A 72,089-nucleotide genomic window follows, 5' to 3' on the forward strand; every position below is an offset into this window, starting at 1 on the left:
TTCAAGCAGAAAAATGTTGGAAGAAAAACCCTGGCTTAGTTTAGTTTCTGGATATAGAAATGTTCACAAATCCCCGAGCTATTCACTTCTGGAGAATATCACTCATATCAGATCTAGCTAGACTTCCCATTTATTTTTCAAAGGTATTTACCATATTTGGAAACCTGTAAAACAAGGTGTAGATGGAGGTTTCTTGCATGACTCAAATATAGAAGGGTAATTTAAACCACCTCCTTCAGGAAGAATCTCACCAAGAATCCTGGGTAGGTGAGACTCTTGAGTTTTAAAAATTTCAGGTTATCTCCACATCCCAGTTTGTAGCATTCCTTCAGCCTTAACTGTTGATTTATTAGAGATGATTCCTGGTTCCAGTTTGAGAAGCAGTGTAGCCTAGTGGAAAGAGCATGGGCCTGGTAAAAACCTTATAAAAACCATTGCCCCTTCCCTCCTTCCCTCCTTAACTTCTATTTTTAATCACTCACTCTCCAATGGCTTCTTCCCCTCTGCCTTCAAATATGCCCATGTCTCCCCCATCCTAAAAAAACCCTCTCTTGACTCCACTTCCCTTTCCAGTTATCGCCCTATCTCCCTACTACCCTTCCTTTCCAAGCTCCTAGAACGAGTCGTCTACACTCGCTGCCTAGAATTCCTTAACTCACATTCTCTCCTGGGACCCCCTCCAATCTGGCTTCCGTCCCCTCCACTCTACCGAGACTGCTCTAAGGTCACCTATGACCTCCTACTTGCCAAATCCAATGGCTCCTACTCTATCCTAATCCTCCTTGACCTCTCAGCTGCCTTTGACACTGCTGACCATCCCTTCTCCTCCACACCTTATCTCACCTTAGCTTCACAGACTCTGTCCTCTCCTGGTTCTCCTCTTATCTCTCTGACCATTCATTCTCGGTCTCCTTCGCAGGCTCCTCCTCCCCCTCCCATCCTCTAACTGTAGGGGTTCCTCAAGGGTCAGTTCTTGGTCCTCTTCTGTTCTCCATCTACACTCACTCCCTTGGTGAACTCATTCACTCTCACGGCTTCAACTATCATCTCTATGCAGATAACACACAAATCTACATCTCTGCCCCGTCCTTTCCCCCTCCCTTCAGGCTCATATCTCCTCCTGCCTCCAGGATGTCTCTACCTGGATGTCTGCCTGCCACCTAAAACTCAACATGTCCAAAACTGAGCTCCTCATCTTCCCTCCCAAGCCCTGTCCTCTTCCTGACTTCCCTATCACTGTGGATGGTACGACCATCCTTCCTGTCTCTCAAGCCTTCAACCTCGGTGTCATCTTTGACTCGGCTCTCTCATTCACCCCAAACATCCAATCCGTCACCAAGACCTGCCGGTCTCACCTTATAATATCGCCAAGATCTGCCCTTTCCTCTCCACCCAAATGACTATCTTACTGGTACAGGCTCCCATATCCCGGCTGGATTATTGTGTCAGCCTTCTCTCTGATCTCCATTTCTCCTGTCTCTCCCCGCTCCAGTCTATTCTTTGCTCCGCTGCCCGGCTCATCTTCCTGCAGAAACTCTCTGGGCATCTCACTCCCCTTCTTAAAAACCTCTAGTGGTTGCCTATCAACCTCCACACGAAACAAGAACTTCTCACTCTAGGCTACAAAGTCCCCATCACCTTGCCCCCTCCTACCTCTCCTCCCTTCTCTCTTTCTACTGCCCACACCGCACGCTCCGCTCCTCTGCTGCCCACCTCCTCCCTATCCCCCGTTCTTGCCTCTTCCGCCGTCCACCCCGGGCCACGTCATCCCGCTGTCCTGGAATGCCCTCCCTCCTCACCTCCGCCAAACTAATTCTCTTCCCCTCTTCAAAGCCCTTCTGACAGCTCACCTCCTCCAAGAGGCCTTCCCAGACTGAGCTTCCCCTTTTCCCTCTGCTCCCTCTGCTGCCTTTCTGCCACCCCCTTCACCTCCCCTCAGCTAAGGCCTCTTTTCCCCTCCTTTCCCTCTGCTCCTCCCCCCTCCTTTCCCCTCCCCTCAGCACTGTGCTCGTCCACTTATTTGTATATATTTTATTACCCTATTTATTTTGTTAATGAGATGTACATCACCTTGATTCTATTTATTGCTATTGTTTTAATGAGATGTTCATCCCCTTGATTCTATTTATTGCTATTGTTTTTGTCTGTCTGTCTCCCCCGATTAGACTGTAAGCCCGTCATTGGGCAGGGATTGTCCCTATCTGTTGCCGAATTGTACATTCCAAGCGCTTAGTACAGTGCTCTGCACATAGTAAGCGCTCAATAAATACTATTGAATGAATAGTATTTATTGAGCGCTTACTATGTGCAGAGCACTGTACTAAGCGCTTGGGATGAACAAGTCGGCAAAATGAATGAATGAATGGTAGTCAGTGGACCTGTGTTCTAATCCCAGCTCCACCACTTACTTGCTGTTTACCTTGAGCAAGTCACATAACTTCTGTGCCTCAGATACCTCATCTGCAGAATGGGTACTCAATTCCTATTCTTCTTCCTTCTTAGAGAGTGAATGCCATGTGGGATCTGATTGTCCTGTATTTAACCTAGTGCTTAGTACAGTTCTTGGCACATAGGAAGCACTTAAACATTAGGATGATGATGATGATGATGTAGGATTTAGAGACATAGTCAGTGATCCACTGGACTATCCATCTGGACTGTAGATGGGTCCAGATTAATTCTCCTGAGGACTTAAGAATGTTAGATTTTCATGGGGACCCCCATGTGAGAAAATGATGCTGTGATGTCTGGCTGCATCTGAAGCCACTGGATTGCACTGTGCCTCTCCCTCCTCCCTCTTCCTCTCTATGCTTTACCCTGCAGCACCTCACAGATCCCTCCCTGACACTTGGCAAGGGGACAGGTGCCAGCTAACATATCCCCTGCAAACTTCTGTGGGTGGCAAGGGACCGTATTCTGACCCTCACCATCTGGGCAACTTACAAGTGTGCCTTTTGTGCACCCTTTCCTCCCCCTGACTTTCCCATCACAGTAGACAGCACCACCATCCTTCCTGTCTCACAAGCCTGTAACCTTGGCATTATTCTTGATTCCTTTCTAACATTCAACTCAAATATTCAATCCACCATTGAATCCTGTTGGTTAACCTTCACAACATAACTAAAATCCACCCTTTCCTTACCATCCAAACTACCACATTAATCCCAACACTTATCCTATCTCGCCTTGATGACCGTATCAGCCTCCTTGCTGACCTCCCAGCCTCCTGTTTCTTTTCATTCCAGTCCATACTTCACAGTGCTGCCAGGATCATTTTTCCTACAAAAACATTCAGGCCACATTTCCCCACTCCTCAAGAACCTCCAGTGGTTGTCCAGCCACCTCCACATCAAACAGAAACTCTTAACTTTAAAGCACTCAATCACCTTGCTCCCTCCTACCTCACCTAGCTACTCTCCTTCTACAACTCAGCCTGGGCACTTTGCTCCTGTAAAGCTAATCTTGTCACTGTCCCTCTATCTCATCTATCTCACCACTGACCTCTTGCCCACATCCTACCTCTGGCCTGGAAGGTACTCTCTCCACATATTGACAGACAATTGCTCTCTTCCCCATCAAAGACTTATTGAAGGCACATCTCCAAGAGGCATTCCCTGACTACATCTCCTTTTCCTTTTCTTCAACTCCTTTCTCTGTTGCCCTGACTTGCTCCCTTTATTCATCCCTCCTCCCAGCCCCACAGCATTTACGTACATATCTGTAATTTATTTACTTATATTAATGTCTGTCTCCCTCTCTAGACTGCAAGCTTATGGACAAGGAATGTGTCTGTTATATTGTGCTCTCTCAAATGCTTAGTTCAGTGCTGTGCACAACAGTAAACACTAAATAAATTTGATTGACTGACTGACAAAGCATTGTATTAAGTATTATAGAGTTTGTAGACATGGTCCGTGCCCCAAATGAATTTAAAATAGTGGGGAAAACAGGCACTTAAAGAAACAACAGGTAGCATGGAGCCATGTAGTATAAAGAGATGTACATAACTGTTCTGGTTGGAAAGGGCAGAGAGGCAAGTAGGAAGTGACAGTAAGAGTGGTATTTGGTGGGGAGGTGAGAGATAAACTGAGGAAGAATGGTACATTTGCTAATCTGTATTTTCCTCATCAATTTGTCATCATAGAAGTCAAGGGCCTGATATTCCAAATGCTCCTTAAGTGACTCTCACTGGCTTTAATATGCCATAGAGGGTTAAACCAACACTGCTGATATTGACAGTCTATCCGTAGCCTATTGTGATAGTCCCATAGACTAAAAGCTCTTTGTGGGCAGGGATCATATCTACTAACTCTGTTGTACTGCACTCTCCCAAATGCTTAGTACAGTGCTCTGCACACAGTAAGCACTCAATACCATTGCCTGATTAGTTCATCTTTACTCTCGGGCAGTGCTCCCTTAGGCCTTACTCAAGTACCTTCTGCTGCAGGATAAGCCCAGTTCCTCTGGTCCTGTCCTGGGGTCCAGTGAAAATCAGCTGGTCACCCTGTTGAAAAACCTGGATTGGACTTGAAGACCAACATGGACTTGCCTTTTGTTCCTTTGCTCAGTGGTATCGGCTAGTGCTTGCTGTGGGTAGAGCGAGGAGCCTCTCAGTCCAGGCTGCCTCTTCTTCCCATCATGGATGATGTCTTAGACAACACTTTGTGACTCTCCATCCAAAGAGCTTCCTCTGTTTCTGTGTTCTCCCCTCCCCTCTGAGTAATAATGATGATAATAATAACAATGATAACAGTTATTTTGTGGTAATTCATTAAGTGCTTACTGTGTGCCAGACTCTATACTAAGCACACAAGCCCCTGTCCCACATGGGGCCCTCCGTCTAAGATGGAGAGAGAACAGAGAAGTTAAGTGGCTTACCCAGGTTCACAGAGCAGGCATGTGGAGGAGCAGGGATTAAACCCATATCTTCTGAATCCAACACCTGTGCTTTTTCCACTAAGCCACCCTGCTTTTCATGACACAGGATGGCTGTGAGTTCCAGCAGCTTGGCTTTGAGCCTGTGACTTCTGCCCCACCACACATCGCTCATGTCCCACACTTTCCTAGAGAGAGAGAGTGATGCAAGCCACGCCTCAGCCACCTTTGAAAGGTGAAGTTCCTGGTCGCGTCCCCTTCCCCCAGAATTACCACTATGGCCACAGTCACTGGGGCCCCCGGAGCAGGGCTTCCTGAGGCGGCTGCCTTGTTCACATGCCATCTAAGTCAGCCCTGCGCTCAACCTTCTCTTCTCCATTTTAAACAGCCCTAGTTCTTTAGCCTTTCTCCAAGGTCTCATTTCCTTCATCTCTGTCTTACTTTACCCCCATCACCTCTCCCACCACTTTGCCATTCCCCTGAAGATGGCTCTTTCAATTCTCCCCGCTTTGTTTCTCTCTTCAGCCAGCCCTAGACTGTGAGCTTCTTGTGGGCAAGAGAATGTGTCTATCAACTTCGTTGTACTCTCCCAAGCACTTAGTACAGTGCTCTCCACACAATAAACACTCAATTAATACAATTGAGTGGTTAATTGATTGCTTTCCTCCCCCATGTTTTCTGGCTTTCTCTTCTACTCCCCAACCCTCCGCAGACCGGAGGAGCTTCAGGCAGAAAGCTCAGTGCACTCTCTCAACGAGGTCCTTGCTCACTATAAATATTTGATTAGTTTTAAATGAATTGTCACAAAATGTTACAGTGAGAGTTACAAGAATCTCCATAAGTAGATTGTAACATGATCAGCACCAGAGCAGCACTGAAGCACTGTTACTCTGACAACAGCCGATCAGCAAGGGCTTTAATTATCCTTCCAAACTGACACTGGGGAATGCAAACTCCAGAGAAGACTGAGTAGCTGAAAAGATGTGCAAGGGGCCGTTTCCAGGGGCCTGTGAGATTCCTCCTAACTGTAGTATTTGTTAAGCACTCTCTGTGTGCCAAGGGAAACAGTGTGGCCTAACGGAAAGAGCAGAGGCCTAGGAGGCAGAGGACCTGGTTTCTGATCCCAGCTCTGCCACTTGTCTGCTGTGTGATCTTGGGCAAGTCACTTAACTTCTCTTGGCCTCATTTTTTCATCTGTCAAATGGGAATTAAATCCTACTCCCTCCTACTTAGGCCGTGAACCTCATGTGGGAATGGGACGGATTCGGACCTGATTATCTTGTAGCTCAGCACTCTCCTCTCAGGGTCGCACCTGGGGGGATTCCAGTACTCTACCAGTCTTGACTATGGGAGGGAGAGTCAAGCAGAGGCCTGTCTATTCCATTCCATTCCTAGCTTGGGCAGTGGCTAGGGAGTGGAAGACAATCTGCTACAAATCAAAACTCAACTGTGCTGGGCAGCAGCAACATGGGAGAGAGTTGAGGGTGGAGACTGAAGTTTACTGAGCAGAAGGAGGCAACGGTAAACCACTTCTGTATTTTTACCAAGAAAACTATGGATACACTAATAATAATTACAGTATTTGTTAAGCGCCTACTATGTGCCAAGCACTGCACTACCAGAGCGATTGCTGATGGAAGTGGGGTGCTCTGGGAGAGATGTGTCCATGGCGTCGCTATGGGTTGGAGATGTCTTGACGGCATAAGACAATAATAATAATAATAATAATGGTATTTGTTAAGCGCTTACTATGTGTCAAGCACTGTTCTAAGCGCTGGGGTAGATACAAGACCCCCAGCACTGAGTACAGAGCATGGCACTAAAGTAAACACATATCAAGCACCATACATTTAAACAAAAGCACAAGATAATCAGATCAGATATAGCTCTTGTCCCTTGTGGGGCTCACAGCCTAAAGGGGAGGCAGAACAGACATTTAGTCCCCATTTTCCAGATGAGGAAACGGAGGCCCAGAGAAGGTAAATGACTTGCCCAAGGCCTCATAGCTGGCAAGAGGAAGAGCCAGGATTAGAACCCAGGAGTTCTGACTCAAAGTCTTGTGCTCTTTCCACTAGGCCAAGCTGCCCCTTCTAGTCAAATTGTTCAAAATCTCACCATTTCCCCAATCGAAACCTCCTGGGAGGGAAACAGAATCTGTGTCATTAGCCAGACACCACTTGTGGCCCTGTTCCCCGCTTGAGAAAGTAGATCCCCAGTTGAGTTCTGACAGATCTCTGAGCCCAGTCGATCAAGCAATCAGTCAATGGCATTTTTTGAGTGCTTACCGTATGCAGAGAGCTCTGCAGTAAGTGCTGTACCATACTGGACGAGTACAAGGCAATAGAGCTGGTAGAAATGTTCTCTGTCCACAAGGAGCTTACAAGTAGGTGCAAGAAGAGTCTGAAGAAGACTTGTGTTTCTGGACCAAGCCACTATAATCCAGTAGGCCAAAGCAACCAGGCTCAAACTAAATCCACCTTCAAGTTTTTCTAGGCAGCTGGGCCCAGAGCCTCCCAGTAATTAGGCAGGCCTGAAAAGATGTCCTGCAGTAAGCCTCTGAAATTGACTGAACTCCACCTCTCCTTTCTATTTCCTTGCAGTGGACTTGCAGGGGAATCTACCACAAGGCGATGGTTGCCTGCACCTGGATCTGTTCACAGCCTCTTGGCTTACTGAGAAAGAGAGAGAGAAAAGGGGTCCATGTGACGGGGGTGAAGGGCCCTGTGTTGGCATGAATTGGTGGGAAAAGACTGCATTTAGACACTTGTGAAAGTTTCTTTGGGTTTGAATATTTGAATCCCCTGCTTAAAAGACTGCCTTTAAGCTAGAATTTAACTACATGAGCTCTTGATAGGCAGTGATCGTGGATTTGGTTTATCCCTTTCTGGTGTTCTGAATTACTAGCTTTGGCTCAGGGCTGCTCAGGGAAGGCACTGAAGCTGGTGCTGACCTGCTCTCATATAGACTGTGCACTGTGGTGAGTTATTCAGAAAGGTGAAGCAGTGTGGCCCTAGTGCAAAGTGCACAGGACTGAGAGTTAGAAGAGCTGGGTTCTAATCCTGACCACCAGTTGCCTGCTGTGTGACCTTGAGCACATCTATAAAATGAGGATTCAATCCAGGAGGAACAGTGGAACAGGGACGATATCTAATCTGATTGTATTGCATCAACTCTAGTGCTTGGCACATAGCAAACACTTTGTAAACATTATTATTATTATTACTAGTATTATAATGGTAGGCCCTCTCCTTGTCTTCAAGAAGCTTGCATTCTCACACCAAAATGGACATGTAAAAACAAAGAACAGGTTTTATTGTTGAACCAAGCCTTGTATGTCCCAGGTTTTGAACCAAAACCAAATGTTTTGCAAGTGAGGTCTTTGCTTTTAACTTAACATGACCCTCCAAGGGAAAATTTAACAAATAAAAGGCTCAGAAGGCACCTGGATTATCTCCTCCAACAGCACTTCAGATTCAGATTTGTGAATGAATTAGACAAAAGCCTGCATCGTGCTCCTCCAAACAAATGTTTGAAATGAACCAGAAAGCATATTTAAATCCCCAATATTTGGAGATGCTCACCAGTTCTCCCAAGACAGCTGCGTTTCTGTTACAAACACTTCTTCACATAGGGTGTGATAAGAATATGATATCTGTAATCACAGGATGGTATATGGTCAGAAAATATCAGGAGCTATAGGAGGAGTTTGGGATAGCTGATGCATGAATGGTCCATAATGAGTTACGGAGGAAAGTTGAAAATATAGAAGGGAAAGTTGGAGGTGTTGGATGGTTCATCTCCTAATCATGAGGATGGAGGTGCAGGATGGGACCCAGCATATAGTCCCTGCAAGCTTCCTCCTGCCACTGCTGGAATTCTGGATTGGGTGGACCACTGATGCCTGATCCAGGAATGTTGTTTCGTGGGGTCATATGGTGAGGCCTGAGAGAACAGAAACATCTGCAGATGGCTTTTAACAGTAACTGTGGTACTAATGAAGTGCTCTGAGGTGGCAAGTCTACAAATTCTTGCGGGAGGAAGACGGCTGTGTGTGGGGAATTATGAGAGGTGCTTGTTGAAGGAGGTGAAGGAGGAGCCTCTTCTTTTTTTTGCTGAAGCCGCTTGATTCCATGTGGGTATCAAAGTATACTCTGAGATGCTTCCAGTTAATTTCATCTCCAGTCTGCTTCATCTCCTTCGGCTGCCTAAAATAAGGAAGCAAATATTGTGATCTTCATTCATTTATTCATTCATTCATTCAATCGTATTTTTTGAGCACTTACAGTGTGCAGAGCACTGTACTAAGCACTTGGGACAGTACAATATAACAATAAACAGGCACATTCCCTGCCCTCAGTGAGCTTACAGTCTAGAGGGGAAGAGAGACATGAATATAAAAAAATAAATTACAGTTATCTCCACATATTCATTTTTCAGAATGGGAAATGGATTCACAGAGAGGGTATATTGATCCCCATATCGAGTCTGGAAGTAGAATTTAAACCTTCTGAGTTCTGTCCCCACTGAGTTCTGCTTCACGGTCTCTTAGAGGAAGAGCTGCAAAATCAAAAATCAAAAATCAAAACGACAGTTTGTGCACATTCAGTCTTCCAATGGCCTCTGGTACTGATGCAGGAAATATTTTTAAGTTCTAAATTGAAGTCTTCTACAAAGCAGGGGCTGGGTCTGTTTATTTCAATCAACTGTATTTACTGAGTGCTAACTGTGTGCAGAGCTCTGTACTAAGCTCTTGAGAGAATACAATATAAAAGAGTTGGTAGAACCTAAGACCATGACAGCAAGACTGAAATCATTTCTTTTTGAAGTGGTTAAAGCCCATGTCCTCACTATATCAAATCTGTGCAGGAAGCAGCTCCGCCCCATCTTTCCCAGCTGACTTCCCCATTCCTGTGGGTTTCTTGGCCCTTTTCTAACTCCCATGGTTTGGCCCACCACCCTATCTCCCTGGTTCCCAGTCAATCAGTTTTAAGTGCTTACTCTGTGTAAACCACTGTACTAAAGGTCTTGGGAGAGTACAATAGAATAAGTAGATACAATCTCTGCTCTGGAAGAGTTTATGGTTTAGAGGGGAGACAGACTTTAAAGTCAATCCGTTGCATGCACACACCAGGCTGAGCTCCAGAAATGTTTCCTGAATTAACCTCTCATCCACCCCCCACAATTTTCTCTCCCTACTGCCTCTCCCATGCACTTAGTCCCTAAACATTTAGGTACTCACCCCTATCCCCTGTCCTCTTCCTGACTTCCCTATCACTGTGGATGGTATGACCATCCTTCCCGTTTCTCAGGCCTGCAACCTCCGTGTCATCTTTGACTCGGCTCTCTCGTTCACTCCACACATCCAATCCGTCACCAAAACCTGCCGGTCTCACCTTTATAATATAGCCAAGATCCGCCCTTTCCTCTCCACCCAAACTGCTATCTTACTGTTACAGGTTCTCATAATATTCCGGCGGGATTATTGTATCAGCCTTCTCTCTGATCTCCCTTCCTCTTCTCTCTCCCCGATCCAGTCTATTCTTCACTCCGCGGTCCGGTTCATCTTCCTGCAGAAACCCTCTGGGCATATCACTCGCCTTCTTGAAATAATAATAATAATAATTTTGATATTTGTTAAGCGCTTACTATGTGCAGAGCACTGTTCTAAGCGCTGGGGTAGATATAGGGTAATCAGGCTGTCCCACATTAGGCTCACAGTTAATCCCCATTTGACAGATGAGGTAACTGAGAGAAGCAGCGTGGCACAGTGGAAAGAGCATGGGCTTTGGAGTCAGGGCTCATGAGTTCGAACCCCAGCTCTGCCACTTGTCAGCTGTGTGACTGTGGGCAAGTCACTTAACTTCTCTGTGCCTCAGTTCCCTCATCTGTAAAATGGGGATTAAGACTGTGAGCCCCACGTGGGACAACCTGATTCCCCTGTGTTTACCCCAGCGCTTAGAACAGTGTTCTGCACATAGTAAGCGCTTAACAAATACCAACATTATTATTATTAAGTGACTTGCCCACAGTCACACAGCTGACAAGTGGCAGTGCTGGGATTTGAACTCATGACCTCTGACTCCACAGCCCGTGCTCTTTCCACTGAGCCACGCTGCTTCTCTGCAGCATAGTAAGTGCTCAATAAATACTATTGAATGAATGAATGAATCCACACTCTCATAGTCCTTATGTCCATATCCTTAATCTCGTTTGGTTCCCCTACCTGTGATTTATTTTAGAATCAGTCTCCCTCACTAGATCATAAATTCCTTGGGGGTAGGGATCATGTCTACCAACTCTATTGTTCTGTAGTCTCCCAAATGCCTAGCACAGTGGTCTGCATGCAGCAGAGAAGCATGCACCTCCAGTGGCTGCCTATCTACCTCCGCACAAAACAAAAACTTCTCACTCTAGGCTTCAAGGCTCTCCATCACCTTGCCCCCTCCTACCTCTCCTTCCTTCTCTCTTTCTACTGCCCACCCCACACGCTCCGCTCCTCTGCCGCCCACCTCCTCACCGTCCCCCGTTCTTGCCTATCCTGCCATCGACCCCTGGGCCACGTCCTCCTACCGTCCTGGAATGCCCTCCCTCCTCACCTCCGCCAAACTAATTCTCTTCCCCTCTTCAAAACCCTACTTAAAGCTCACCTCCTCCAAGAGGCCTTCCCAGACTGAGCTCCACTTTTCCCTCTGCTCCCTATGCTCCCCCTCTACCCCCCCCTTCACCTCTCCTCAGCTAAACCCTCTCTTCCCCCCTTTCCCTCTGTTCCTCCCCCTCTCCCTTCCCCTCCTCTCAGCACTGTACTCGTCCGCTCAACTGTATATATTTTCATTACCCTATTTATTTTGCTAATGAGATGTACATCACCTTGATTCTATTTATTTGCTATTGTTTTAATGAGATGTTCATCCCCTTGATTCTTTTTATTGCTATTGTTTTTTGTCTGTCTGTCTCCCCCGATTAGACTGTAAGCCCGTCAAAGGGCAGGGACTGTCTCTATCTGTTACCGATTTGTACATTCCAAGCGCTTAGTACAGTGCTCTGCACATAGTAAGTGCTCAATAAATACTATTGAATGAATGAATGAATGAATCCACATTCTCATAGTCCTTATGTCCATATCCTTAACCTCGTTTGGTTCCCTTACCTGTGATTTATTTTAGAATCAGTTCCCCTCACTAGCTCATAAATTCCTTGGGGGTAGGGATCATGTCTACCAACTCTATTGTTCTGTAGTCTCCCAAACGCCTAGCACAGTGGTCTGCATGCAGCAACTGTTCAGTAAATACCATTGATTGATCGACTGATGGCTTAGTGGATAGAACCAGGGCCTGGGAGTCACAAGATCATGAGTTCTAACACCAGCTCCACCACTTATACTTTGTGTGGCCTGGGGCAAGTTGCTTAAATTCTCTGTGCCTCAGTTACCTCATCTGTACTCCTGTGTCCAACCTGATTTGCTTGTTCCCACCCCAGTGCTTAGTACAGTGCTCGGCAAATAGTAAATGCTTAACAAATACCACAATTATTAATTATTATTATTAATTGATCTCTGCGTAGATATTCCAGCCAACATCCCCTATCCCTCACATCATGTTTTCAACTATGGCTATTTTTTTCTGGAGGCTTGGGGGTGATAGTTGTGGGGTGGACTTTTCATTCAAGTTTTCAGAGAAAAACTCTCCATGCTCCAGCCCATCTGAGAGGGCAGATGGAATGTCAATCAATAAATCAGTGGTATTTATTGAGCATTTATCTGTGTAGACCATTGTACTAAGCATTTGGGAGAGTACAATAGAGTAAGTAGACAAGATCCCTGTTCTCAAGGAGATTATGTAGAGAGAGGCAATAGAGTTTAATATCTATCTTCCCAACTGGACTGTAAGCTCCTTGTGGGTTGGGATCATGCCTACCAACTTTTTTGTAATCTTCCAATCCCTTATACATAATAAGAGCTCAATAAATATTAATGATTGATATGCACTTTAGAGCTATGGAACAGGGTTCGAGTGAAGACAAGAGGGGAGTACCTATGTGATTATGGGGTGAGGACTCAAGTGCATAGGTGACAGTGAAGTATTGCAGTGGGAATTGGTAGGGAAAGAGGGTGGAGAGATGAGATTTTAGTCAAGGAAGAATCTAGGAGGAGATGTGATTCTAGACGGCCTTTGAAGATGGGAAGAATAGAGTTGTTTTTAGAACAGGAGGAAAGCCCAATATCATTGGGGCTGTTGCCCTCTGCCATGTGGAGTGTTGGTAACTTCCTCTCATTCCTCAAATCCACTGGCCTCCTGCTCCACCCCACCTGATCTACTCCCCAACCTGGATGCATGCTCCAAGTCATCATTTCTAGTCACTGTGCAATCTCTAACCTCTCCAGCTCTGAAATTCCACTTTCCAACCACAACTTTCTCACCCGCCTTCTCTCCTGCACACCCCACTCCCTGCAGAACTGCCCCGTTCAATCCAGATCTCAGATCTCCTGACCCATTCTAGACTGTAAGCTCTTTGTGGGCAGGAAACGAATCTACCAACTCTGTTATATTGTACTCTCCCAAGCTCTGCACATAGTAAGCATTCAATAAATGTGACTGATTGATTGATTGATTGAATACCAAGTCATTATGTCCCATTTGGACTCCATAACCAATCTACCTTCCTCATAATACACAAATCCACATTCTCAATTTCACGTTCTCCACGAAACTCAACATCCTCACTCCCCTATCCCTCTGTTGATCTTGTACCACCAAGTCACCAACCCTCCACCTTCAAACTGGCAAGTCAGCAATCTCCCCAAACTTAAAAGTACTACTAAAAATCACATCTTCTCCAAGAGGCCTTACTTTACTAAGCTGTCATTTTTCCTATTTGCTCTCCCTTCTTTCACCTATCCACTTGGATTTTTACTCTTTAAAAACTTAATAGTCATCCCCACAGCACTTACATAGATATCGTTATACTCTGCTGCTTCTCCTATGTTTATATTGCTATTGCCATTGTTCTTGTCTGTCCATCTCCCCCGATTAGACTGTAAGCCCGTCAAACGGCAGGGACTGTCTCTATCTGTTGCCACCTTGTTCATCCCAAGAGCTTAGTACAGTGCTCTGCACATAGTAAGTGCTCAATAAATACTATTGAATGAATATTCATTTATATTAATGTAGATGACCTTAGGCAGGTCAGTTCACTTCTCAGTGCCTTAACTTCCTCATCTGTAAAATGGGCCTCCATACCCGTTCTCTCTTCTACTTAGACTGTGAGTCCCCTATGGGTCAGGGTCCGTACCCAACCTGGTTGTCTTGTGTCTACCCCAGTGCTTAGCACTCAGTGAAAACCTAACAAATACTTCAATTATTATTGTGGTGACATGCCCCCTTGATTCTTCACCTATCCATTTTTCCTTATGTTTATTATTTACAGTTGCATCTAAATTTTTCTCCACTTTCCCACTAATTGTAAAGAATTTGTGCTTGTCTTTCTCCTGTAAACTTCTTGAGGGCAGAGGTTGTGTCTGTTACCTCCATTACAATGTCCCAAGAACTTAGTATTCATTTTAATGTCTCCTCCAATAAACTATAACCTCTTTCATGGTTGAGATCAACCAACTCTAGCATTTAGCACAGTGATCTGTATCCAGTGAGTGCTCAGTAAATGTCGTTGATTGTTCAAATGATTACTTCCCAATTCTTAATTACTGAACAGAGCTTAGTGATTGATGGGCCCAGGGAGGGTCCCTGTCTGCTAGCTTTTCTCTATTGCCTCCAGCTGACAGCACTTTGAGTTAAATGGTGCTGTGCTCCAGTGGTTGAGATGATGGACTGGGAGGTAGCGTGCCTGGAATGTGTTCCCAGCTCTGGCCTGGGTTCTGGGCAAACCCACATTGGGTACCTTAATCCCTCCCAGCCTCGGTCGCTGCTGATGAAACCAGTGAGATCTTGCCCACGACCATCTGCCCTGTTTGAGGTGGGTAGCTGACATGAAGTAGTCAGATCTTCTCCAAACACCAAGGTCCTTCTGTGTTGCAGATTCACAGCCCCAGAGCTCGACCATGATGGTGTGGTCATCTGAACAGAAACTCTGAGGCTGTACTCTCTGAGTCTAGAGACCAAGTCAAAGGGCCTTCCCTTCATCCTAAATCTCACCAACCTCTCAACCACTTTGACCTCAGGATCCTCTCTTCTCCTCTTCAAAATATTACCAGACCCCAGTTGTGCTGATGCAGTTCAAGCCTCCTACCTCTCGGACTGCTCCATTTCACTTTTGTTCCCTGGCTCTTCTTTTGCTTGTTCCCCAATTCTTCTGGTGGGTGTTCCTCAAGCCTCTGCTCCATGCTCCCATCTGTTCTCCCCATATGCTCACTCCCTTGGGGATTTCATCCTCTCACTTGGCTTTGGCTACTACTGCTAAGTGGATGACTACCAGATGCACCTCTGCAGCCCTGACCTCTCATCTAACCTGCAATCCTGGATCTTCTCTTGCCTCTGGGTTATCTCCACCTGGTTGTCCTGCCAGCATCTCAAACATCACATGTCTAAAACCAAACCATTCATCTTCCCCTCTTAACCCACCTATGTGGGTAGGGAATGTGTCTGTTTCTTGTTGTATTGTACTCTCCCCAGTGCTTGGTACAGTGCTCTGCACACAGTAAGCACTCAATAAATATGATTGATTGACCACCCCACCTTTCACATTTATGTGGATAATACCATACTCCTCCCTGTCACACTAGTCTGCAACGTAAGTATTTTTCAGGATTTCTCACTGCCTTCCAATTTCACCTTCTAGCCAATCTCTGCTAGTTTTATTATATATATCTCATATAATATGTATCAGATATTATACACATAATATCTTCGCATCAGTCCCTTCCTCTCCTCCCAAATGGATACCAGTCTGGGCAGAGCTCTAGTCAAAACATGGCTAACAACCTCCTTTCCTGTCTCCCTACTTCTAGTCTCTCCCCACTTCAAGTTACACTGCATGCTGCTGCCCAGATCATCTTCTTGAGACATTGCTTGATCCAAATTTCTCCACTCCTCAAAAACCTTCCACAGACTTCCTGTGTCCCTCCACATCAAACGAAACTCCTCATCAGCTTCAAAGCTCGGTGCCAATTTGCCCCCTTTGATATGCCATGTTCTCTTCACTGGTTTCTCCTAGACTGCTCTCTTCACTTTGCTCAGCTCACTTTCTAACAGGATCTTGCTCTTTGCTCTCCCACCTCCGTTCCCTCATCCTCAGTGCACCCTTCAGCCTGGAACTCTCTCCTGCTGGAAATCAAACAGACCCCAGTGCTCTCCACAGTCAATGCCTTTCTAAAATCCCACCTCCTTCCAAAAGCCTCCTTAAGTCAGGTCCCCGTGAAAAGCCACCATCAATGTCCAGTGCTGTGTCAGCATGAATATTAATAATGGTCATATTTGTTAAACACTGTATTAACTACTGGGGTTGGCAGAAGATAATCGGGTCATATAAGGTCCCTGATCGGGCTAACAGTCTAAGGAGGAGGCAGAATAGGTATTTGAATCCCCATTTTACAGATGAGGAAACTGAGGGCCAGAGTAGTTAAGTGACTTGCCCTGGATCACATAGGTAAGTGGCAGAGCCAGGATTAGAACTCAGGTCCTCTGACTCCCAGGCTGGTGCTCTTTCCATTAGGTCATGCTGCTTCCCTGGACCACTGAGTCATAGTATGAGAATACCAGAGGGATGAGGGAGTTGGTGTGTTTGCTGAAAAGTGAATCTCCTGCACTGTCTCTCCATCACCACTAAAGCTTGAAATTCACGGTGACCTGGTGCCATGAAACCAGCTCAGCCAGCTCATTCCAGAATCCTCAAGCTGGGAGGTCTCCTGGTCCATTCTCCAGCTTCCAGGCAGTTCCATGCCCAAATTCTCCCAGTAGATGATAGTCTATCAGGTTTTGAAAGACATCCAGAGAAAAGATTCTCTGATCTCTGTTGGACATGAATTTCTGCATCAATAGTCTGATGAGTCAGGGAAGCAGTGACTATGGAGACAGGGAGAGAAGGAGAAATTCCTTTGATCCAACAGCCTGAAGTCAGCCACTCTCCTTTGCTCCAGCTTTCAGTTTCTCTTCTGTAGCTAGGAAATCAGAAGCTCGCTGAGGCTGGTCATGGGACACGGAGAGTGCAGGCATACTGAGGTCAAGACTCTTGCCTGGTCTTACTGGTTGTGACTGTTTCCTCTTTGATCCCCTCCAGCGGAATTCACCAGAGGTTACTACAGTCACCCCAGGGCCCATGGGAACTGTGACCTCTCAACCACATGTGCCTCTGCACCCTGTTTCTGATCCCTCGGCACAGCTGAAGTACTGCCTGATCAGGATGCTTTGATTGGATTCTGGTGGGAGGCAGCAATTAGAAACACCAGGAGCCAAATTAAGGGTTTGAGCTCTTTGAGGGTCTTGAAAGAAGATCCACATACCTCCCCCTCCCCCTCAGTTTCAGAGAATCATTTGCAAATTACCATGTTTGGAACAGATTCTTTGGGCATATTGTGGGTTTGAGGCTCTCACTCAGAGAGAATGAAACAAAGCCGTGTGAATAGGTCACTAGCTAAGCTGTGTGACTAGGACACTGACTAAATTCTGTTAGAATTGACACCCTGTGGGGTGTGAAAACGTCTGGTGCTTCTAATTTCCTGTAAATTTCTGAGAGTCTCTCACTTAGAGGATTTCAGCAAAAATGATTCTCAAAAGAATAGAAAGTCACTAAACTAATCTCTCTTCAAGATATTCCCTAATTGGCTTTGAATTCTTCTTCTTCCTTCTCCTGTTCCCTCTCTTCTTTTTCTTTTTCTTCTTTTTCTTTCTTCTTCTGCTCCCCCTTCCCTTTCCCTCTCTTCTTTCTCATCTCTTCCTTTTCCTTCTCCTCCTCAATCAATCAATTGTATTTACTGATCACTTAGTGTGTGCAGAGGACTGTTCTACCCTCTTGGTAGACATAATTGGTAGATAGAGTCCCAGCCCACAAGGAGTTTATAGTCTAGAGGGTGGGACAGATATTAAAATAAATTATGGATATGTACATAAGTGCTGTGGGGCTGAGAATGGGTGAGTATCATTGCTCAAAGAATACAACTCCAAAGGCATAGGCAATGCAGAATGGGGAGGGAGTAGGGGGATTGAGGGTTTAGTCAGGGAAGGCTTCTTGGAGGTGATGTGATTTTAATAAGACATTGAAGTTGGGGAGAGTTGTGTTCTGTCATATATTAAGGGAGAGGAGAAGTCCAGGCCAGAGGAAGGATGTGGAGAAGGGGTTGGCAGCAAAGTAGATGAGATTGAGATAAGTGAGTTTTTCCTCTCTCTTCCTCCTACTTTTCCACCTCCTCTTTCTTCTTCTTTTCCTTCTTCTTTTATTCCTCTACCTCTTTGTCCTGGGAGCATGCAACCTCTTCCCGCACTTTACTCTGGATTCTTCTGTTTCTGACCCACTGCTCACATACTTCCCCCTGTCTGTAATTCAATCCTCCCTCAAATCTGCTAGATCATCACCTTTCCCATCTCCAAAGGACTCCTGAAAATCCATCTTCTTCAGGATATTTTTCCAAACTAAACCTATCACCTTAGATATGAGACTTCTGAAAGCGGCCAATTTTGTAAATCTGAAAATCGAAGCATAATCCCAGGGTTCTCATCCTGAGAGGAAGCTCAAAAAACTGGTCCCAGAAGACCACAAGGTGGAGAATAATTTCAGTCTCCAGCAGGTCTCAATCAATCAATCAATTGTATTTATTGAGTATTTTCTGGCTGCAGAACACTATACTAGGTGTTTGGGAGAGTACAATGCAATGGTAGATATGATCCCAGTCCTGTGGACTCACAGTCTTAATCCCCATTTTACAGACACAGAGAAGTTAAGTGACTTGCTCAAGGTCACACAGCAAACAAGTGGCCAAGCAGGATTAGAACCCGAATCCTTCTGAATCCCAGGCCCATGCTCTATCCACTAAACCTTTCTGGGAACATATCCAAATGTATGCAGAAGAAGGAAAGGAGATTAGGATGGAGAGGTGAGAAGTAAGTCACTGGAAGTTTCCTGGAGGAGCTGTCAGTTTAGGATGGCTTTGAAGATAGTGAGAGGAGAGAGTGGTGGTCTGTCAGATGTGAAGGGAGGAGTTGCAGGCAGGAGGGAGGATGCAAGCAAGGGGTCAGTGGTGAGATAGATGAGATTGAGGCACAGTGAGAAGATTGGCAACAGAGAAGTGAAGTATGTAGGCTGAGTTGTAGTGGGAGAGGAGTGGGGATAGGTAAGCAGGATGGCATAGTGGATACAGCACGGGCCTGGGAGTCAGAAGGTCATAAATTCTAATCCAAGCTCCGCCACTTGTCTACTGTGTGACCTTGGGTAAGTCACTTCCCTGTGTCCTCAGTTCCCTCATCTGCTAAATGGGGATTGAGATTGTGAGCCCCACATGGGGCAGAAAATGTGTCCAACCCAATTTGCTTGTATCCTCCCCATTGTTTAGTTCAGTGCTTGGCACACAGTAAGCACTTGAAAAAAAACAGTTATTATTATTAAGCAAGAGAGAGTTGATCAAGTGCCTTGACACTGACATCAGGGCTGCCAAGGAGGTAGGAGTGGCCCAACCTTATCTGATTTTCTTGGTTCAGCTGCTCCTCTGTCAAGAAAGTGATTCTGGACAGGGTAGGGAAGGCAGGATTCCTGGTGGTGGGTGCTCCTCACTTTTCCTTGGCATCTCTGCCCATTGGACTTGGCATCCCCTTACAGGCAAAGGGGTGCTAGTGTCTGGCAGGCTTTGCCCTTCAGATATGCCCAGTTGAGGCCAGAGAGGACAGTGAAATGGGAAGGTGTCAGATCTCCAATTCAGAACAGCATGGGAGCTAGTCCAGGAGCCTCACTGCCCAGTTAGAGGGAAGGCCTTTCCCTCCAGACTGGCCACAGCCAGAGCAGCTAACCCATGGCTGGTTACCCTCCCAGCCAATGTCTCTATTTTGCAGTCTTCAGAAAGGGAAGGAACAGAGTACGGAACAAGCTCTCTGACTGATGTCATCTGATGCTCCCTGGGGTGGGAGATTGGGTCCATCGGGCCAACTGACTCAAGGGGGCAGAGTCCCAGCCCTTAACTTTTTCACATGTGTCTCTGTGGTTCCAGCATTACTCAGATGGAACTGAAGTATGTTGACCCATCCCAAGAATACTTCTCTGGAAAGGAGAAAGATGTGGCATGGGGTCAGTTGGGTTTCAGAGGTTTAGATGGGGGTTTCCTCCTCTCTCGCCCCGCTCCGGTCTATTCTTCACTCCGCTGCCCGGCTCATCTTCCTGCAGAAACGATCTGGGCATGTCACTCCCCTTCTTAAACAACTCCAGTGGTTGCCTATCGACCTCCGCTCCAAACAAAAACTCCTCACTCTAGGCTTCAAGGCTCTCCATCACCTTGCCCCTTCCTACCTCTCCTCCCTTCTCTCTTTCTACCGCCCACCCCGCACGCTCCGCTCCTCTGCCGCCCACCTCCTCGCCGTCCCTCGGTCTCGCCTATCCTGCTGTCGACCCCTGGGTCACGTCCTCCCGCGGTCCTGGAACGCCCTCCCTCCTCACCTCCGCCAAACTGATTCTCTTTCCCTCTTCAAAACCTTACTTAAAAATCACCTCCTCCAAGAGGCCTTCCCAGACTGAGCTCCTCTTCCCCCTCTACTCCCTCTGCCATCCCCCCTTTACCTCTCCGCAGCTAAAGCCTCATTTTCCCCTTTTCCCTCTGCTCCTCCACCTCTCCCTTCCCATCCCCACAGCACTGTACCCGTCCGCTCAACTGTATATATTTTCGTTACCCTATTTATTTTGTTAATGAATTGTACATCGCCTTGATTCTATTTAGTTGCCATTGTTTTTACGAGATGTTCTTCCCCTTGACGCTGTTTAGTGCCATTGTTCTTGTCTGTCCGTCTCCCCCGATTAGACTGTAAGCCCGTCAAACGGCAGGGACTGTCTCTATCTGTTGCCGACTTGTTCATCCCAAGCGCTTAGTACAGTGCTCTGCACATAGTAAGCGCTCAATAAATACTATTGAATGAATGAATGGGAGGGAACCAGTAAAGTCTTAGAATCTTAGCGTTCCTTTTCAAGGAGCAGAAAAGGACCCTAGGGAGCCAACTGTTCCAGCCCCCTGCCTCCGGGCAGGTTATGCCTAAGCACTCAGGACCAACAGGGGTCAGTTCTATTTTTAAAGAACTCTAAGGTTGGCCAAATTAAAATCAGATTTCCTCTTGGGCTTTTCTGGCTCAAGTTTCCTTCAATTTCACCCCTTTCATCCCAGTAGAATTTAGGGTAAGTGAATACATTCTGCTTGACCAGGACTTCTCTAAAAGAAAGGTGGTGCTCTGTACAGCAAATTCTTCTCAAAACAAAGAAAAAGTCCTCAGTGGTTGTTCTGAGAATTCTGCATGGAAAAGAAGATCTCAGAGTAACCAACAGGGCAGAATCCAGGCAGAGATTGCCTCACCATCACCAGCACAGTCATCAGTATTGACAGGGCACTGACTGTGAGCAGAACATTGTGCTGGCAGAGTCTTGTGACAAACAAAAGCGAAAGATTAAGCTTTGCCCAATCTCTGAAGACTTCAGGACTGAGACCCTGCCCAGAGGAATCGATCCTAGGGCTAGTGGCCTGCTCGATCCCACTCACACACCCTCGGCCCTGCCAGCCTTAATCCTGCTGGGCCAGGGACCCAATAGTGAGAGAATGGGCACCTGAGGTTCAAAGGTTTACAGTGTATTAAGCAAACATACAGAGGAAGTGAAAACAGAGTGCCTGAACCTCAGGAAGCTTACCATCTAATGAGAAGACAAGTTGCTATAAATAGGTATCAGAGAGAGAAAACAGCATGGCCTAGTGGAAAGAGCTTGGGACTGGGAACCTGACAACCTGGGTTCTAATCCTGGATGCCAGTTACCTGCTGTATAATGTTGGGTAAGTCATTTAACTTCTCTGTGCCTCAGTTTCCTCAACTGTCAAATTGGGAATCATTACCCATTCTTCCTCCTACTTAGACTATGAGCTCCATATGGGACAGGGATGGTGTCCATTTGATTATCTTGTATCTACCCCAGTGCTTAGTCATGTGCTTGGCACATAGTAAGAGCATAATGAATACTCATTATTATTTAACTAATATATTGACATGGATCATTAAATCTACAGTCAATAAAAAAATAAGTGTGCTACCCTGGTGGATGGGACCACTTGCCTTGGCAGATGAAGAGTGGAGAAAACTGCTCTGATTTCTCAGGCATTTAAGCTGATTTGGGTTTCCCCATCTTAATTCAACATTTAATTGAACCCTTAGTTGGAAATTATTTAGCCTGGCAAGAAAGGCTTTTATAAAACAACTCTATTACACACCCTTCCATCCCAATATCACCTTCACTTGGGCTGACAAAAATAGAAGCTACTTTACCTTCCTAAATAATGCATCACCTTCTGAATTATGAGTAACTTCTGACCTCTAATAGCTCCTTCAAGTTAAACATTGGATGTAGCTGTGATTGGCTTAATGGGTCTGTCCTCTAGAAGAACCATGGCCTTTAGGGAGCAGGACCTTGGAGTCGATTAGGGTTCTGAACCAGGCTCTATGACTGATGTGCTATGTGACCTTGAAAGAGTAGCTTTCCCTCTCGGATCCCATCCCTCCCTTTGAGAAGAAGCTACTATTTATGGCAAGTTCCTGTTGTTTTGGAACATTTTAGCACTTAAGAAAGTTCACAGGTTGAAATTCTATGCAGAGATGTGATAATCTGACTTCTAAATATTGGTTCCTTTTTTAAAAAAATAGTATTTTTTAAGCACTTACTGTGTGCCAGGCTTTGTACTAAGCACAGGGGGAGATACAAGATTGTCAGGTTGTACACGGTCCCAGTCCCACAGTCTTATTCCCCATTTTCCAGATGAGGTAACTGAGGCACAAATAAGTAAAGTGACTTGCCCAAGGTCAAACAGCATTCATTCATTCATTCAATCATATTTATTGATTGATCAGCAGGCAAGTGATGGAGCAGGGTTTAGAACCTAGGTTCTTCTGACTACCAGTCCCATTCTCTATCTACTAGGCCATGCTGCTTCTCAATTTTGCCACTGCAAAAAGGAGTTAATTTTTCAGGTTTTGGAAAAACCTGCGTCTGATGGTGCCAAATTCCTGAGAAATAACAAATCATCCTCCAAGCACAGATTTCCAAGATTCATTAGGATTCCAACTCCATCACGATACTTTTCCTGGGAAAAAGACTTGAAGAATGTAGCTCTCCTTCTCCATCTGTTGAAGGCCACAGTCTATAAGGAAGCAGATCCTGAACACTAACGTGGGGCAGTCATGGACAAATGACCTCACATTAACCTCCCAATTTGCTGATGGTTTGATGTCCAGATCTTAGAGGGCCCCTATCCTTTGTTTTCAGGAACATAGGACCTGGCCCTTTAGCAGGTGGGGGTCGCTGACCACTCTGTGACCCTCTGGCCTGCAACTCTGATGAAAACAATCTGGCATTTACTGGACATTTCAGCTACTTTTCAGCTATTAGGGCTGAGAGCAGAACCATGTGCCTAATCTCAGATGATGAACTATACCGCAGTAAAAACTGACCTGGTGATCGTTCTCCAGGAATAGTTGGGGAAGTGCAGTAATAACTACAAAAATAGCAGATTGGCCTGGCTGATAACTTGCATTTATCTAGCTCGATTCTGCCCTCTCGTGGTTGACTTCTGCTGGAGGTGGTGGTCACGCAGGAAAGACTGGGCTGGAAATATTAAGTCTTGCCCACCATATGGGGATTGGGGAGGTGAATGTGATAATGGCCGAAAGAATTCTTGGAACTATCAAAAGAAAATGCTCCTCAGAGCCGAGGAAGTAGTCACCATGAATCCCACAGGCAGGACCGAGGCATTATGAAATCATCCTTGGTTTCTTGGTGATCCAGACGTCAGAGCAAGCAGAGCTGTATTCATTCATTCATTCATTCATTCATTCATTCATTCGTACTTATTGAGCGCTTACTATGTGCAGAGCACTGTACTAAGCGCTTGGAATGTACAATTCGGCAACAGATAGAGACAATCCCTGCCCAATGATGGGCTTACAGTCTAATCAGGGGAGACAGAAGGACAAAAACAAGACAACATAATCACCTCATTAACAAAATAAGTAGGGTAATAAAAATATATACAATGAGCACAGTGTTGAGGGGAGGAAGAGAGAGGGGCAGGAGCAGAGGGAAAGGGGCTGAGTGAGGGGAGGTGAAAGGGAGGAAAGGGGAGGGAGCAGAGGGCGGAGGGGGAGCAGAGAGGGAGCAGAAAGGGAGCAGAGGGAGAAGGGGAAGCTCAGTCTGGCAAGGCCTCTTGGAAGAGGTGAGCTCTCAGTAGCGCTTTGAAGAGGGGAAGAGAGTTAGTTTGGCAGAGGTGAGGAAGGAGGGCATTCCAGGACAGCGGTAGTACGTGGGCGAGAGGTCGACGGGCGGGATAGGCGTGAATGGGGGACAGTGAGGAGGTGAGCGGCAGAGGAGCGGAGCATGCCGAGTGGGCAGTAGAAAGAGAGAAGGGAGGTGAGGTAGGAGGGGGCAAGGTGATGGAAAGCCTTGAAGCCCAGAGTGAGGAGTTTTTGTTTTGTGCAGAGGTTGATAGGCAACCACTGGAGGTTTTTAAGGAGGGGAGTGAGGTGCCCAGAGCGTTTCTGCAAGAAGATGTTCCATGGGCAGCGGAATTAAGAATTGACTCGAGTGGGGAGAGACAGGAGGAAGGGAGATCAGAGAGAAGCTGACACAATAATCCAACCTGTAGGGACAGGATTGATAAGGTGCTGGCCAGACAGAGAAGAGAAAGCTAAGACTGGATCTCCATGCTGCGGGGGGCCGGCAGGAGGGCTGTTCAACCCTACCTACAAACCGCACAGTTTGTGCAGAAGTAACTCTGGGTTGGGCCTGGAAATGGAAGCAAACCCAGCCCCTATGTGTCTCCAGGCCACTGGGCATCAATGAGCTGGAGCTGTTCCTAGCCAGGCTTGTTGTGTTCTGGACTCCCTCTGACCTGCTCTTCCCAACATTCAGCAAGGCAGGAAGTTGAGCAGAGAGGGTTTTCTGCTCATGCTCTTGCCTTAAATTTTCTTTTATTTAGTGTTTTGGAGAAGCAGTGTTCTTGGTGGGCCTGCCCCATGCCTCTAATGGATGTGGGGGGAGTGGATTTTGGGGGATGGATGGATGGATGGCCTGATGGAGCCTGGAAGTGGCAAGTGGCAGCTGCTCCTAAGATGCTAAGAGGGCCCTCCCCCCATGCCCCCTTCCCTGCAAGAATCTGTGTAGGAGGAGATTCTGTCCTGGGCTGGCCTTGGGGAGTGTCCATTGAGGCTCAGATCATCTCAGATAGTCTGGAAGAGCCGGCTCTGGCTAGGGGTGGAGTCCACTGGAGAGCCCATCTTGTTCAAGGTGGTGGGATGGACTTTCTTAGGTTCCACACTACTGGCCTCCAGCCCCACCAGGCTGTATGAAAGGACAAGGCCCCAGGAGGGGGCATGGCTTCTGTTGATGGTTTCTGCTGGGTGTGGGAGGCTTTGTTGGCTGTGGAGTGGGTGGAGGAGGAGCTGGAGTGAGAGCTTTGGGACCCAGCCCAAAACAAGCCAGGCTTCCCACCAGACGGGCTCTGGGGGCCTCTGCGTCTTCCTGAACAGGAATCACAAGGGGTAAAAAATGAGGGAGGGCATGAATAACCTCAGTCAAACAATTCACAGCTCCAATCTACACCCTAAGTATTTCCATCAATCAATCAATAAATAAATAAATCAAAGGAAGTAGTGTAGTCTAGTGGATAAAGCATGGACCTGGGAGCCAAAGGACCATGAAGGCAGGAATGACTGTGGACTCTCTGTGTTTCAATTTCCCTCTCGGTATAGTGGGCACAAAACACTGTTGGCCTCCTCTACTGCACAGGGGATAAGGATGGCAAATTACTCCAGTGTTTCAGAAGACTTGATATAACTGATGGCAGCAACATCAGAGTCTGCTGCGCTTTTCCAGAATGGATATTTTGGCGGGGAGGGTTGAAGTAAGGGAGGAGCAGCGCAGGAGTCCCAGTGGCCAGGATGCTGCAGGATTATGCAGGAACTGAATGGACAGTGGCTTTGGGGTTTCCACCCTCTTTCTTAGAGGACAGTGCTAACCCTGGTATCATGAGGCATCCAGTCAGTGTGGTCTAGTGGAAAGGGCATGATCCTGGGAGTCAAGGGATCTGGGTTCTCATCCTGGCTCTGCCCCTTGCCTGTGGTAATAATAATAATGTTGGTATTTGTTAAGCGCTTACTATGTGCAGAGCACTGTTCTAAGTGCTGGGGTAGACACAGGGGAATCAGGTTGTCCCACGTGGGGCTCACAGTCTTAATCCCCATTTTACAGATGAGGTAACTGAGGCACAGAGAAGTGAAGTGATTTGCCCACAGTCACACAGCTGACAAGTGGAAGAGCTGGGATTCGAACTCATGACCTCTGACTCCCAAGCCCGGGCTCTTTCCACTGAGCCACGCTGCTTCTGTGGTTGTGTGACTTTGGACAAATGCCTTGCCTTCTTTGTGCCTCAGTTTCCTCTTGTTAGAAAAGGGATTGAATACCCGTTCTGAATCCAAACTAGTAATATGAATAATTGTGGTATTTGTTAAGCACTTACTATTGCTACTACTAATAATGGTATTTGTTAAACACTTACATGTGTCAAACACTATTCCAAGCGCTGGGATAGATACAAGTTTATCAGGTTAGACACAGTTCTTGTCCCACGTGGGGCTCACAGTCTAAGTAGGAGGGAGAACAGCTATTGAATCCCCATTTTATGGTGGAGGAAACTGAGGCACAGAGAAGTTAAGTGACTTGTCCAAGGTCATACAGCAGGCACATGGCAGAGCCAGGATTAGAATCCGGGTCCTCTGACTCCTAGACCCGTGCTCTTTCCACTAGCCCTAGGCCACGCTATGGTCCAAGCCGTGGGGTAGATACAATAAAATTCAGTTGGATACGGTCTCTCTCCCATGAGGAGCTTGGATTTGGTCCTTTTATTAACCCTTCCCTCAGTCCCATAGCACTTAGGTACATATCCACAATTTATTTATTTATATTAACATCTGTCTCCCTTCTCTATATTGTAAGCTCACTGTGGACAGAGAATGTGACTGCCAACTCTATTATATTGTACTCCCCCAAGCATGCATTCATTCAGTAGTATTTATTGAGCGCTTACCATGTGCAGAGCACTGTACTAAGCACTTGGAATGTACAAATAGATAACAGATAGAGACAGTCCTGCCCTTTGACGGGCTTGCAGTCTAATCGGGGGAGATAGACAAGAACAATGGCAATAAGTAGAATCAAGGGGAAGAACATCTCATTAAAGCAATAGCAAATAAATAGAATCAGGGTGATGTACATCTCATTAACAAAATAAATAGGGTAATGAAGATATATACAGTTGAGCGGACGAGTACAGCCCTGAGGGGATGGTACGGGAGAGGGGGAGGACCAGAGGGAAGTATGGTGCTCTGCACACAGTAAGTGCTTAATAAATACAGTAGATTGATTGATTGATTGATTGATTAACTGGCCCTCACAGTATAAGGGGTTGGGAGAAGAGGTATTTCACCCCATTTTACAGATGAGGAAGTAGAGACCCTTAGAAGTGAAGTGACTTCCTCCAGGTCACCCAGGAGGCAAGTGGTAGAACTGGATCTTCTGACTGCTAGTTCTGTGCTCTTTCCAGTAGGCCACACTGCTTCTCTATCTGCTTTTAATGTAGGTACCCCAATACTTAGTACAGTTCATGGCACTTGGTACTAGGAAGCAATAAGCAAATACCACAAATAATCTTCCTCTTCCTCCTTCTCCTCCTGCTTCTTCTTCTTCTTTTCCAAACAGTTTCTTTCCCTTGTGCAGGACTGGGAGGGCGTAGGAGAGGGCATAAGGGACAGCAACACTGGGAAGCACCTAGTATGGGGTGGTGGCATCCTAAAATCCCATCACCTTCAAGAGTCCTTCCCTGAATAAGCCCTCATTTCCCCTATTTGCCCTCCCTTCTGTGTCACCCATACTCTTAGACCTGCACCCCTTTATGCACTTGATAATCACCCTAACCCCAGACTGACACCTCTTATATTTATATCCTTATACTTTCCCATTTCCCTTATCTGTAATTTATTTTAATGTCTGTCTTTACCTCTAATAAAAATAATAATAATTATGGTATTTGTTAAGTGCTTAATATGTGCCAGACACTGTAGTAAAAGCTGGGGTGGATATAAGCAAAACGGGTTGGACACAGTCCCTTGTCCCATGTGAGGGTCACGGTCTCAAACTCCATTTTACAGATGAGGTATCTGAGGTACAGAGAAGTTAAGTGACCTACCCAAGGTCACACATCAGACTTGTGGTGGAGCTGGGATTAGAACCCATGACCTTTTGACTCCCAGGCACACACTCTATCCACTATGCCATGTTGCTTCACATGCCTCTAGATCTTAAGATCCTTATGGGTAGGGATCTTGTCCTCCAACAATACTGTACTGTACTCTCCCAGGCTCTGTATATAATAAGAGCTCAATATATACCACTGATTAATTGACACCCTGTGTCACTCTCCCCTCCCCCATCTACCTCCCCCTCTAGACAGTAAGCTCTTTTTGGGCAGGGGACGACTTTACCAACTCTGCTACGCTGTACTTTTCCAAGTGCTTAGTACAATGTTCTATACACAATAAACACTCAATAAATATGATCGATTTAGACTCTAGACTGTAAGTTCGTCCCCTAGACTTTAAGCTCCTTGTGGGCAGGGAATGTGTCTGTTCATTGTTAGAGTGTACTCTCCCAAGTGCTTAGTACAATGTTCTGCACACACAGTAAGTGCTCAATAAATACGATTGATTAATTGAATGAATGAATGATTAATAATCTCTCCCTTGAATCTGACTAAGGCTCAAGGACCACATTTTCCATTTTACCCCCATCTCTTTCTGCCCAGGTCAAGGATTACTAGTCAGTGGAGTCAATTTTGATCTAAACAGCATCATCAGCAATATATTTTCATATTGAAGTCAATTTTCAATCAATGATATTTATTAAGTGCTTATTGTGTGCAAAGCACAGAACTAACTACTTGGAGAGTAATAATAATAATTAAAAATAATTGTAATTTTTTCTAAGTGCTTACTATATGTCAAGAACTGTACTAAGCACTGGTGTAGAAATACGATCAGCAGGTCCCACATGGGGCTCACAGTCTAAATAAGAAAGAGAACAGGTATTGAATCCCCATTTTGCAGATGAGAGAACTGAGGTAGAGATAGTTAAGTGACTTGAGCAAGTTCACACAGCAGGCACGTGGCAAAGGCAAGATTTGAATCCTGGTTCTCTAACTCCCAAGCCTGTGCTCTTTCCATTTAGGTCACACTGTTTCTCTAAGTAAAATACAACAGAGGTGGGAGACAAGTCTCTGCCCACTAAAAGCTTACAGACTACTGGGGGAAGCAAACTTATTATAAATAAATAAATAAATTACAGATATGTACACAGTGTTGAAAGAGGGCTTAATTGGAGAAGGTATCTTCAAGGAGTTGTGATGGGGAGAGTGGTGGTCTGGAGGGAAAGGGAATTCTAGGTCAGAGGGAGGACATGGGCGAAGGGCTGCCAGTGAGAAAGATGAGACTGAGGCATGATAAAGCAAGCTGGTTCTAGAGGAGTGAAGTGCGCAGGCTGAGCTGTAATAGGAAATCAGTCAGATATGGTGGGAGTGGGTGAGCTGATTCAGTGCTTTAAAACTGAATAGTAAGGAGTTTCTTTTTGATGCAGAGATAGAAAGGCAACTAACTGTTGGTTCTTGACGAGTGTGAGACAAGGACTCAACACTTTTTTAGAAGAATGATTTGGGCAGCAGAGTGAAGTACAAACTGGAGTGGGGAGAGACAGGAGGCAGGGAGGTCAGTGAGGAGGCTGCTGTAAAGGTGGGATAAATGGTTGGATCAGCGTAATAGCTGTTTGGATGGATTGGAAAGAGCTGATTCTAGAGATGTTGTGAAGATAGAATTGCTACCTCTCCTTGTGAGATATAGGGTAGAGAATACAGAGACCACAACTTGCTCTAAGTCAGGCACTTTTAATTCTACTCCCTCCCAAGGGCTCAACACAAGACCATGGGTCCAGGTAGTGAACGGTCCAGGTACTGAACGCAGGCCCCATGAACAGTCAGGGTTTTTTAACATAAACTTTCATTTGTGTAAACCCACTCTGAGCTGACAGTCAGCTCCCCTTGGCTTCCTCCTGGCCTTCCCCAAAGATACTCCCACAGGAGCGAACCCTCATTAGGCCCTGTGCTATCAGTTGGGTTCTGGGGCTTTTCAGTGGTGGTTGACCATGAAGCCGCATCCCTTGTTCTCCAGCGGAACCCTGTTCATTGCTCTTAGTCCTACTTCCAATGGTCCATTGATCACCAACCGCCTCATGGCACGATCCTCCATCTTGGAGGCACGTGGCCTGAGTGCGGGGGTAGGGAGTGCAGGAGGCACCCTCAAAATACCAAGGCAATGGGGAAACACAGGTCACTAAGGTCAATCCCAAGATGTGTTAGGGTGAGAAGCAGCATGGCCTAGCAGATAGAACATGGGCCTGGGAGTCAGAAGGTGCTGGGTTTTAATTCCACATCTACCACAAGTCTGCTGTGTGAGCTTGGGCGAGTCACTTCACTCATTCTCACTGTAACTCTATCTCATCTATCTTGTCGCAGACCTCTTACCCACATCCTACCTCTGGCTTACCTCCTCATATACTCTCCCCCACTGAAAAGCCCTAGTGAAGGCACATCCTCCAAGAAGCCTTCCCTGAGTAAGCCCTCCTCTCCTCTTCTCCCACTCCCTTTTGCATCACCCTGACTTGCTCCCTTAATTCATCCTCCCTCCCATCCCCACAGCACATATGTATATCTATCTATCTGTAATTTATTTATGTGTATTAATGTCTGTCCCTGTAGACCGTGAGCTTGTTGTGAGCAGGAAATATGTCTTTTGTTGCACCCTCCCAAGCGCTTAGCATACAGGAAGCACTTAATAAATATGATTGAATGAATGAATGAATATTATTATTATAAGGCAGGAGTTGGAGGTATCCTGCAGCAGCTTCAGGAGCCACTGTGGGGACGGGAGGGGTGGTGTCAGCAGGTCACCCCCTCCCTCCCCCCCGTACACTATGCACTGTAGAGTGGACCACCTTGGACTGCAGGGGTCACAAAGTGCCTTGAATCTCCCTCTCTACACCGCGGACCTCAACCCAGACCACTGTTCAGAGCCAGGAAGGGGAAGGAGCATGGGGGAAAACTGCCACACAACAAAGACTCTCTTTGCTGGGCTCCGTGTTAAAAGCAGCCTGAAGCTTATCTCGGTCATGGACACTGAGCCTGAGGAGGGCCAGAGTAACAAATACAAACAAGATTTGTTTGGTTTGGTGACAGATTGAACAGGTGGGTTGAATGAGAGAGATGGCTCAAGGATAACATGAGTTTTCTGGTTTGTGAGACGAGAGAGGGTGGTGGTGATGGAAATAATGAGAAAGGCAGGGGGAGGACAAGGTTTGGCTTGGGGGGAAGATGAGGAGTTCTGTTTTTGGCATGTTTAGTTTGAGGTGTCGGAGGAACGTCCAGGTAGAGATGTGCAGAAGGCAGGAGGAAATGTGAGATAGCAGAGGAGTGAGGTCAAGGCTGGATACGTAAATTTAGGAATCATCTTCATAGAGATGGTAGTTGAAACTGGGGAAATGAATGAGTTCTCCAAGGGAGTGGGTGTAGATGAAGAATAGAAAGGGACCCAGAACTGATCATTGAGAACTGAGCACTGTCAGCGGGTGGGAGGCAGAGGAGAAACCTGCAAAGTGACTGAGAATGAGCATCCAGAGAGATAGGAGTAGAACCAGGAGTGAACAATGTCAGTGAAAGTAAGGTTGGATAATGCTTCAAGGATACGTGCATGGTCCACAGTGTCCAAGGAAGCTGAGAGGTTTGGAGAATTGCAATGGAGTAGAGCCTTTCTTAGGGTCGCACCTGGAGAGTTTCCAGTATTCTACCAGTCTCAACTAAGGGAGGGAGAGTCAAGTAGAAGCATATCCATTCCATTACTAGTTTAGGCAGTGGCTGGTGAGTGGAAGATAATCTGCTACAAGTCAAAACTCACCTGTGCTGGGCAGCAGCAGCGTGGGAGAGAGGCGAGGGTGGAGACTCAAATTTACTGTGTGGAAGGAGGCATTGGTAAACCATTCTGTATTTTTACCAAGAAAACTCTATGGATACACTATCAAAACAACTGCAGATGGAGGTGGGATGTTCTAGGAGAGGTGTCCATGACATCGCTATGGGTCAGAGACTACTCGACAGCATGAGTCAAGACAATGAAGTAGAGGCTGTGGAATTTAGCAAGAAGGTCATCAGTGATCTTAGTGAGGGCAGTGTGAAAGGGGGCAGAAACCCGATTGAAAGGGATTGAGAAGAGAACTGGAGGAACGGAAGTGGAAACAGTGGGTGTAGACAACTTGCTCAGAGAGTTCAGAGAAGAATGCTGGGAGGGATATGGGACAATAACTGGAGGGAGCTGTGAGGTCAAGGGAGGCTTTTTTAAGGATAAGGGATATAGAAGCATGTTTTAAAGCAGTGTGGAAGAAGCCATTGGAAAGTTAATGGCTGAAAATGGCTGTCAGGGAGGGAAAAAGTGAGGGAGCAAGTGCTTTGATAAAGTATGAAGAAATGGGGTCAGAGCACAGGTGAAGGGGTAGATTTTGAGAGATGGTGAGAAATGTCCTCTTAAGATGCTACTGGGGAAATTAGGAGATTTGAAGAGGGTGGAGGAGGAGGGAGGTACTGGAGAGAAGAAGCAGGGGAGATTTTAGGGAGATCTCACGTGAGGGGTAGGAAGAGATTGGTTGGGAATGAACTGACGGGGGCTAGGGCCCCGGGAAGGGGGATGAATGGGCCCTGGGAAAGGATAACAGGGATGGCGTTGGAGGCGACGGCATGAGGGGAGGGGAAAGGTTGGATGGGAGTGAGCTGAGAGGAGCTTGTGTGTGAGTAGGGGGGATGGAGAGATACTGTGCAAAGGGGGCAGGGGTGGAGTGACTGAAAGGACATGGGGGAGCTAGGGCATTCATGGAGTGACTGAAAGGACATGAGGAAGATAGGGCATTCAAAAAAGAAAGTTCAGAGCAGCAGCAGATGATATGAAGGGCTCAGCAACTAACACAAGTTCCTCTAGTAGGTGGGGACCTAGCAGCTACCAGCTGGCAGAATTTTATAAGGAAGTCATTTAATTTGAAATATGCAGTGTTGCTGGGGACCTAAGCAGAGCTCCCCTGCCTCCTCCTTAGCACCATGCCCCATTTTTTTCCCCCATAACCACGCTCTGCTAGCCTAATAAGTGTACGAGAAGCAGCGTGACTTAGCGGAAAGAGCCCGGGCTTGGGAGTCGGTGGTCGTGGGTTCTAATCCTGTCTCTGCCACTTGTCAGCTGTGTGACTTTGGGCAAGTCACTTCACTTCCCTGTGCCTCAATTACCTCATCTGGGAAATGGGGATGAAGACTGTGAGCCCCCTATATTGGACAACCTGATGACCTTGTAATAATAATAATGTTGGTATTTGTTAAGCGCTTACTATGTGCTGAGCACTGTTCTAAGCGCTGGGGTAAACACAGGGGGATCAGGTTGTTCCACGTGGGGGTCACAGTCTTAATCCCCATTTTACAGATGAGGGAACTAAGGCACAGAGAAGTTAAGTGACTTGCCCACAGTCACACAGCTGACAAGTGGCAGAGCTGGGATTCGAACTCATGAGCCCTGACTCCAAAGCCCGTGCTCTTTCCACTGCGCCACGCTGCTTCTCATCCACCCTTGTAGCCACCCTAGCATTTAGTACAGTGCTTGGCATGTAGTAAGCGCTTAACAAATACCAGCATTATTATTAATCCTAGTCGGAGGACTGAGGAAAACTTCTGGTCCTACACATCCAACCCCCCCCAACCTCCCTACTCCCAACCCTTCATCTGGGTCTTATATCAGGGTCTGCTCCTCATAAGACTGCCTGCCATGGCGTGGCCCATGGTCAACTATTACCTCCCACAGTGGCTCTTATGGCTTGGAGGAGCAATAATAATAATAATGATAATTATGGTATTTGTTAAACGCTCACTATGTGCCAGGCTCTGTACTAAGTGCTAGGGTGGATATAAGGAAACTGGGTTGGACACAGTTCCTGACCCACTAGGAGCTCACTGTCTCAATCCCCACATTACAGATGAGGGAACTGAGGCCCAGAGAAGTCAAGTGACTTGCCCAAGGTCAGATAGCAGACAACTGCCAGAGCCGGGATTAGAACCCGTGACCTTCTGACTCCCAGGCCCATGCTCTATCCACTCTACCATGCTGCTTCTCATGTGGTCGATGCTCGACTGATAGGTGTCTTTCTGGCTAACAAAAGACATCTAAGTCCCTTTATTTTCCATCTAGCGATCTATTACAACGTCTTGGCCAGATGTCAGCCAAACATACCCTGAACCTGCAGATATTTGCAGCACAGCAGGACAGGACAATTCCCCAGGGGCAAAATGGCCCTTTAAACCTGTTCTGGCTTAGCAGCTTTGACTCCACCTTCTGAGCATGCCCAGTCCTACGAGGTTTGCTCCTCCCCCTCGCCCTTCTCCTCAGCACTGTGCTCATTTGCTCATTCGTATATATTTTTATTACCCTATTTATTTTGTTAATGAGCTGTACCTCCCCTTGATTCTATTTATTGCTATTGTTTTTATCTATCTCCCCCAATTAGACTGTAAGCCCGTCAGTGGGCAGGGATTGTCTCTATCTGTTGCCAAAATGTATGTATCAAGTGCTTAGTACAGTGCTCTGCACATAGTAAGCGCTCAATAAATACTATTGAATGAATGAATGGTTGAGCATCTCCCTTGGAGTGCACAAGTAGGTGGTCCTGAGTGCTTCTTTTATAGTTAGAAGGGAGGAAGGGCTGAGTGATACCAGTGACAACTGCCATTAATGCCCAGGTCCTCCACCCCACTAACTATGAGAAGCCCGGCTGACCCAGGAGCATCCCTGCAAGGGACAGGAGTGGCTTGAGGCCTTAGGGGAGAAATTAGAGTCCAAGGGGATGCAACCTTACTGCTACAGGCTCTTGCTATATCCCGGCTAGACTACTGTGTCAGCCTTCTCTCTGATCTCCCTTCCTCCTCTCTCGCCCCGCTCCAGTCTATTCTTCACTCCGCTGCCCGGCTCATCTTCCTGCAGAAACGCTCTGGGCATGTCACTCCCCTTCTTAAACACCTCCAGTGGTTGCCTATCAACCTCCACTCCAAACAAAAACTCCTCACTCTAGGCTTCAAGGCTCTCCATCACCTTGCCCCTTCCTACCTCTCCTCCCTTCTCTTTTTCTACTGCCCACCCCGCATGCTCCGCTCCTCTGCCGCCCACCTCCTCACCATCCCTCGGTCTCGCCTATCCCGCCGTTGACCCCTGGGCCACGTCCTCCCGCAGTCCTGGAATGCCTTCCCTCCTCACGTCTGCCAAACTAATTCTCTTCCCCTCTTCAAAACCCTACTTAAAACTAACCTCCTCCAAGAGGCTTCCCAGACTGAGCTCCCCTTCTCCCTCTACTCCCTCTACCACCCCCCCTTCACCTCTCCGCAGCTTAACCCTCTTTTCCCCCAACTTCCCTCTGCTCCTCCCCCTCTCCCTTCCCATCCCCTCAGCACTGTACTTGTCTGTTCAACTGTATATATTTTCATTACCCTATTTATTTTGTTAGTGAAATGTACATTGCCTTGCTTCTATTTAGTTGCCATTGTTTTTATGAGATGTCCTTCCCCTTGACTCTATTTATTGACATTGTTCTTGTCTGTCTGTCTCCCCCAATTAGACTGTAAGCCTGTCAAATGGCAGGGACTGTCTCTATCTGTTGCCGACTTGTTCATTCCAAGCGCTTAGTACAGTGCTCTGCACATAGTAAGCGCTCAATAAATACTATTGAATGAATGAATGAATGAATCTTGAAACTAGGGGTACTGTGAGAGACCAGAGGCCCAAGAAAGGTCTTCTGGCAAGAAGGGGTGTTTCAGAGTGAGATCCTCTGACCATTACACCGAGAATGGGCATCTAACAAGTCAGCCTCTCCCATTCCCTTGCCTCTCCTACCCTCTGCCCCCACACTCTCTCTTTATCTCTTTGGCCTATTCCCAGGTCCTTTCCTCCTCAAACTCCCTCTCACACGGGACCATCAGTGAGGGCATCGTGTTTCCTATTTCAGCGGCTCCGAGCTGTTATTATGCTCTCAAAGCTAGTTAGCTCAGGATAATCACTGTAATTCCGAAGATTTGAGGTTAAACCCCTAAATTAACTGATTTTTTCTCCAGGCTCAGGAGGAGATTTCAGATGGGCACAGACCCACTACTTCCTGGTGTTGCCATGGCAATCCTGAGGATGTCACTGTTCTTTCCCCCCTCTACCTCCGCTTCTTTCTTCTCCTTCCCCTTCTTGGCCTCTTGGGACCAGATTTTCTGTGGGCTGCTCTATTCTGTGAGATGGTCATTTGTATGAGGGTTTGCCAGGACTGCCTGGGCAAAGAAACTTCATAGTAAACGCTTAGTAAATACCACTGACTGACTGATCGTTGGATTTCCTAGTCTGCAGACAGACAGGGATAGAAAGGAGGAAATTGGAGTGAGAGACTTTCGGCCCATCCGCAGCACATCCACCAGGAGGCCTAGTCCCCTCTGAGAGGAGCTGGTGGCTAGGGAAAGGATGGGGGCAGAAGTGGAGTCAAGGGGGCCCAGAGCCTTGGTGTTGCTTCTACTCCTAACCCAGAGAGACTTCTGTTAGATATTTGTTAAGCGCTGACTTTGTGTCAAACGCTCTTCTAAGCGCTGGGGTGGATACAAAGTAATCAGGTCAGACACAGTCCCTGTCTCACTTAGGGCTAACAGTCTAAGTAACAGGGAGAACAGGCATTGAATCACCACTTTACAGATGAGAAAATTGAGGCCCAGAGAAGTGAAATTACTTGCTCAAGGTCACACAGCAGACAAGTGGAAGAGCTAGGATTAGAACCAAGATCTTTTGACTCCCAAGTCCTGGCTCTTCCCACTAGGTCATGCTGCTCTTGGTAATCCTAGGATAGGCTCCAGGGCAGTGAGCTGATATCTTGGTGGTCCCGCACAGGCTGTGAGAGGCAGGCAGTTGACCAATCATCTTATGGCATAGACTTCCACATGATCTTTACCATCTCCCTGCATCAATGCTACTTGAACGTTCCACCGAGCCCCTGCCCCCAGCCCGACTCCCTGACCTGCTCTCCGCCTCCTCGTCTCCTACCCAGGGCAGAGTGGGCTCCACAAGGGGAGAGAGGAAACCTGGGTTCTAATCACACCTCTGCCCTAAGTCTGCTGTGTGGCACTGGGAAAGTCACTTCACTTCTCCGGGCCTCAGTTTCCTCATCTGTAAATTGGGATTGAGACTGTGAGCCCATGTGGGACATAGATTGTGTCCAACCTGATTAACTTGTATCTACATGTTCTCCTTCCTACTTAGACTGTGAGCTTCACATAGGTCCAAGACTGTGACCGACCTGATGATCTTGTTTCTATCCCAGGGTTTAGAACAGGGCTTGGCACATAACAAGCACTTAACAAATACACCCATGATTATTATCATCGTTATTTGGAAACCTTCCCTTAGTGTGTGGGTCCCTGTAAATTCTCCATTTCAGTGTCTCTGTTGCTTGTAACCTTCTCTCTTTGTGGGCAACTGCCCTTCCTATATCCCCCCGCTGACCTCCAGGTCTTCAAGGTCAGATCCCTGCAGCTCTGTCTGCCATGCCCAATGCCGGGAGCCCCCAGAATGATTCTGGTTGACAGTGGAGATGGGATGCTCCCCACTCCATCCCCTTACCCCATTAGGTAGTCCCCCAAGTAGCTAGGGAGAGTTGGAAATAGTGGGGGTGAATGGAAGACACATACCCCATCTGCCTTTTTAAGGAAAGTGGTGATGGGAGCCTGCATCTTGTCTGGCATCATCAGGTGGAGAAGGACTGATGGGGATAAAAACTCTGAAGTCCAATATGAAAACACATTTTCTTGTGCTTGTAGTGGTCAGGTTACTTCTGTGTTGGCTCTGAGAGAGCTCAGAAAACTTGGACAATAACAGGGTCAGAGGGTTTCAGCCCCCAATGGGCAAAGATTCTGCTCCTTCCAGCCCTCCAATTTCCAGGTGCGCAGTTCCTGGCTCCTCACCTCAGGTTTCTCTTGCTGTGTACTCTCACTTCTCTCCCATTCCCTCCAACTCACACTCTTTGCTCCTCTCAAGCCAACCTCTTCACAGACAACAGGCTACTTCTAATTCCAAACCATATTCTTTACCAGAGTTTGGTACTCTGCTGTCCACACACTCAACAAATAATCCTACTACTCAAAGTGCCTCACTCTCGTGTCTCTTTCTGTGGTCGTCACACCCTCCCTCTGCCCGGAACTCTTTTCTCCAACACATCTGGCAGGCTCTCAGACCATCCCCTCCCCATTTTCAAAGCCTTTCTGAAATCACATCTCCTCCAGGAGGCTTTCTCTGACTAATTTATCTTCTCTGCACCCCATTTCCCTCTCTACTTCAATTCTTCTGGGTCACCTAAGCACTTTGCTATTCACCTCCTAAGTACTTAGGTATACACCTACCCTCTTCTCACCATAGCACTAATGTGTATATCTTTAAACTCTGCCGCTGCCTCCTGCTTGTAATTGATTTTCTATATTGCAAGCTCCTTGGGGGTAAAGAATGACTAACTCAAGTGCTTAGTTTGGTGCTTTGCCCTGAGTAGGTGGTCAGTAAATACCATTTATGTACTGAGTGATTCATTTATCAACTGCATTTGTATTGCATTGTGCTCTCCCAAAAGTTTGGTACAATGCTCTGTAAATGATATATGTTCAGTAAATACTGTTGATTGATTGACTTTATCAATCAATGATAAATTGATTGATTGATGATTGATTGGTTGATGATAGGACTCCTGGTTTCAGGGCCAGCTTTTGCTGCCTGCCAGCAGATGGTGGTATTGGAGAGCAGGAAGCTTTCTTAGAGTGGCCAGAAATATCAGAAAAACTCTGGGTGATTCCCCCAGAGCCAAGGCTGTTCCTCCAACGGACACTCTAGCAGAAGTGAGGGAGATGGAGGAGGTGGAGGAGGTGGAGGAGGTGGGGAAGGTGGGAGGTGGGAACGGAAGAAGCTGCATGGCTTAGTAGAAAGTGCATGGACTTGGGAGTCAGAAGATGTGGGTTCTAATTCATTCATTCAATAGTATTTACTGAGCACTTACTATGTTCAAAGCACTGTACTAAGCGCTTGGAATGTACAATTCGGCAACAGATAGAGACAATCCCTGCCCAATGACAGGCTCACAGTCTAATCCAGGCTCTGGCACTTGTCTGCTCTGTGACCTTGGGCAAGCCATTTAACTTCTCTGTACCTCAGTTACCTCATCTGTAAAATGGAAATTAGGACTGTGAACCCCTTATGGGACAGTCCGATTACCTTGTATCTACCCCAGCACTTACAACAGTGCTTGGTACATAGTAAGCACTTAAGTACTATGATGATGATTATTATTATTAATGGAGGGGGTGGAGAGGTTGGAGGGAGGTGAAGGAGGTTGGAGAAGGGAGAAGTGGGAGGAGGAGGTTGTGGAGGATGATGGGGGTGGCGGAGACATGGGGAGGGGAGGAAAAGGGGGAAGGGGAGGGGAGATCCGGGCAGGTGGAGGAGAAGGCAAGGGTTGAGCATTGGTTGGTGCCCATAGCGAGAGGGATAGGGCAGCTAAGGAGGAGGGGAACGGCTGGATAATAATAATGATGGTATCTGTTAAGCACTTACTATGTGGTGAGCAGTCTTCTAAGCCTGGGATATATACAAGGTAATCAGGTTGTCCCACGTGGGGCTCACAGTCTTAATCTCCATTTTACAGATGAGGTAACTGAGTCACAGAGAAGTTAAATGATTTGCCCAAGGTTACATAGCAGACAAGTGGTGGAGCAGGATTAGAACTCGTGACCCCTGACTCCCAAGCCCATGCTCTTTCCACTAAGCCACGTGGCTTCACAGCTGGATCTGGGGTAGGCCGAGTTGTGTGACTTTGAGTTGTTTGCATCCTTGTTTCAGACTGAGAAATGCCTGCTGGGTACCCCCCAGAACCTCTCCAAAGTGACCCACAACTCGGAGCACCCCCCCCAACACCTCTCTAACCCCTTAGCAACTCCCCAATCTCCCCACCCCAGAGTGCCCTCAGCCCTCATCTCATCCTCCTAAAGAAGAGGAGATGGCTGAGAGGGAAATTCAACAATTGTCTTCAAGTCTAGTCTGGGAAAGGATTTAGGAGAAAGACCCCAACCCATGGTTCTCCATATCTACAGAAGATGAGAAAGAGGAAATGGAGACTAATTGCAGCAAGAGAAAGTTGGGTGAGGCACAAGGAAGCACTTACTAAGGATGTGCTTCAGGAAGCTGCTCCTTGAGGCATTTAAGTTGGGAGCTTTGTGTGGGAAAGGGACTGTGTCCAATCTGATTATCTTGAGCTTTGTGTGGGAAAGGGACTGTGTCCAATCTGATTATCTTTTAATAAAAAAAAATAATAATGTTGGTATTTGTTAAGTGCTTACTATGTGCAGAACACTGTTCTAAGCACTGGGATAGATTTACAGGGTAATCAGGTTATCCCACATGAGGGTCACAGTCTTAATCGCCATTTTACAGTTGAGATAACTGATGCACAAAGAAGTTAAGTGACTTGTCCATAGTCACACAGCTGATAAGTGGCAGAGCAGGAATTCGAACCCATGACCTCTGTCTCCCAAGCCCGTGGTCTTTCCACTGAGCCACGATTTTATCTACCCCAACACTTAGCACAGGGCTCCTTTCTGAGTAAATGTTTAAAAATGCTATTAATGTTATAAATGCCATTATAATACATAAAAAATGTCCTGTAATAAGAATAGGCTCTTAAGGGAAATTGCTGAAATTATCTGCCCCACTAGACTGTAGGCTCTTTGAGGGCAGGAATCAATCAATCAATCATCAATCATTAGTATTTATTGAGCACTTATTGTGTGCAGAGGATTATACTAAGGGCTTGGGGGAGAACAAAATATATCAATACAACAGAGTGGTAGGTACAGTCCCTGCCCACAAAGATCTTACAGTCTAGAGGGGGAGAAGGGCATTAATATAAATAAATAAATTACAGATATGTACGTAAGTGCTCTGGGTTAAGGGAGGTGTGAATAAATGGTGCAAATCCAAGTGCAAGGGCAGTGCAAAGGGGAGTGGGAAAAGAGGAAATGAGGGCTTAGTCAGGCAAGATCTCATGGAAGAGCTGTGCTTTTAATGAGGTTCTGAAGGTGGGAAGGTGATGCTCTGTTGGCTATAAAGAGGCAGGGAGTTTCAGGCCAGAGGCAGGTGGTGGGAGAAGGGTCGGTGGTGAGATAGATGAGATCAAGGTACATTGAGGAAGTCGGCATTAGAGGAGTAAAGCGTGAGGGCTGGGTTGTAGTAGGAAAACAGCGAGGTAAGATAGGAGGGGCCAAGATGATTGCATGCTTTAAATTCAGTTATATTTATTGAGTGCTTAGGTGTGCAGAGCACTGTACTAATCTCTTGGGAAAGTTCAGTGTAACAATAAACAGACACATTCCCTGCCCACAACGAGGTTACAGTCTAGTTAAAGCCAGTGGTGAGGGATCCACCTTTGCATGAGAAATTCCTCACCACTGGCTTTAACTAGACTGTAACCTTGTTGTGGGCAGGGAATGTGTCTGTTTATTGTTACATTGAGGAATTTCTCACGCAAAGGTGGATGGGCAACCACTGGAGATTCTTGAGGGGTGGAGGAACACGGACTGAATGTTTTTGTAGGAAAATGGTCCAGGCAGCAGAGTGAAATATGGACCGGAGTGGGGATAGACAGCAGGGAAGTAATCAAGGAAGATGATACAGAAATCAATATGGGATAGGATAAATCCTTAGATTAATGTGGTAGCTATTTGGATGGAGAGGAAACGGTGGATATAAGTGATCTGTGGAAGTTGAACAGACAGGATTTAGTGATAGATTGAATATGTAGGTTGAATGAAAGATATGATTCAAGGATAACACCAAGTTTATGGGCTTGTGAGACAGAGAGGATTGTGGTGCTTTCTACAGTGATGCGAAAGTCATTGGAGAGGACAGAGTTTGGATGAGAAGATAAGGAGTTCTGTTTTGGGAGTGTTAAGTTTCAGTTGTTGGTGGGGTATCCAATTAGACATGTCTTGAAGGGAGAAGGAAATGCAAGACTGCAGAGAGAGAGAGAGAGATCAGGGATGGAGATGCAGATTTGGGAATCATCTGCATAGAGATGGTAGTTGAAGCCATGTGAGCGAATGAATTCTGCAAGGGAGTGGGTGTAGAATAGAGAATGGAGAATAGAAGGGGACTCAGAAGTGAGACTTAAAGGACTTCCATAGTTAGGGGGTGGAAGGAAGTCAGTCACATTTATTGAGCGCTTACTGTTTGCAGAGCACTGTACTAAGTGCTTGTAAGAGTATAAAATAACAGTAAACAGACACAGTTTATTACAGTCTATAGGCAGAGGAGGAGTTCTGAAGGAAACTGAGAATGAGTGGCCAGACAGATAAGGGTACCAGGAGAGGACAGTGTCAGTGAAGCCAAGGTTGGATAATATTTCCAGGAGAAAGGGGGTGGGGGATCGACAGTGTCAAAGGCAGCTGAGAGGTCGAAGAGGATTAGGATGGAGTAGAGACCATTGGATTTACTAAGAAGGAAGTCATTTGTTTTCTCTGAGAGAGAAGTTTCTGTGGAGTGAAGAGGATCTAAGACAGATTGGAGAGTATCAAGAAGAAAATTGGAGGACAGGAACTAGAGACAGTGGGTGTAGACAACTCACTCAAGGAGTTTGAAGAGGAATGGTAGGAGGGAGATGAGGCAAAAACTGGAGGGAGCTGTGGGATCAAGGGAGGGGGCTTTTTTTAGGATGGGGAGACACGAGCATGTTTGAAAGCAGTGGGGAAGAAGCCTTTGGAGAGTGAATGGTTGAAGATGGAAGTCAGGGAGGAAGGGATGAGGGAAGTGGAACATTGTGAGATCGGCATTGGTGAGAGAGAAGGAAGCCTACTCCTCCCCCTTTCCCAGTAAGTCTTGCGTACCTACTCTATCGTACTCTCCCAACTTCTTAGTACATACTCTGCTCATGGTAAATGCTCAATAAATACCACTGATTGGTCTGTGCTGCTGCCCTGCTTTGTAAGTTTTCTCTGCTCAGAGTCTGCTAGGTATTAGGAAGATCAGCCCAGAGATGGCACCTGCTCCCAGAGGCTGGCCATTTCAAGGAAGCATTGATCCTCCTCCATGCCAGCCCCTGCCCTCACCTGCCTTCCCTTACCTGGAAATAGGATTACCCACTGCCCCAGGGCCCCAGGGGGAATCTTAGCAGGGGATTTTTTTTCTATCTTGCTTTTCGGAACACCCTGTTTATTTAAGGTCGATGTCCAGCCTGGGAAAGGGGAAGAAAGCCAGCTGGAAAGTGGTTTAGTAAGAACAGGGATGCAAACTCTGCTCTCAGGATTTGTATTCCTTGGGGGAGATGAGAACTTTCTGGAGTCTCCCATCTGGAATGGTGGCCAAGGCTCGGATCAAGCCTTTACCAAGGCTTCAGGACCAAACTGACAATGGCTATAGATTGCACACTCTCTCATACGTGCCAGGAAGGTACCCACAGGGGCACAGAGCTCAATGAGCAAGTAGCTATGCAGCAGTGACACAGCTTGCCACTGGCAGGCACGATATCTGACTATTTAGTCCAACAGGCAGAACTGTTGCTAAACCTGAGATCAGAGATCTTTTAAAACCCAGAGCAGTGATCTTTCTACTGGACCAAGAGGTGAGAATTTACTAGAAGGAAACTAGGGCTATAAAAGCCATGTTAGGATTGCTGGGTAGTCCTCACTTAGCCATAAGGATGAAAGTCCAGGAGCACAACCTTCTAATGGTTTCTCCAAGCATCCTGTTGCCATGGAATTAGAATCCTGGGCCAGATGGACCTTGGACCTGAGCCAAGATGGTGTAGCCGGTGGTACAATGTAAAACAGAATGGAAGAGTGAGTAGATTTCCTCCTGGGTCTGGGTCAATGGTTGAGGAAGGAGCTGTATGCTTGGAGGCAGATTGCCCTGAAATTTGATGCCATCTGGGGCTCAAAGTGGGCTGGTCCTGGCCTGGATGTGGAGTTTGGGAAGTGCAGAGTCCCGGAGCCCTGGTGCTGAGCCAGGGAAGCAGGGATTGCAGGGCAGATAAGTGTGTGTCATGGAAGGGTGTTAGGCCCGGGCTGTGGGAAGTGAAGAGACGGAAGTCTGTCCCTCTGACTTAAAGACCAAATTGCCTCCCCCCAAAAACCCTCCCATCCAAGGGACTCTCTACCACTTGTCAATTACTATTGGAAATGCCCAAGCCCCTTCTGGCAACAAGGCTTAGAGGACAGTATAGTTTAATCATCAGAGTTTTCTAGTGACTGATTCTGGCACTTCCCGCCTACACAACTTGAGCTAATAAAACTGCAACCAAAGATATTCAATTCAATCAAAGCACGAACTTGCAAGCTCCAAGAGGTATTTAATGAGTGGGAGTGGAGACAAAAAAAGATCACCAAAGAGCCTTGCCTGGGAAAAGAACTGGGAGCCAATAGGTGGGAGGCTGGGCTTTAGCAAGGCCCATTTGCAACAGGCCAATGACTCCTCAAGAAATGATGATCCCCAATCTGTCTTGCAAATTGCCTCACACCCACTTGCCCAGTGTAAGTAACAATTTGGGCCAGGAGAAGATTGAACATGCTGATGTGGCTTCTTTCTTTTACTCTCAGGTTGGAATGAAAGCTGCTGAACCATTGAGTGGGCTGGTGGTTTTCATTAGTATTTGCAAGGCTGGATTACATTGACACGGGATCACCACTTTGAACCAGGGCAAAGTGCTCTTCACTAGGCTCCTCCCCACTCCCCTAGAGTCCCCCTCTCCTCCTCCGCCCTCCACACACACATATTTCCTGCAGCTCCTGGAAAACTTCCAGATTGCAGGGCTTCCAGGAAAGCCACAGAGCTTTACCTCTCCGGTGGCTCCTGCTGGGCTGGCTTTCAGCCTGTCAGGGTTGTTCTCTTACCTCGGCTGGGTGGTGGTGGTGGGGGGCGGGGGGGGTAGTGCTCAGCCACTGCTTTCTTTCCAAAGGAGAAGGAATCAATCAATCATATTTAATGAGTGCTATGGGCAGTATTTTGAGCCCATTACCCCAACAGGCCCCTGGAGCAGGTGATGCCTACAGAACTGGAAATGAAGTTCCCAGAGGGCCACTCCAGAGACCCTTCTCTTCCCCAGAGCAGCTGTCCTAAGAATAGTAATAATAATCATAATTGTGGTCTTTAAGTGCTTACTACGTGTCAAGTGCTGGAGTAGATACAAGATAATCAGGTTGGACACAGTTCCCATCCCACATGGGGCTCATGTCTAAGATGAAGTGAGAGTTGATATCTTATCCCAATTTACAGATGAGGAAACTGAGGCACAGAGCATTGAAGTGACTTGCCCAAGATCCCGCAGCAAGCAAGTGATGGAACTGGGAGTAAAACTCAGCTCTCTTGCTCCCCAGGTCCATGTTCTTTCCACTAGGTCACTGCTTCCCTAACCTGCCCTTGACTGTCCAGGGGGATTCCATGCACAGGGGAGTGGAGGCAGAGCTATTCCCTCACACCTCCTGTTGCATGGGGAATGCCATGTCTATTTCAGGATCAGATCAGATGTCCAGAATGCAGGAAGAAAGCTGAAAGGGGAGAATAGTGCTTCAGTCCCTGGACTGAGGGCTCGGGAGGCAAGCTGAGCTCGGTTCCCCAGGGTCCCTTAATCAGAAGGACAGTCACCTGATGTTTTCTGCCAATAATGCTGGGAAGGAGCTGGGGGGAAACAGATGATGATACGGGAGAACAGGGAAGATTCCCAGATTTGGTTGTTGCTGGGGAAAAGCTGAACACATTCAGTTCAGGGAAGCAGAGAAGTAATAATTACTTCTAATTATTGTACTAATCACTGGGGTGGATATAAGCAAATCAGGTTAGAAACAGTCCTTGTCCTGCTTAGGGCATACAGTTTTATTCCCCATTTTACAGATGAGTAATTGATGATGAGTAACTGAGGCCCAGAGAAGTGAAGTGATTTGCCTAAGGTCATAAAGCAGACAAGTGGCAGAGCCAGGATTAAAACCCCTGACCTTCATGAAGCAGCGTGGAAAGAGCACAGGCTTGGGAGTCAGAGGTCATGGGTTCTAATCTCAGCTCTGCCAGTGGTCAGCTGTGTGACTTTGGGCAAGTCACTTAACTTCTCTGTGCCTCAGTTACCTCATTTGCAAAATGGGGATTAAGACTGGTGAGCCCACGTGGGACAACCTGATACCATGTATCTCCTGCAGTGCTTAGTACAGTGCTTGGCACATTGTAAGCACTTAAAAAATACCATTTTTATTATTCTGACTCTCAGACCCATGCTCTATCCACTATGCCATGCTGCTTCCCTAATAATAATTGTGGTACTTGTTAAGAGCTTACTCTTTGCCAGGCACTGTACTAAGCAGTGGAGTGGCTATAGGCAAATTGAGTTGGGCACAGTCCCTGTCCCACTTGGGGGTCATGGTCTCAATCCCTATTTTACCAATGAGGTCACTGAGGCACAGAGAAGTGAAGTGACTTGCCCAAAGCCACACAGCAGACAAGTGGCAGATCTGGGATTAGAACCCACAACTTTTCGACTCACAAGCCCATAGTCCATCCACTCCGCCATGCTGTTTCTCTATCATGGTCTAGTAGCATGGATAGTGGAAAGAGCATGGCCTTCGGACCCAGAGGACCTGGGTTCTAGTTCTGACTCTGCCAAATTGCTTGCAGTTCACTTAACTTATTTGTGCCTCAATTCCCTCAACTGTAAAATGGGGATTAAATACCTCTTCTCTCTCTTTCTTAAACTGCAAGACTAGTTGTGGGGCAGGGATTGTGTCTGATCTAATTAATTTGTACTTACCCCAGTGCTTAGAAGAATGCTTGATAAATATTAAGCACTTAACAAATACCATAAAAACGGGTGATGGTAAAATTAAACAAAATTGATCTACTAAATTAAATTATTGAAACAATGTATTCAAATTAGTAGTAGAATTAATTTATGCAACTCTCTCAAGCATTTAGTGCAGTGCACTGTACAGAGTAAGTGTTCAATAAATAGTATTGATTGATTGACTGATCAACCACCAGAATCGTCATGCCATTAGAACTTGCCTTGGGCTGGTAGTTGATATGTGATAAAGATCCTGGAAAAGAGGCAAAGAAGGGAAATTTCATGTTATTCAATTATTTTGAAAGTTTGCTGGCCTCTTGCATTAGGTAGAAACAAACGCAGGAAGCCAGGAAGTCCTGCATTGTCTAACTTTCTTCCCTCTCCTTTTGTCACAGTTCGTCTCTACTGCTCAGAAATGATGAGTTCTTGGAAGTGGTTGAGGCAGCTGTTTCAGAGTCCTGGACACAAAAACCAAAAAGCCATTTGGCAGAACAAGCTCCCCACTTCAAAGAGGAAAAGATAATAGTAATTGTGGTATTTGTTAAGTGCTTACTATGTGCCAAGCACTGTACTAAATGCTGGGGTGGGTACAAGCAAATTGTGTTGGACACAGTCTCTTTCCCACATGGGGCCCACAGACTCAATCCCCATTTTACAGATGAGGCAACTGAGGCACAGAGAAGTGCAGTGACCTGCCCAAGGTCACACAGCAACTAGGATTAGAACCCACATCCTTCTGACTCCCAGGTCCATGCTCTATCCATTACACCATGCTGCTTCACTAAGACAAGCAAGAAGCAGGAAGCCCAAGCTTTTCTGGGTCTCCAGGCCACTCAGGGTAGTTTTTGGAGGGTGGTAGAGGCTTTCTTGTGATGAACAAAGGCCCAATCTCACTCCATTTTACACTGAGAAAACTGAGGCACAGAAAAGTGAAGTGACTCACCCAAAGTTACATGGCAGGTAAGTGGCAGAGCTGGAATTAGGAGCCAAGGCCTCTGCCCCCATAGGGCCTTGCTCATACCACTAAGCCACATTACTTGGCTGTAGTTATTTGGTGAAGACCTGATTTGTTTGGTGAAGACCTAACCTAGACCATGTCAGGTTATGATGGGAAATTCTATTTTAGTACTGTAACAGTACAGGTTAAACAATACACTCATGTTAGTAGGGACTGGGCCAGGCTGATCTCACCAACTCCAGCCTGCCACTTACCCGTCGTTTCACCCACCACGCTCAACTCTATCCTAACTTCCCGCCACAGCTGGCCCCCAGAGTCCAGCCCTCTGTACCCACCCCAAGCTAGCATAACCCTTTCTGACCCCTTAACCTTAAATTGGAAGCCCCTGCACTCAACCCTGCCCTCTTCTCCAAACTCAACTCCCCACTGGTCCTCTGGCATTCTTGTGCCCACAGCTCCCAGGCTCGGTTCATTCCCGAAATCCACTTCCTCTGAGAATGCTCTTGTGCTGCTGAAGACAACTGGTAGAAATACAGTCCCTGGGCCAGCTTCTGCTAACTTTGATCACTTAGTGCACTTAGATCAGAGCACTATCAAACCTTGTTGTTGCTCAAGCAGTATCTTTCTGGTTATCCTACTTTTCTTGCTGCTCCTGCTGTTTCCTAGAGAAGCAGCATGGTTTAGTGGAAAGAGCATGGGCTTGGGAATCACAAGGAGGTGGATTCTAATCCCGGCTCTGCCACTTGGCTCTGTGTGACCTCTGAAAAGCATCTTAACTTCTCTGTGCCTCAGTTACCTCATCTGTAAAATGGAGATTAAGACTGTGAGCCCCACGTGGGACAACCTGTTTAACCCCCAGCTCTTAGAACAGTGCTTGCCACATAGTAAGAGTTCAACAAATACTAAAATAATAATTATTACTTCTTTGGCTGACTCCACTTCCACCTCTGATTCCTGAACCATGGCTGTCCCTCAGGAGTCTGGGCTGCACTCACTCTGTCATCTGCTCCCATGGCTTCAGCTTTTATCTCTGAGGATGCCTCTAAAAGTTACCTCTCCCCAAGCTCTTCATTCCTGCACCTCCCCTTGTCTCCAGCACATCTCCATCTCAGTATGTCTGAAAGTGAACTTCTCATTTTTTCTTCTAGACCTTGTCTCTTCCTCCCAACTTTCCCGCCTCCATCGAGTACATTACCACCTTCCCTATAACTAAAGCCTACAACTTTAGTTTCAATTTCAAGTTCTTGCTGTCATTCTGCTCTCACATCCAATCGAGTGGCAAACTATGCTGATTCTTCCTCAAAAACATTTTACACCCTTTTCTCTCCAGCTAAACAACTACTGCCCTGGTTCAAGCACTTGTCATATCATCATCAGATATTGGTCTTCTTCCTGGTCTCCCTGCCTCTAGCCACTTCCCACTTCAGCCCATATTCCATGCTGCTGTCTGGATCACCTAACCCAGCCTAGACACTTCACTCCCCTAACAACAATCTTGCTCACTGTGCCTCAAGCACATCTCTCCATCATTGACTGGCCTGGAATTCCCTCTGAATCCATATTTGGCAGACCACAACTCTCCTCATCTTCAAAGCCCCACTAAAATCACATCTCCTCCAAGAAGCCTTCCATGATTAATTTCATCTCCCTGCCATATTTTCTTTCCCTCTTGTGTCACCTATGAACTTGAGTCTGTATCCACTAAGCACTAACGAATATGCCTCTACTCACAACCTATATGTACATATTCTTATACTTAGTCATCTTCCCTACTTGTACTACATTTGGTCTGACTCCCCCCTAGACTCTAAGCTTCTTGAGGGCAGGGATTATATCTACTAATTCTATGAAAGTCTCCCCAAGTGTTAAGTACAGTGCTCTGCTCATAGAAAGTGCTCAATAAATACCACTGATTGATAACTTTGGTTTCTCAGACACTAGCCTCTCCTGGGTTCTCCCCCATCTTTCCGGTTGCTCATTCTCTGGTTCTTTTGTGGGTTCCTCCTCTGCCTCCCACCTCCTCATTGTGGGAGTCCTTCAGAAGGCTCATTTCTGGTTTCCCTTCTAGTCTCCATCTACACCCACACTCTAAGAGAACTCATTCACTCCCATGGCTTCAATTACCACTTCTCTGTTGATGATTCCCAAATCTACATCTCCAGTTCTGACATCTTTCTTTCTCTGCAGACTTGCATTTCCTCCTGCCTTGAGTACATCTCTACTTGGATGTCCCACAAACACTTAATAATAATAATAATAATGGTATTTGTTAAGCACTTACTGTGTGTCGAGCACTGTTCTAAGCACTGGGGTAGATACAAGCTAATCAAGTTGGATACAGTTCCTGACCCACATGGGGCTCACAGTCTTAATCCTCATTTTAAAGATGAGGTAACTGTGGCACAGAGAAGTAAAGTGACTTGCCCAAGGTCACATACCAGACAAGTGGAGGAGCCAGGATTAGAAACCAGGTCCTTCTGATTCCCAGACCCACACTCTAACCACCATGAAGAAGGCCATGACTTCTCAAACTTAACATGCCTCAAACAGAATTAGTCACCTTCCTACCCAAATCCTGTCCTTCCCATGACTTTTCCATAACAACAACAACAATAATAATAATAATAACGGTATCTGTTAAGTGCTTACTATGTACCAAGCACTGTTCTAAGCACTGGGGTAGATACAAGGTAATCAGATTGTCCCATGTGGGGCTTGCAGTCTTAATCTTCATTTTACAGATGAGGTAACTGAGGCACAGAGAAGTTAAGTGGCTTGCCCAAGGTCACACATCAGACAGGTGGCAGAGCCTGAATTAGAACCCCACATCCTCTGACTCCCAAGCTCATGCTCTTTCCTCTAAGCCATGCCACTTCTCCACTTATTTGCATTTTTCTACAGAAACATTCAGTCCATGTCTCCCCATTTCTCAAGAACTTCCAGTGGTTGCTCATCCATCTCTGCATCAGACAGAAATTCCTTACCATCAACTTTAAACACTTTGCCCCTTCATACCTTTATTGAATATAGTGACATATTTGATCCAAAACAAAATCCTCCAGTCCCACCTTCACAACATCACTAAGCTCTGCCCTTTCCTCTGAATCCAAACTGCTATCATGTAAATACTGTCATTCATCCTATCCTGGCTAGATTACCGCATCAGCCTCCTTGCTGACTTCTCAACTTCCTGCCTTTCCCCACTCCAGTCCATACTTCACTCTGCTACCCAGATCATCTTTCTCCAGAAAAGTTCATGACATGTCACTCATCAAAAATGTCATCAAAAATCTCCGGTGGTTGCCTAACCAGCTCTGTATCAAACAAAAACTCTTCACTATTGGCTTTAAAACACTCCATCACCTATGCCACCGCCTACTCACCTCGCTTCTCTCCTTCTGCAACCCAGCCCACACACTTTGTTCTTCTGGTGCTGATCTTCTCTCTCTGCCTTAATCTCACCTGTCTCACTGCTGACCCCTGGCCCACATCCTGCCTCTGGCCTGGAATGCCCTCCCATCTCAAATTGGACAATTACTCTCCCCCACTTCAAAGCCTTAATGAAGGCACAGCTCCTCCAAGGGTCCTTCCCAGATTAAGTCCCACTTTTCCTCATCTCTCATTCCCTTCTGCGCTGCCTCAATTTTCTCCCTTTGCTCTTCCCCCTCTCCCTGTCCCACAGCACTTATGTAATCTCTGTAATTTTATGTATTTATATTGATGTCTATTTGTATTGATGTCTGTCTCCCTCCCTCTACACTGTGAGCTTGTTGAGGGCAGGGACTGTCACTCTTTATTGCTGTATTGTACTTTCCCAATTGCTTAGTACAGTCCGTCTCCCCGATTAGACTGTAAGCCCGTCAAACGGCAGGGACTGTCTCTATCTGTTGCCGACTTGTTCATTCCAAGTGCTTAGTACAGTGCTCTGCACATAGTAAGCGCTCAATAAATACAATTGAATGAATGAATATAGTGCTCTGCAAACAGTAATGCTTAATAAATACAATAAGAATGAATAAATGAATGAATGAAAGAATGAAAGAATACCTTACCTCACTGCTGCCCAACCCAGCCCACACACTTCACTTCTCTAGTGCCAACCTACTCAGTGTACCTCAATCTTATCTATCTCACCACCAATTGCTTTCCCATATCCTGCCCCTGGCCTGGAACACCCTACCTTTTCATATCTGACAGATGACTCTCCCCAGCTAAAAAGCACATTTGACTACTCTATTAAAAGCACATCTCCTCCAAGAGGCCTTCCCTGACTAAAGCCTCCCCCGATTAGATTTGTCTCCCCCGATTAGACTGTAAGCATGTCAGTGGGCAGGGATTGTCTCTATCTCTTGCTGAATTTTCATTCCAAGCGCTTAGTACAGTGCTCTGCACATAGTAAGCGCTCAATAAATACTATTGAAAGAATGAATAAGGTCTCATTTCCTGTTCTCCCATTGACTTCTGCATCACCCTTGTACTTGGATTCCCAACCTATATTCATCCCTCCCTCAGACTCACAGCACTTTTATACATATCCATAATTCATTTACTTATATTAATGTTATGTTACTAGTAATCACTGTTGATGTTATTATAGTATAGTAAATAATATAATTGTAATTATAATAATAATTAATGTTATTTATATTCATGGGAAGCAGCATGGCCTAGTGAATAGAGCTTGGGCCTGGGAGTCAGGAGGACCTGTTTTCTAATCCCAGCTCAACCACTTGTCTGCTGTGACCTTGGGCAAGTCATTTTACTTCTCTGTGCCCCACTTGCCTCATCTGTACAATGGGGATTAAGACTGTGAGAACCATGGGACTGTTTCCAACCCGATTTGCTTGTATCCAAGCTGGCGCTTAGTGAAGTGCCTGGCACATAGAAGGCACTTAACTTATACGACAATTATTATTATTTTTGTTGTTTTCTGCCCCCACCCCACCCCCCGGCCCAAGACTGTAAGCTTGTGCAGGGAAAGTGTCTACCAACTCTATTATTTTTTGCTTTCCCAAGTGCTCTGTACACAGTAAACACTCAATACACTCGATTGATTGCTTGCTTGCTTGATAAGTTGTAGAGTTGTACGTGGGAGAAGGAAAACAGATTTTCTTACTGTAAGAACAAAACAGCCCAATTCCAACTCATCCTAAACTAAACCTGTTCACTTCAATAGTGAGTTCACTGTCCCTGACATATCTGTTCTCTGAGCCTGCTGAAACCTTTCCATGCCTCCTCTGCCTCCCGGAGTTCAGCCCAATTCTGATAGTGAGGAGACCACTATGGATCACCAAGAGGCCACACCCTCTGCCCAGCCGCAACTGTCTCCCTGGACAGTGGGGATAATTTGTGAATCCATCCCTCTGGGTCACTAATCACCTCTGAGTGGTTCTCAGCTGCTTCAGAACCCTCTCACTGAGGCCCAGGGAGGCCCAGGGGTACTTGTCCAGATCACCACCCACCATCCTGGGTCACCGTCCATCGTTCCCAAGGATCCTGTGAGTACAGGGGATAAGGGCAAGTCTAGGAAACGACCAGGGAAAGATACTAAACTTGTTCTGCGACTTTTTGATAATCTCTGCAGTGTTCAGGAGAGCTAGATCTGGTTATTTAAGAAGGTGGTGCCTGGCAGGGCGACTGCATGACAAATGCCTGGGAAACATTAGGAGGCTGAAAAGCGCCACCTATTGGGGAAGCACAGTTGTCAACTTCCTCTCTTAAAATGTAAGTTCATTGTGTCCTTTGATCGGTACTTTCCAAATGCTTAGCACAGTGCACTGCACCCAGGAGGCAATCAATAAATACTATTACCACTTCTGTTACTATTACAACTTGTTAGTATTAATATTCTGGGGGATTTCACAAAGTTATCCAACACCACACTGTGATATCTGCACAAGGTGCACAGCATAGGACCCTCAATCAGCAAGGCAACAAATTTCCCATTCATGCATAGCTCAAGACTGACAGTTTTCACCACACGGAGGAGACTGTAAGCTCTTTGGCCAGAATGTAAGCTCCTTGAGGGCAGAGATCCTGTCTACTAATTCTACTGTACTCTCCCAAATGCTTAGTACAGTGTCCTGGGCACATTAAGTGCCCAATAAATGCCTCTGATGGATTGATTAGAGAAATCAGGCAATTCATCTCCATAATTCAGGGTCAAGTCCATTTCTGCCTGAGCAACCTAGATGATCCCGGTGTATGTACCCAGTGGGGGGTCATTGCTCCACTTTACAGGTGCACACCCGACTAGATGATCTGTTATGTTTCCTAGCTCTGACAGTTTTACTGAAATCAGCAGGATGGGAGGGATGTGCCTGGGCTGAGCGGAAGAGCCTGGTCAGTCCATACCTCCAAACTGGCATGTGGGTGGCTGAGGCTTCAGTACAATCTGGCAGATTTGGGGGGTCTGGAAAGAGGGAGCTTCCTGTGTGTGGAGGGGAGGCCTCTCTCCTTCTCCTAATCTCCTTGGAAACAGATGAGAAAACCCTGATCAAAGAGGATGCATTTCTTCCCTCTCAGCTTCTGCAGCTCTGGAATTCAAAAAAGCAGCAACAAAAGCTCCTTAGCTGAGTTGGCCATGGGTTATTACATTGTAATTTGATTTCAAGACTGTCACCTTTTCCCTCTAGTGGGTTGATTCGATGAAGGGGAATTGTATCCAGCCCGCCTTGGTAACTGCTTCTGGAATGGACTGAATAAAGCTGAGGCCATCAAAATTTTCCATACCACCCCCCATTCAAAACCCCCAACCCCACCTCACCCTCCCATACATATTATTAGGAACCCTAAGGGGTGAGGGAAGAGGAGGAAACTCCTAGACATATCTGTCTCTCCCACCTGGCTCAGGTAGCCCCCAGTTTGCCACCTCCTCCACCAAATACCAACTCTGACCTCCACAGCCCCTACCCTGAGGGGAGGACTGGACCACTCTCAGGCTCACACCAAGGTAAATACCTGTGTGGGGAAGTGTCTATATTTCTAGGTGTGCCTTGTGGAGGGCTTTCTGAGAAGAACAGACTGACTGTCCTGGCAAGACATTTCAGAGAAAAACACTGATTGAATAGAGAAGCAGCATGGCTCAGTGGAAAGAGCACGGGCCCTGGAATCAGGACTCATAAGTTCGAATCCCAGCTCTGCCACTTGTCGGCTGTGTGACTGTGGGCAAGTCACTTAACTTCTCTGTGCCTCAGTTCCCTCATCTGTAAAATGGGGATTAAGACTGTGAGCCCCTATGTCTACCCTGCTTCCCCTATGTCTACCCAGCGCTTAGAACAGTGCTCGGCACATAGTAAGCGCTTAACAAATACCAACATTATTATTAACTTCTTTGTGGTAGAGGGGCTGTTGGAGAATCAGGAAGAGGGCAGAGAGGGTGGGAGAAGAGGTAGGGCAGATTTCCTGCTGATGACATGTTAATCATAGGACTTCCCTCAGTTAACCTTAAAGAAGCTAGAATTAATCAGTTAATGGTATTTATTGAGCACTTACCATTGGACAGCACTACCATCCTTCCCGTCTCACAAGCCCAACCTTGGTGTCATCCTTGACTCCGCTCTCCCATTCACCCCACACATCCAATCCATCACCAAAACCTGCCAGTCTCACCTTCACAACATCTCCAAGATCCACCCTTTCCTCTCCAGCCAAACCGCTACCTTGTTAGTACAATCTTTCATCATATCCCGACTGGATTACTGCATCAGCATCCTTTCTGATCTCTCAAACTCTCTGTCTTCAGTCTATACTTCACTCTGCTGCCCAGATTATCTTTCTACAGAAACACTCTGGGCATGTCACCCCCCACTAAAAATCTCCAGTTGTTGCCTATCAACCTTTATATGAAGCAAAAACTTCTCACTATTGACTTCAAAGCTCTCCATCACCTTGCCCCCTCCTACCTCACCTCCTTTCTCTCCTACAGCCAAGCCATCACACTCTGCTCCTCTGTCGCTAACCTCCTCACTGTGCCTCATTCTCTCCTGTCTTGCTGTCGACCCCTGGCCCATGTTCTACCTCTGGCCTAGAATGCCCTCCCTCCTCATATCCACCGAACTAGCTCTCTTCCCCTGCTTCAAAGTCCTATTGAGAGCTCACCTCCTCCAGGAGGCCTTCCTAGATTGAGCTTCCCTTTTCCTCTGCTCCTCCTCCCCTCCCCATCGCCCCACTCCCTCCCTCTGCTTTACCCCGTTCCCCTCCCCATAGCACTTGTGTATATTTGTACATATTTATTGCTCTATTTATTTTATTAATGATATGTATATATATATAATTCTATTTATCTATTTTGATGCTATTGATGCCTGTCTACTTGTTTTGTTTTATTGTCTGTCTCCCCCTTCTAGACATTCAGAGAAACACACTGATTAAACTTATTTGTGGTAGAGGGGCTGTTGGAGGATCGGGGAGAGAGCAAGAAGGGCGGGAGAAGAGGGAGGGCAGATTTCCTGCTGATGACATGTTAATTATAGGACTTCTCTTAGTTAACCTTAAAGAAGCTGGGATCCATCAATCAACGGTATTTACTGAGCACTTACCATGTGGACAGCACTACTATCCTTCCCATCTCACAAGCCCAACCTTGGTGTCATCCTTAACTCTGCTCTCTCATTCACCCCACACATCCTGTTGGGGTGAGCCCATTTTTGGGTAGGGATTGTCTCTATCTGTTGCCGACTTGTACTTTCCAAGTGCTTAGTGCAGTGCTCTGCACACAGTATGTGCTCAATAAATATGATTGGATGAATGAATGAATGAATGAATGTGAAGAGCACTGTACTAAGCATACTAAGATTACAATAAAATAGAATTGGCAGACATGATTCTTGCCTACAAGGAGTTTACAGTCTAGAGGTAGCCCTTTGTTGGAGAGAGTGAAAGGATGATAAACGTTCTCTGTGGAGTGGCAAAGCATTGGGAATTACCTAGAGTCCACCCTTTCCTCTTTAACCAAACTGCGACCGCACGGGTCCAAGCACTTATCCTATTCCACCTGGACCATTGCATCAGCCTCTTCTCTGACCTCCCTGCCCCTATCGCTTTCTTATTCATTCCATACTTCACTCTGCTGCCTATATCATTGTGAGTTGAGGCCTAGGCAATAGGTAAGACACATTAAGGAACAACTCAAAGACACTGGGTTCCGTCTAGGCAGACATTGTTTCTGGAAATTATGATCATTTCCCCTGAGTGTCTTTTGATTCTCCCAAGACACTGCCATGCCCCTCTCGACTGTACTGTACGGATGCCATCTGAGCCTCCTGGATAAAACTCAGTGGGTGGGATGGGGCTTAGGAAACGAAAAGAACGAAATATCCTTTGTTAAATATTCTCTCTGTTATTCATTCATTCATTCATTCAATAGTATTTATTGAGCGCTTACTATGTGCAGAGCACTGTACTAAGCGCTTGGGATGAACAAGTCGGCAACAGATAGAGACAGTCCCTGCCGTTTGACGGGCTTACAGTCTAATCGGGGGAGACGGACAGACAAGAACAATGGCACTAAACAGCGTCAATGGGAAGAACATCTCGTAAAAACAATGGCAGCTAAATAGAATCAAGGTGATGTACAATTCATTAACAAAATAAATAGGGTAACGAAAATATATACAGTTGAGCGGACGAGTACAGTGCTGTGGGGATGGGAAGGGAGAGGTGGAGGAGCAGAGGGAAAAGGGGAAAATGAGGCTATAGCTGTGGAGAGGTAAAGGGGGGATGGCAGAGGGAGTAGAGGGGGAAGAGGAGCTCAGTCTGGGAAGGCCTCTTGGAGGAGGTGATTTTTAAGTAAGGTTTTGAAGAGGGAAAGAGAATCAGTTTGGCGGAGGTGAGGAGGGAGGGCGTTCCAGGACCGCGGGAGGACGTGACCCAGGGGTCGACGGCGGGATAGGCGAGACCGAGGGACGGCGAGGAGGTGGGCGGCAGAGGAGCGGAGCGTGCGGGGTGGGCGGTAGAAAGAGAGAAGGGAGGAGAGGTAGGAAGGGGCAAGGTGATGGAGAGCCTTGAAGCCTAGAGTGAGGAGTTTTTGTTTGGAGCGGAGGTCGATAGGCAACCACTGGAGTTGTTTAAGAAGGGGAGTGACATGCCCAGATCGTTTCTGCAGGAAGATGAGCCGGGCAGCGGAGTGAAGAATAGACCGGAGCGGGGCGAGAGAGGAGGAAGGGAGGTCAGAGAGAAGGCTGACACAGTAGTCTAGCCGGGATATAACGAGAGCCCGTAATAGTAAGGTAGCCGTTTGGGTGGAGAGGAAAGGGCGGATCTTGGCGATATTGTAGAGGTGAAACCGGCAGGTCTTGGTAACGGATAGGATGTGTGGGGTGAACGAGAGGGACGAGTCAAGGATGACACCGAGATTGCGGGCCTGCGGGACGGGAAGGATGGTCGTGCCATCCACGGTGATGGAGAAGTCTGGGAGCGGACCGGGCTTGGGAGGGAAGATGAGGAGCTCAGTCTTGCTCATGTTGAGTTTTAGGTGGCGGGCCGACATCCAGGTGGAGACGTCCCGGAGGCAGGAGGAGATGCGAGCCTGAAGGGAGGGGGAGAGGACAGGGGCGGAGATGTAGATCTGCGTGTCATCTGCGTAGAGATGGTAGTCAAAGCCGTGAGAGCGGATGAGTTCACCGAGGGAGTGAGTGTAAATGGAGTGCACCTAACTGTGTGCTAGGTTGAAAGCGGTGTTAGTAACTTCCAATATGACATCCAAGATAACTTCCAAAATGAAACACATACCATTGCACAATATCCTCCATAAGCCTTGTTTTGGTGCAAGGAGTTCAACTGCCCCAACACAGCTGTGTCATAGTGAGATCTTCCTCTCTCTTGTTATTGCTGCATCTCCGGTCATCCATGGAACCTAAAAATTGGGCCCACAGGATTCTTATGGCACAGAACCACTTTGAAGGAAAAGTGAGCTTGCCCTCCAGATGGCCCACACTCAGTCCCTATCCTACATGGGCTCACAGTAAAGGTCAAGAAGACTAGGTATTTAATTCCCATTTTATGGATGAGGAAACTGACATCTTGCTGGATCTGAGGCTTCAAGTTGGTCGTATTTTGGTGGTGGTGGTGGTGGGCGGGGGAGGCATGATGAATGGAGAGGAGAGTGAAGCTTCTCTCCCCTTCTCCAGTCTCTGGTTCTGGCAGCCTGGGCTTCTGACTTTCCAACCTGGAGCAGAGAAGACATAGAGAAGCAGCGTGGCTCAGTGGAAAGAGCACGGGCTTGGGAGTCAGAGGTCATGGGTTCGAATTCTGGCTCTGCCACTTAGCTGTGTGACTGTGGGCAAGTCACTTAACTTCTCTGTGCCTCAGTTCCCTCATCTGTAAAATGGGGATTAAGACTGTGAGCCTCATGTGGGACAACCTGATTACCCTGTATCTACCCCAGCGCTTAGAACAGTGCTCTGCACATAGTAAGCGCTTAACAAATACCAACATTATTATTATTATGTTGTGTGACTTGGGACAAGTCACTTAACCTCTCTGGCCTCAGTGGCATGCTCTAGTCTTTCCCAGCACACTCCTTTTTTGCTTCGGGGTCTGCTGAGGGGCCAGGGATCATTTTGCTAATGGATCGATATGAAAAATGAGGCTCAGAGTTGTTGTTAATTGCCCCTAATTGAGACCATAGTCATTTAGGAGCCAGGTCAGGAAGCTCCTGAATCCCATCCCTGCCTGTTCTTTCCCATAGGCCATGCTGACCCGCTGATGGACCCAAATGTTATGGGGGCCACTGGGAACACCCTTGAAAGGAGTGGAAGGGGGTAGGCCCCTTGATTAGGAGACAGGAAAACAGCAATCATCTATTGAGATGAGTCAATGTGTCGATAGCATTTATTGAGCTCCTATCATGTGCAGAACACTGTACTAGATGTTTTGGAGAGCACAATAGAGTGAGTAGGCATGATCCTTGTCCTCAGGGAGTTTATGATCTAGAGAGTGAGACAGACATTAAAATACCTTAGAGGTTGGAGAGAACAGTAAAGTCTAAATATATAAATATACATAATAGGGCTAAGGAATGAGGGAGTGAGCATGATCTGTGCATCAGCCATGCTGCCTTCCCAGGAACTGCCAACAGTTTCCCTCCACCCCATTGAGAAGACCCCATCCCATTCTGATTTCCACCATCCTGGCAGGAAAGAGAACAGCACCTGCAGAAGGAGGCCTCCACAAAACCTCGGGAAGGCTAGTAGCCACAATAGCCAAGGCTGTGGCTTTGGGTATGTCATGGACTCTGAATCATGAGGAGTTTAAAATTCTGCTCCTCCAGCCACAGCTTCTTATTGACTTTTGTTTTTACCTTGTGTATTTGCATGGCATAGTCAATAGAGCACCACCCTGGGAGTCGGAAGGTCATGGATTCTAATCCTGACTCCTCCACTTGTCTGATGTGTGTCCTTGGGCAAGTCACTTGACTTCTCTGGACCTCAGTTCCCACATCTGTAAAATGGGGATTAAGACCGTGAGCCCCATGTGGGATGACCTGACTACCTTGTATCTACCCCAGCCCTTAGAACAGTGCCTGGCACATAGTAAGCACTTAGCAAAGCATAATTATTATTACTGTTATTTGTACTTGTTATTTTTGCTTTCTCAGTGTTTTAATGTTTCATCGCTCCTGATGTGTCCATCTCATGTCCTCTCCCCAACATTTATTCATAGATTGTAAGCCCTCTAAGGACAGGGTCCATGCCCAATTACCACTTTCCTATGCTTAGTATGGTGCCATGCCCACAGCAAGTATTTTATAAATACTATTATCATTTAGTGCTTGGGTGATGTGGAAGTGTATAAGTGGATCTTGGGGAGTGAGAAGAGAGGGATAAGAGATTGATCAGGGAAGGCCTCCTGGAAATACGTGATTTCAGAACGCCTTTGAAGATGGGGAAAACAGTGGTCTGATGGTAATGCAAGATGTGAGGGGAGGAGTTCCAGGCAGAAGGGAGGGCATGAGTAAGAGGTTAATGGTGAGAGAGACAAGAATAGTGAATAGATTGGTTTGAGAGGAAGGAAGTATGAGACCCGGGTGTATTGGGAGAAGAGCAAGGATTAGTAGCAGGAGAGAGCGGATTGAACACCTATAAGCTGATGATCAAGAATTTTTGTTTGATGCAGAGAGGAATGGACAAGTGGCAGTGGAAATCTCCGCTATCAGATTGGTAAATAGCACAACGAATGAGGAGATGGGGCCTCACCCTAGGTCACTGGGGAGAAAATTAGGGCCCAGCTGGTCAGAAGCCTTGTATAGGATCCCCCTAATACCTTTGCTGAGCAATCAACTGATCAATGGCATTTATTCAAAGCAGCATGGCTTAGCGAAAAGAGCATGGGCCAGGGAGTCAGAGGTCTTGGGTTCTAATCCTGGTTCTGCCAATTGTCTGCTGTGTGACCTTGGGCAAGTCACTTATTTGCTCTGGGCCTCAGTTCCTCAACTGTAAAATGGGGATGAAATACCTGTTCCCCCTTCTACCAAGGAGGATTAACTTGCATCTGCTCCAGCCTTAGAACAGTGCTTGACATATAGTATATGTAGTATGCACTTAATAAATACCATAATTATAATGATAATAACCTACTAGGTGCAGAGCACTGTACTTTTTCTTATGGTATTTGCTAAGAGCTTACTTTGTGCCAGACACTAAGCACTTGGGTAGATAAAAGGTAATCAGGTTGAACATAGTCCATGTGCTACCTGGGGGATCACAATCTTAATCTCAATTTTACAGACGAGGTAATTGAGGCACAGAGAAGTGAAGTGTCTTTCCCAAGATCACACAGCAGACAAGTGATGGAACTGGGATTTTTGCTGGTATTTGCAAGACGCTTACTATGTGTCATACACTGTTCTAAGCACTGGGGTAGAGATAAGTTAATTAGGTTGGACAAAGTTCCTGACCTGCATGGGGCTCACAGTCTATGTAGGAGGGTGAACATGAGAACTGAGGCACAGAGAAGTTAAGTGACTTGCCCAAAGTCATGTAGCAGGTAAGTGGTAGAGCCGGGATCAGAACCCAGGTCCTCCTGCTTCCAGGACTGAGGTCTTGCCACCAGACCACACAGTACTAAGCAGTTTGGGAGAGTACAGTACAGTTAGTAGATACAATCTCCGCCTTCAAAGAACTTACAGTCTAGCAGGAGAGACAGACAACAAAAAACATTACTCTCCACACTTAAGACTTTGGTACTCTGCGTGGCTCAGTGGAAAGAGGCCGGGCTTGGGAGTCAGAGGTCATGGGTTCAAAGCCCGGCTCAGGCACTTGTTAGCTGTGTGACTTTGAGCAAGTCACTTCACTTCTCTGTGCCTCAGTTACCCCATCTGTAAAATGGGGATTAAGGCGTGAGCCCCACGTGGGACAACCTGATCACATTGTATCCTCCCCAGCTCTTAGAAGAGTGCTTTGCACATAGTAAGTGCTTAACAAATGCCAACATTATTATTATTATTATTATTATTATTTGTAATTTATGTTAATCTATTTTCCCCTGTAGACTGGAGGAAGTAAGGACAACAAGCGGCAGGAGTTGAGTACCAGAACACCTAAGTGATCCAGAAGTGCTGAAGTGACAGTAGGGAGAAATACGGAGGGAGATGATTAATCAAGGACATTTTTTCCTCCTAAAAATATGATTTTAGGACAGTGAAGATGGGAAGGCAGTGGTGAGGGCTAGGGAAGGGAGAAGGAATGCCAAGCAGAAGGGAGGGCTTAAACAAGAGGTCGGAGCGGGTAGTGGCTGTTGTTGAGGACTCTTCTAACCACAATTCCCCGCTGACCTTTCCTTTTTTCTTGTCCCTTGTCTTTGTCCCTTAAGTTTTTTTAATGTTTCAGTAGTTCATTGCTCCCACTGTATCTATCTCCAGTCCTCCTTCCCTACCCTCCACCTATATTCATAAATTGTGAAGTCCTTGAGGGATAAGCCTGTGTCTAATTGCTACTGTATACTCTTTCCCATGTTTAGTACAGTACAGTGCTGTGCACACAATAAACACAATAAATAGTATTACTACTACTAAGAGAGATGAGAAGGAGACACCATGGGTGGGCTGTCTATAGAGGAGCAAGGCATGCAAGCTGAGGCATAGTGTGAGAAGGGCTAGGATAAGTAGGATGGAGAAAGCCTTAAAGCCTATGGTTTGGAATGGTAAACATTAGAATCTTTTGAGGAGTGGGGAAATGCAGGTAGAGTGATGTTTTTGGAAAATGATCTGGGCAGAAGAGTGAAGTATGGACTGAAGAGGGCAGAGGTGGATGGCAGGGTGGTCAGTGAGGAAGCTATGTGAATCAGGATATGACAAGTGCCTGGACCAGCAGGGTGGAAAGGTGGATGGAGAGGAAGGGATAGATTCTGGAAATCTTGTGGAGGAAGAACCAACAGGATTTAGCGACAGACTGAATATGGGAGTTGAAAGAAAGGAAGGACTTGAGGATAATGACAAGGTTATGGACTTGAGAGTTGGGAAGGTTGTTGTTATCAGCTATTATGAGAAAGTAAGTTTGGATGAAAGGATTTGGGAGGGATGCTGAATTCTGATTTGGACTTGTTGAGTTTGAGGTACGAGTTTGAGGTGCTGACTGAACATCCATAAAGAGATATTCTGGAGGCAGGAGGAAATACAAGACTATTTATAAATACAAGACTATCCAGAAGCAGCATTGCTCAGTGGAAAGAGCACGGACTTAGGAGTCAGAGGTTATGAGTTCTAATCCCAGCTCCGCTACCTGTCAGCTGTGTGACTGGGGACAAGTCACTTGACTTCTCGATGTCTCAGTTACTTCATCTGTAAAATGGAGATTAAGACTGTGAGCCTCACGTGGGACAACCTGATTACCCTGTATCTACTCCAGCACTTAGAATAGTGCTCGGCACACAGTAAGCGCTTAACAAATACCAACATTATTATTATTATTTTTATTACAAGAAGAGAAGAGAGGTCAGTCAGTCATTCATATTTATTGAGTGCTTACTGTGTGCAAAGCACTGTACTAAGTGCTTGAGAGAGTGAAACAGACACATTCCCTGCCCAAAATTTACAGTCTAGAGGGGGAGACAAACATTAATATAAATAAATACATTACAGATATGTACATAAGTGCTGTAGTGCTGGGAAGGAGAAGGATAAAGGGAGCAAGTCAGGGAGACACAGAAGGGAGTGGGAGTGGGAGGCCAGAGGCAGGAGGTGGGCAAGGGGTCAGCGGCAAGATGGGAGTAATCGAGGCACAGTGAGACGGTTAGCCCTAGAGGAGTGAAGTGTGCAAGCTGGGTTGTAGATGGAGAGAAGTGAGGTGAGGTAGGATGGCAAGGTGGTGAAGTGTTTTAAAGTGCTTTAAAGACGATGATGAGGAATTTCTGTTTGATGTGGAGGTGGTTGGGCAACCACTGGAGTTTTTTGAGGAGTGTGTTGACATGTTCTGAATGATTTTATAGAAGAATGACCTGGGCAAAAGAGTGAAGTATGGACTGGAGTGGGGAGAGACAGGAGGTTGGGAGGTCAGCAAGGAGACTGATGCAGTAATCCAGGTGGGATAGGATGAGTGATTGTATTAATGTGGTAGCAGTTTTGGATGTACAGGAAAGGGTGGATTTAGCTATGCTGCGAAGGTGGGACCAAGAGGATTTAGTGATGGATTGAATATGTGGGTTGAATGCGAGAGAGGAGTCAAGGATAATGCTAAGATTACGGGTTTGTGAGACAGGAAGGATGGTGGTGCCGTCTTCAGTGATGGGTAAATCAGAGGGAGGACAGGGCTTGGGTGGGAAGATAAGGTGCTCTGTTTTCAACAAGTTAAGTTTGGGGTGTTGGGAGGACATCTAAGTAGAGATGTCTTGAAGGCAGGATGAGATGCGAGCCTGGAGAGAGGGAGAGAGTTCAGGGTAGATTTGGGTACCATCCGCATAGAGGTGGTAGTTGAAGGTATGGGAGCAAATGAGTTCTCCAAGGGAGTGGCGGTAGATGGAGAACAGAAGGGGACTCAGAACTGAACCTTGAGGAAACCCCACAGTTAGGAGGTGGGAGGCAGAGGAGGATCCTGTGAAGTAGATGGAGATTGAAAAGCCAAAGAGATGAGGAGAACCCAAAGAGGACAGAAGCAGTGAAGCCAAGGTTGGAAGATCTTTCCAAGAGAAGGGGGTGGTCCGCAGTGCCATTCATTCATTCATTCATTCAATCGTATTTATTGAGTACTTACTGTACAGAGCACTGTACTAAGCATTTGGAAAGTACAATTCGGCAACAGAGACAATCCCCACCCAACAACGGGCTCACAGTTTGTAAGGGGGAGACAGACAACAAAACAAAACAAGTAGACAGGCATCACTACCATCAAAATAGATACATAGAACCATAGATAAATGCACATCATTGATAAAATAAATAGAGCAATAAATATGTACAAATATATACAAGTGTTGTGGGGAGGGGAAGGAGGTAGAGCAAAGGGAGGGAGAAGGGGCAATGGGGAGGGGAGGTGGAGCAGAGGGAAAAGGAGGGCTCAATCTAGGAAGGCCTCCTAGAGGAGGTGAGCTCTCAGTAGGGTTTTGAAGAGGGGGAGAGAGTTAGTTTGGCAGATGTGAGGAGGGCAGGTATTCCAGGTCAGAGGTAGGATGTGGGCCAGGGGTCGATGGCGGGACAGGCGGGAATGAGGCACAGTGAGGAGGTTAGTGGCAGAGGAGTGGAGTGTGTGGGCTGGGCAGTAGAAGGAGAGAAGGGAGGTGAGGTAGGAGGGGGCAAGGTGATGGAGAGCATTGCAGCCAATAGTGAGAAGTTTTTGCTTCATGCGAAGGTTCATAGGCAGCCACTGGAGATTTTTCAGGAGGAGAGTGACATGCCCAGAGCGTTTCTGTAGAAATATAATCTGGGCAGCAGAATGAAGTATAGCCTTAAGTGGGGAGAGACAGGAGGATGGGAGGTCAGAGAGAAGTCTGACGCAATGATTCAGTCAGGATATTATGAGAGATTGTACCAGTAAGATAGCAGTTTGGAGGGAGAGGAAAGGGGGAATCTTAGTGATGCTGTGAAGGTGAGACCGGCAGGTTTTGGTGACTGATTGGATGTGCGGAGTGAATGAGAGAGCAGAGTCAAGAATGACACTGAGGTTGCAGGCTTGTGAGATGAGAAGGATGGTAGTGCCACCCACAGTGAAGGGAAAGGACAGGGTTTGGGAGGGAAGATAAGGAGCTCAGATTTGGACATGCTGAGTTTTAGGTGGCAGGTGGACATCCAGGTGGAGATATCCTGAAGGCAGGATGAGATATGAGCCTGGAGGGAGGGAGAGAGAATGGGGAGGAGATGTAGATTTGGGTGTCAAAGGCAGTGGAAAGGTCGAGGAGGATTAGGATGGAGTAGAGGCTACTGGAGCCAAGGTTGGATAGTATTTCCAGAATAGGGTGGTCCACAGTGTTGAAGGCAGCTGAGAGGTCAAGGAGGACTAGGATGGAGTAGAGGCCATTGGATTGGTCAAGAAGGAGATCACTGGTGAACTTTGAGAGGGTAGTTTCTGTGGAATGAAGTGGATGGTAGCCAGATTGGAGGGGGTCTAGGAAGGAATTGGAGAGGAATTTGAGACAGTGGGTGTAGACAACTCACTCCAGAAGTTTATAGAGGAATGGTAGGGGGGAGATGGAGCAATAACTGGAGGGATTTGTGGGGTCAAGGGAGGGGTTTTTTTAGGATAGGGGAGTCAGGGGAATGTTTGAAAGCAGGGGGGAAGAAGCCAGTGGAGAGTGAACAGTTGAAGATGGCTGTGAGGGAGGGAAAACGGGAGGGGGCGAGAATTTTGATAAGGTGCAAAAGAATAGGGTCAGATGCATAGATGGAGGGGGTGGATTCTGAGAGGAGGCAGGAGATTTTCATTGGAGATATTGCTGGGAAGGATGGGAGGACTGAAGAGGGGACTGGAAATGAGAAGGGACTGAGGAGGGACGGGGTGATTTTAGGGAGTTCACATCTGATAGTGTCAATTTTCTTAATAAAGTAGGTGGCCAGGTCACTGGGGGCAAAGATTGGGGGGAGGTGGAGGGACAGGGGGCCTGAGGAGGGAGTACAATGTCTAGAACAGCTGACGAGGGCTATGGGCATGGGTGTAAATAAGGGTGGAGAAATAGTTTTGCCGGGCAGAGGAGAGGGAAGAGTCAAAGCATGCAAGGATAAACTTGAAGTGGACAAAGTCGGCCTGATATTTAGATTTCCGGCAGAAACCCCCCTTTGGCTCGAGCACAAGAGTGAAGGAGGTGGACTGTGCAGGTGATCCAGGGTTAGTGGTACTAGATCGATGAAGGAATAAGGGAGAGAAGGGAGATAATGAGTTGAGCTCAGTAAAGTGAGTGATGTTGAGAATGTTGATTTAGTCATCAAGGGAAGTTAGTTTGGGTGTGGAGACTAAGTGGGGGATTATGAGTTGAGAAAATTGGATGGGGTCCAAAGATCAGAGGTCTCTGTTGGGGAATAGTACAGATTTATAGGGAGGAGGTATGTGGGAGAGGAGGTAAATGAGGAGGTTCTGGTCAGATAAGGGATTTTAGAGTTGGTATGCAGTAGTTAGAGATGATGAGATTGAGTGTGTATCCAAATTGGTGTGTGGGCGAGGCGGGGGTGAAGCAGGAGGTCAGTGGAGTTGAGGAGTTATAGAAGGCGGTCAGTAGAAAGAGTCATCAGGAACATCTATTTGGATATTGAAATCCTCAAGAATCAATGTAGGGATGGAAAAATAGAGTATTGAAAGAAATGGATCAAAATGATTTAGAAAGTTGGAGGTGGGACCTGGGGGTGGAAGATGACTGTAGTGGGTGGTAGAGGCAGGTGATATGGGCTTCAAAGGAAAGGAAAGAAATCGGGGGGAGAGGTGGAATGTTGCAAAAAGTGGCAATGAGGAACAAGAAGGAATCCAACACCTCCTCCTTTCCCACTGAATCTGTGGGACTGGAAGAAGATGAGGCCCTCTCTGAAGACAGCAGCAGGGGAGATTGTATCACCTGGGGAGTGCCAGGTTCCAGTGAGAGTGAGGAGGAGGAAGTGACTGAGACAGGAACAGGTCAAGGATGAAGGGAAACTTCCCATGATGAAGCAGGGGGTCCACAGACCCTACTTGGCTGAAGCTGTGAAGCGGGTAGTGTAGGGGAGGGGACAGCACAAGGGGTGGATGGGAATGAGTTGAGGGGTGGTGTTGGGACAGGGATGAGGCAGGGAAGAGGGGCAGGGACTGTGCAAGAGGGAGGGAGGAGTTGGATGGGAGCAAGTTGAGGAGGCCCATGCAGGGGAAGGGGTAAGGAGGGTGGGGGCCATGTTGGGGGAGGAGGACAAGGGGTGACGCTGTGACAGGATTACAGGGATGGGGCAGGGAAGGGTGGTGGATGTGCGAGAAGAAGAGATGGGTGGCGGAGAGGGTGAGGGAAGTGAGGTGGGCGGAGAGGACTGGGATGGGCTGATGGGAGCAGGGGAGATTTAAGGTTCATGGTGGGGAAGGTGAGGTAAACAATACAATAACAATTTAATCAGTAACAACTTAATCTGGTGATAGACCGAAGAGATGATAGAATTGCTTTTGGGCCCGCCGAGTGTGAAAGGTCAGTCACAAAGGGACCTAGGGCTACAGTTGAATGTCCCTGAGGTGTGCAGAGTGAAGAGCCCAGTGTTTAGGGGAATCTTGAGATGTTTGAATTGTCCTAGGGAGCTTGGGAGTGAAGAGGCCAGAGAACAGAAATAAATAACCAGGAAACTGTAGGGCCAAAAATTGGTGCCGTCATTTTTCCCAAAGTCAAAAGCTGAGAGAACTGACCTGGCTTTGGCATTAGTTCTGGGGTCATCTCCTGAAGGGTCATTTCTTCTTTGCCCCCAGGGGACACCCCTGGCTACACTTCTGCCCTCTGGACTGTCTTTCCCAAAGCCAATTAGAGGGGCAAAGGAGCAGTGGGCAAGTGGGGATGAGGGCCCCTGATGACATGGGGGAAGAGCCTGCAAAATAGATGCCAAGACAAAGAAATCAGGTGGCTGCCAGGTGGACCATCCAGTTGATTACAATGGCCCACCAGCAAGCCAGGCACTAGCTGATCTGAGATCAACCTCTGGGTTGATCAGGGAACAACTTTCGCCCTGCCCAATAGCTTATCCACTGACCAGCCCATTGAGCCACTTTCTTCTAAGGACTTGTCTGGGCCCTGAAACCAGGGAGTTTTTGCAGGTGGGGCTTCTTCCCAAGAGAATTCTATTCTGTTTCCTAGAAGTCACAGAGCCTGGAGGAAACTCCCATGGCTGGAAAGGGCAATTTGGTAGCTCATTCTCCCCTCTCCAATGACTCACACTGAGGGACTTTGGGAAAGGGCTATGGCCATGGCCGTGGAAAATGGGCAAAACAGATCCTGAGGAGGCTTGCTAGGGTGCAAAGCCAAGGCTTGACACAGACCGAGAGACTGTGTTTTGCACCTTGGATGACCAGGTTAGGCCATGTGTAAAGGAACAGCCATGTTTCATAACTGTGGCCCAGGAAGGAAGAATAAATGCCAAGCACCCCGGGGCTTTCTCCAAGTAAGAATACTCTTGAATAACCCTAATAGGCCTCATTCCCTAATCTCTGGGCGGGACTAGAGAGGCCTTGCCTAGAGGAAGCCAAGAGAGAGCATGAAAAGGCTAGTGGAAAATAACGAGTCAAAAGGGGAGCTTTCCTCAACCAGATCTAGTTAGCCGCAGGCAGCCAGAAGAAAAAAGTGGCCAGTGGCCACTTTCTGGCATCCGAGTCAAGACCGGATAGTAGGCCCAGTGGGACCTGAGCTGTACTACCCCTTTCAGCCACAGAACTTCTTGGAAAGGGAGGGCACAGAGTAAGGGTTTAAATTGGGGCCCAGGGGGGCTGGGTGTATGGCTGGTAGCTTCGAGGGAATCCCCCAACTCCTGGAGGGGGTGGAGGAGCACTCTGAATCAAAAGGAAACTGTGAATGAAGAAGTAATTTTAACTCAGTCTTACCTTACTTTTTTTCTGGGCTGGAAATCCCTAAGCCAAAGAGTTTCTTTCCAGCAACTCGGAGTCACTCCAGAACTGAGCTGGGGATGCCCATTTCTGGGCTATGTCTCAGCAACTCTACAGAACCCCATACAGGGGTCTGCTGCCTACCAAGGTCAAAAATAACATGAGACTCTGGCTCTTTCAACCTCGGTTCTAAAAGTTTTCCGAAAGAAACCCATTGTTGTTTTTTTATAAAGAACCTATGTCAACATTGTGTTTCTATCTCTGTGCCTGTCTCTCCCTCCCTATTTCATCTAAGTATCTGTGCACATCTCTCTCACCCTCCCTCACTCTCTGTCTCTGACATGAAGCCAGAATTCAGTTTTTCCCCCCATCATTCCATTTTTGGCTGTCTCCTCCCTACAAATAGAATGAAAAAAACAGAGACAGAGGGAGTGAAAGAGAGACAGAGGAAGGAGAGTGAGAGACAGAGAGACAGGGAGAGAGGCAAAGAGAGATATGGGGGAGAGTCAGAGAGAGAGACAAAGGAGAGACAGAGGGAGAGAGACAGAAAGATAAGAAATGGACAGAGTGAAAGAACTAAAGAAGGATGAGCGGGGAGACAGAAGGGTAGGGAGAGAAACAGAGACGGAGACAGGCAAACAGAAAGATGGGAGCGACTGACAGAAAACTAAAGTTGAGGAACTAGAGAAAGGAGGGAAAGAAAGATGAGAAAGAGGGAATAGAATTGACTGACTGAGGGAGAAGGAAGGAATCAATCAATCATATCTATTGAGCGCTTACAGTGTGCAGAGCACTGTACTAAGCATTTGGAAGAGTATATTGAAACAGATTTGATAGAAAGAGAGAGTTAAGGAGAGAGGGGGAAGAAGAGGGAGGGGGGAGGGAAGGAAAGAGAGAGAGAGAAAAGGGAAAGGAGAAAGGAGAGCGAGATTGAGAGGGAGGGAGACAGGGAGAGAAAGAGGAAGGCGGTGGGAGGAGTAGAAAGGGGAGAGAGGGGAGGAAAGAAGAGAGTGAGAGGAAGAGGTGAAGGGGAGAAGTGGGGGGGAGGAGGAGAGAAGTAGAGAAGGCGGAGGAGAGGGAGATGGAGAGAGCTGTCGCTCCCTTGCAGCTCCCTTCTCCTCGGCCCAGTGAGGTTGCCGCCCCGCCCGTCATCAGACGGCGGCTCTCGGCAGTGACGGGTGGACCCTCGGTGTCCGTCTCTCGGGGGTGTCTCTGGAAGTTTGTCTCTGGAGTCATTTTCCTAGCCGCCCCGCGTTCTCCCGGCTACCGAACTGACCGGCAGGCGCTCAGTACAGTGCTCTGCCCACAGTAAGTGCTCAATAAATACGAGTGACTGAATGAATGAGCGCTCCCGCTCCGACCAGGGATCCTGCCGCATTCACAGACCCTCGACAGCCCCGGACACTCCCGGCCCTCCGAACCCCTCGCCCGCTCCCGCCGACACCGCCCGCCCGATGAGTGTTTGCCCCCGCATGACCAGGTAACACGCAGCGACTTGGCACCCTCGCTTACCGATCCTCCTCCCTCCCCGCCCCCAGTGCCCCCTGGCCTCCCACACCGCCCCTTCCCACCCCCGCATCCGGACCCCGGCTCGGGGATCAAGCAGCTTGCGTGGCTGGACAAAGCTCCTAACACGGAACTCCGGGGCAGCTGTAAGAAGTGGGGCTTCGGCCGGGCTCTGGAGGGAGACGGACTGAGAAAGGGGCTGGTTGTCTAGCTCTCTGTCTGCCTCCCGACCTGGCAGTCTGTCTTTCTGTCTGCCTCCCTGTTATATCAGTCTGCTTGCTTGTCTGCTCAGTCTAGAAAAGTTGCGGGACCCTGGGACTGGACCCTCCGGCAAGATTCTCCACGCTTTGCCAGAGGGAGTCAGAGGAGGTGAACTGGACGGGAGGGAGGAAAAGGAGGGACTTTGTGTGTGTGTGTGTGTGTGTGTGTGTGTGTGTGTGTTTATCGGGGTGCATCTGTGCTTTTATATTTACAGATAAATGGGTGTGCCTGGAAGAGGTATGTGTTTGTGAGTTTGGGTGGATCTCAGATGTGTTTGTGTGAGTCTGTGTCGGGGGGGGGGGGGGGGCGTGCTAGTGTATGTGTTGGCA

General features: G+C 47.0%; 1 long non-coding RNA gene and 2 other non-coding genes across 3 annotated transcripts; 2 read left to right on the forward strand and 1 right to left on the reverse strand.

Annotated features, from left to right (window-relative positions):
• The first annotated feature begins 6,169 nt into the window (after positions 1-6,169).
• On the forward strand, positions 6,170-6,312 carry LOC114815333. The gene has a single exon (XR_003763096.1). It is a non-coding gene; the product is annotated as a small nucleolar RNA SNORA7 (small nucleolar RNA).
• A 1,848-nt stretch (positions 6,313-8,160) lies between these two features.
• On the reverse strand, positions 8,161-59,196 carry LOC114814965. Its single transcript, XR_003762754.2, has 2 exons — positions 58,769-59,196; positions 8,161-9,080 (listed from the first exon to the last, which is right to left on the reverse strand). It is a non-coding gene; the product is annotated as an uncharacterized LOC114814965 (long non-coding RNA).
• Positions 31,940-32,077, forward strand: LOC114815344. Its single transcript, XR_003763107.1, has one exon. It is a non-coding gene; the product is annotated as a small nucleolar RNA SNORA7 (small nucleolar RNA).
• Positions 59,197-72,089: the final 12,893 nt, after the last annotated feature.

This window comes from Ornithorhynchus anatinus, chromosome 11 (assembly GCF_004115215.2).
Source record: "Ornithorhynchus anatinus isolate Pmale09 chromosome 11, mOrnAna1.pri.v4, whole genome shotgun sequence".
NCBI lineage: Eukaryota > Metazoa > Chordata > Mammalia > Monotremata > Ornithorhynchidae > Ornithorhynchus > Ornithorhynchus anatinus.